This window comes from Mustela erminea, chromosome 2 (genome assembly GCF_009829155.1).
Source record: "Mustela erminea isolate mMusErm1 chromosome 2, mMusErm1.Pri, whole genome shotgun sequence".
Taxonomy (NCBI): Eukaryota; Metazoa; Chordata; class Mammalia; order Carnivora; family Mustelidae; genus Mustela; species Mustela erminea.
The window spans coordinates 88,910,760-88,982,848 of record NC_045615.1 but is presented as its reverse complement, the minus strand read 5'-3'; the positions used below and the strand labels follow the sequence as shown (position 1 = coordinate 88,982,848).

General features: G+C 33.3%; 1 pseudogene; it reads right to left on the bottom strand.

Annotated features, from left to right (window-relative positions):
* Window positions 1-18,902: 18,902 nt before the first annotated feature.
* On the bottom strand, window positions 18,903-64,919 carry LOC116582372 (annotated as a pseudogene).
* Window positions 64,920-72,089: the final 7,170 nt, after the last annotated feature.

The window sequence follows — 72,089 nt, the reverse complement described above, 5'->3', positions numbered from 1 at the left end:
AGGTGAATAACCTAATTTTCAGTTGGCCTTAGCCCTTGATACATTAATCTGTGATTGCAAACCCACAAAGAAAAATGCTCTTTTTAATTCCCCATCAAAAGGTCAGTTTGCTGCTTTTTTTAGTGAATGGTCAACTCCTTCCTTCTAGTAAATGAAAATTCTTTATAAATTCTAGCAAACCATCTGGCCTAATCTGGGTCATATTTGTACCTTTATTTTTATGCAGTGAGACAATTTTTTTTTAATATATTACAGTAGGGATTTTAAGGCAAATGTCTAATTAACTTTGTTGTTTCATGGTAAAATAATCTAACTTACATTTTTAAAGCTTCTGATGATATAATGAGTAGTTGCAATGTCATTCCAACCTTATCATATAGCTTTTGACAGGAACATGTTTAAAATACTTTACTTTCAGTAGAGTTCAACTACATTTGGTTTTTCATGTTTTCACATCATTAGAAATTAAACATCTATAAAGAGTATTCTCATGCAACAGCCTTCTATTTCTGGAAAGTAGGTTATTTCATTTCTTAGGATCCCAAGATGAGATTTCACTCTCATGCCATCTGGCAAGATAATAAGATAACATCTAAAATCAATACTTTAATATGATCCTGGCTAAAAACTAGCCTCAATAAGAATTAACGACATCTGGTTAAAGCTTAAAGAAAAAAAAAAGGTTAATGTTACTTTTAAAAAATGCACATTCAAAGAAGATAACTCAGGTTTTCTTTTCTTTTTTTTTTTAAGAAGGAGAAAAACAAAATATAAAGATATTGTAATTTTTATCAGTTCAGAAAGATTGCTGATTGCATACAATTCAAATATTTTTATAAAAACCTCAAATATCTTGTGTTTTATTTGCAAGCCTCTAATCTTTTAAATCAAATAATATATTTTTATTAATAAATTGAATTAAAGACAAAATGAGACAAGCAGGTGCATATCTATACTTGGGGTATACTAAAAAAAAAACTTAAAAATGAAATTATAAAAACAAAAAAAAAAAGAACAAAAACTATAGATATCATTAGCAACACAAATTATACTTATGTATTTCTGATCCATTTGTGCATATATTTTAAATTGAAATGAGAAAATAGGGAATGTGTTTAGTTGAATTCCACACATGCTGATCTTAACTTCCAAGCATTGTGTGTGTTTCTTAGGCATGGGGTGTAGGGGGAAACAATATTTTGCATAATTATATTGAAAGTGAGAATGAATGTGAGAATGAAATCTATGATTTCAACCCTTTGACATTTTCTGAGTTTGTTTCATGATATTAAATGCAATATTCTAAAATGCTCTCTTTGTAACAGTCTTCTTAAGCTATTCACTATTTTATGCTTGTACTTTAGATTGAGCTTGTTATTTCTGTTATTTATGCTGTTTATATCCTTACTGATTTTTTTAATATACCCTTTTTTTTTTGTTTTGTTTAAGAGTAATTTAGGTTCACACCAAACTGAACAGAAATACAGAGATTTCCCACATACCTCCTACTCCCACATAACCTAGCCTCCCTCATTATCAATATCCCCCCACCAGAATAATTTGTTAAAATTGCTAACCCACATTGACACATCATAATTTATATTAGGGTTCACTCTTGGTATTTTGCATTCTGTGTATTTGGACAAATTTATAACATCATGTGTTCATCTTTAAAATATCATACAGAGTAGTTTCACTGCCCTAAAAGTCTTCTGTGTTACACATTTTCATCCCTCCTTCCCCTCAACCTCTGACTACTCCATATGTTTTTATCATCACTATAATTTATTTTTCTTTTTCATTGTCACAGAATTGGAATCATACAATATTATGTAGTCTTTTCTAAGTGGTTTATTTCACTTACATTTTATTTTACTCTACGTCTTTCATGTCTTGATAGCTGATTTCTTTTTAGTACTGAATGATATTCCATTTTGAGGGCATATCACACTTTATCCATTCACTGACTAAAGGGAATCTTGGTTGTTTCCAAGTTTTGGCAATTATGAATAAAGCTACTCTAAACATCCATGTACAGGCTGTTATATGAAAATAAGCTTTCAGTTTCTTTGGGTAAATGCCAAGGAGCATGATTGCTGATCCTATGGTAAGCATATGCTTATTTTTCTAAGAAACCACCAAAGTGTCTTCCAAAGTGGCTGTACCATTTGTCATTTCCACCGGCAATGAATGAGAGTACCTGTTCCTCCACATCCTCTCCAGTGTTTGGTGTTGTCAGTGTTCCAGATTTTTGTCACTCTAATAGGTGTATGTATATCTTGTTGTTTTCATTTGTACTTCCCTAATGACATATGATGTTGGGCATTTCTTATGCCTATTTGTCAACTCCATATGTTTGGTGAGCTGTCTGTTAAGATCTTTCACCCGTTTTTAAATCTGGTGGTTTGTTTCTTGATTGTTGATTTTTAATACTACGTAGTAAACTTTGGATAAATATCTGTTAGAAGATGTGTCTTCTGCAAATAGTCTGTCCCAGTCTATGGCTTGTCTTTTTGTTCCTTGGTGTATAATATTTATAGATTGTTTGATTTGATTTGTTAATATTTTATTGAGGAGATTTGCAGGTATGTTCATGAGAAGTATTGTCTAGTTTTGACATTAGGATAATTCTCATTTCATAGAATAAGTTTAGGAAGTATTCCCTATCCTAAGATTATAGAGAATAGGTATAATTTCCTCCTTAAGTGTTTGGAAGAATTCACTAGTGAACCTACATGGGACTGATATTTTCTGTTTTGGAAGGTCATTAATTATTGTACTATTTTTCAATAGATAGAGGCTTATTTAACTTAATCTATTTCTTCTTGTATGACTTTTGATAGATTGTGCCTTTCAAGGAATTGGTCCATTTTAACTAAATTAAGATATTAGTGGGCATAGAGTTATTCATAGTTAAGGACTTATTTTAATCTGCTTGAACAATAACATGAAGTGTACATCTACTTATTTAATAAGATTTGAGACTTTGTCTAAATCTTATATTTCTAATATATGCTCTCTACATCTTAATCTATGTTATTAGCCCACACAAGTTTAGAATTATCTTGTTTATGTTGTATTGCTCTTTTTTTATTTTGTAATAATTCTCTTTATTTATAGTAATTATGTCACCATATGTTTATTTTTGTCTCATGTTAATGCCTCAGTATGCTATGGTTGATATTTGCTTAGCATATTTTTTCTATAATTTTACTTTCACACTTTTAGTATTTTCTGGTCTTATGTATTTCTTAACAGTAGTAACTTTTTTGTTGGTTTTGATTTTCTCCTTTGAAAAATTTTTGAATGATAACATTCCATGTATATTTATTATATTGACATGCATTTGGACTTAAGCATGTAATGCTATTCTGCCTCCCCTATTTACTCCATTTATCTTTTATATTATCTTAATTTTTTATCCTCTTGTATTTCTTTATCAATTTGTGGTTCTATAAATTTAGCATGTATACTTATGTTTTCACTTATGGTTAATAAAGTGTTCTTTGAACACAAATATCTCAACGTATTCCACACAAACCAAGATTTCTTTGAAATTATATACTATAATTTTTTAACATATGAATTCCAACTTCTTTTACTATGCCCCGTGAATCTTATTTTATATTGTTCTATAAAATCAGTGCTTGAGAGCCTTAGCTGTACACATGTAACTTTCTTTGGCTTTGTTATAAACGGAATGTTTGTACCTTTTCCCTAATTCATATGTTAAAATCTTAACCCTTGGTATGATGGTATTAGGAGTTAAGGATATTTGGGAGGTGATTAGGTGATCAGGAAATAAATTATAAGAGAGAAAGGAATATACAATATACAATAAATTATAAGAGAGGAAGGAATATACAATATACAGTAAGTTATAAGAGAGGAAGGAATATACAATATACAATAAATTATAAGAAAGGAAGGAATATACAATATACAGAAGAATCTACTTTCCTAAAGGTAAATAGCATTCTGTACCTGATCATTGGAAGTCAAAGTTAGGAGTCATAAATTGGTGGGCATGCTGGCTCAGAGCTAAAAAATGCATCAAGAGTGCTGATGTCAATTAGACAAAGACAACGGGAGTTTAGGCTGTTGAGCTAGTCTCAGAATAAAAAATTCAGGTTCTTTGGAGGATAACTACCATCTTCTTTATATAAATCTGAAGCTGGAAGCTTTTGCAGGAGATCCAATACCCTGCTTGAATTCTAAGAATAAAGGCTGAATATTATGGACTAAATGTTTGTGTCCCCCAACAGTCATGTTAAAATTCTAACCCCCAGATTGATAGTATTAAGAAGTGGTGCCTTTGAGAAGTGATTAAGTCATAGGGTAGACCCCTCAAGAATGGGATTATTGTCCTTATAAAAGAGACCTTCTTGTTTCCTCCTCTATGTGAGGGCACAGGAAGAAGAGACATCGATAATCCAGGCAGTATGTTCTCACCAGATCCCAAATCTACCAGGAACTCGATCTAGGACTTTCCAGCCTCCAGAACTGTAAGAAATAAATGTTTGCTGTTTAAGCTACCAAGTCTATGATAGTTTGTTATAGTAGCCTGAACAGTTTAAGACAGGTCTTTATTTCGTTCTTCGTATCAGACTTTTCAGCCAGTATCGTATCCCTTTTGTGAGATTCTGCCAATGGCAAACAATCGTCTCTTTTCTGAAACTGTATTTTCCTTGCTATAGATTTGTAGGTTAAGATCTTTATATCTCACCCCTTTAGAAGGGGTCTTATGGCTTCAGCTGTTGTTGAGTAGGTAACTGCTGGTTTGGTGGTTGCTCCTTTAAAGGCAATCCATTTTCTCTAATTATTGCTATTGACTGTTTTTCGTTTTGTTTGTCTGACGGTCTGCATTCTTATTATATTGTATCTATGCCTAGATTTTTTTTTTTATCTTTCCTAGAATTTTGATGAAATTCTGGAATTTGTGGATTGGTGTCTTCAGCTTTGGGTTATGTTCAGTCAATATATCTTCATATATTGTCACTGTTACATTCTCTCATTTTCCTTCTGAATATCAAATTAAATATATATTGGACGGTTTTCTGTTCTTTTTTTTTTTTTTAAACAACTTACCTGCTTAAATTATTTGAGGCCTGAGACAAAGGTTTGCTTTTCAAAAGGAAATTTGTGCAGAGGAACCATTATTGTTAAACATATTATAGTAAACCTTCCACTAGATAGTGATAATGTAAATTGAAGCTATTAACTCTTGTAAGATATGCAACAGTAATTTATCTCAGAAAGGTCTTCTTTTCTCTCCATAACATATGCCCATATGTTTTCTTTTCTTTCTTTCTTTTCTTTTTTTTTTAAGATTGTATTTATATATTTGACAGAGAGAGAGAGAGATCACAAGTAGGCAGAGAGGCAGGCAGAGAGAGAAAGGGAAGCAGGCTCTCCACCAAGCAGAGCACCCAATGCGGGGCTGATCGCAGGCTGCTGGGATTGTGACCTGAGCCAAAGGCAGAGGTTTAATCCACTGAGCCACCCAGGTGCCCCTCCCATGTTTTCTGCTTCATTATTGGATGATTACACTTAGATATATCTTGGTTTATAATGCCACATAATTTGATATTTTAGTTCATTTGAGAACCAAGAACGACTCTAATTTCAAAATATTTAAAGTATGAATGTAGGTAGTCCCTAAGTGAATATGGGGCTATAATGAATATATATTTGCTTTATAATATTAAATATAAACCAAGAATAATACAGGAAATCTTTTGTCAAATGTGGTTTTTTTTTTCAGTTAATTTAAAACAAAAAGGATAAATTGTCTCTTTATTTCAAAAACCTATCTTTGTTTCCACAAATTATTGCATTAATGACAATGGAGTATAACCTCATGTGAAGATTGTAATTTATGTTTTGAGCTCTTGGGTTAGTGACATGATTAGATTGTCATGTTGGAAAAACCATGTTGGTTGCACTGTGATATTTATTTAAATGATATAGTAAAAAAGATAGCAGTTGAATACCTCTGGCTGGCCAGTTATGGTAAACAAGACATAAGAGTGTGACAATCACTCAAGTCTTGGAAAAACTCTGATTTCTGAGCCCCACTCCCAGAATTTTGATATTGTAGATCTGAGATGGGACCCCCAAAATTGCATTTTTAATAAGTTCCCAAGCACTGCTGGTCATCATGGTAGAGTATAATAAAGTGTGGGAAATTAATCTTAACCTAACCTCACTGAGGAATGTTAAAGAATATGACTAATCATATATACAGAAGTAAATTTGCTGTAGAGGCAACCATAGGAGGTACTGATAAAGAATTATATAAAACAGGGTATCAAAGCAAGCTTAATGTGTCTACTGATGCAAATTGAGTAACTTCTGACTGCTTGTTAAAGTTTGATACTAGGTTTGGTTCCAGATAAACAGTACTGAAAATCCATTATGAATTTTTAGTTACATAAGGACTACCTACATACATGTACAATGATTTCTTTTACCAATAATAAGCTTAGCTAATTCTGTAATTATGAATTGGCATTTCCCGTTGGTATTGATTTCTTGTTTCTCTAGAAAACTCCATAAAATATTCCATCACGGAAAACATTTTCTCAACTCCTCTCCTGCTATGTTCTGTGTCTCTCCTGTCATTTTCTGTTTCATTATCTGTTTGTTTGTTTTTTCCTCTGCATCTCCTGTTCTTTTTTGCCTCAACACCACAGAACACCCTTCCATAGGTTTTAGTTAATTCTTCAAGATGTAGATAGAGTGCCCCAATGTGCTGGCTTTATAAGAGTGGGGCAAGAAATACCATAATGCCTTTCATTAACCTCTCCTCAGGGAGGATATAGAGCTATCCCTTAATTCTCCAAGGCACAAGTTACATAGTTACCATGGTTTCATTGAACACTTGGTATTAAAAGACGAATAGAACACCACAAAGAGAAAACCCAACATTTAATCTGTAAGATGGATATATAAACCGTCTGAGCTTAGGGGCAAAATCTGCTACAGAAATTCCTTACTTCTAGTTCTCAGTTCAATTCTAGGCTAATGCACTACTTCAGGTTTTGCCTTCTCACTCTTCCCAGAAAACTATCTCTAGTTTTCTGCCAAAAGATACGTTAGTCTGAACTTTCCATTTTTATATATGTGGATCTTCTTTGACAGATAAACCTTCATGATTGTGTGGGAGTAGAGGAAAGACGGGCAAAAATTAAAGATGATTATGGCATATCAGAGATGTATTTATTGTGAATGTAATGAAGTTTAAACCTTGGATCCCTTCTTCATGGGTATGTTCCAAGGTTTGGGGAGGGATGTGTCTATAAGTTACATAACATTTGCAAAAAAATAAGATATTTTAACAATAGCATGTTAAATCTACCATCAATTTCCACTCTCTAGTATATTTTTTCGCTATCAAATTTTCTCATGTGTTTAATGATATTAGAATGATGATAGGCGATTTTTATGGTGGGCAATCCAGCTTGGAGAAAAATTAATGAAAATATATTTAGTTTGGAGATAGCCTAATGCTTACTTATGAATATGTTTATCACTAGCTGTCCTCAGGTAGAAAAGACTTCTAGGAATGTTCTATCTCTCACTGTCCTAAGTCACCTAGTATTGTGCCATGTTGTGCCTAGGAGGTATGAACTTGTGAAAAAAAAAAAAAAAACAGGTTTAAGATGAGCAGAATCAGAAGGTAGTCAATGGAAAAGTCTCCCAATCAAAAGAAACATATGAAGATCTTTATGAGTAACTCAAGGTGAAATATTCACCTAACAGAAATATTCGTGGTATTGCAATGAATGATTCTAAAAATTTAACTTATTTTATATTAGAATCATGTGAAATTGGACTTTTTAAAAGAATTCCTGTGATTTCAGGGAACAAACACATAGCAGTACTATAGAAATAAACACAGACCACTTAAATGAGAACAAGCATGGGCTGTTTATTCAGAGGTTGCTGTAACATGGGAGTCAGCCACTGTGGAAAGTAAGAGGAAGTCACTCAGGTCAAGTACTAATTTATGTCAAAAGCAGGAATGCAAGCAACCAAGAAGATAAGATCAGATATCTCTGAAATCAGCACCAGCTGATGACATACTCACAACTGGTAACCAGCCGCAACAGGAGATCTGCAAGTCCTCCCTTTATAAAGGGAGGATTTTTAGAACAAACTATCTTGACACAGACACTTTCATGTTTGACCACATCTTAAAGACGCAGCTGCCATTGAAGGCTTTGCCCACTTGACCTCTGAACAGAACAGAGATCCTCCACTGTTTGAACATAATAAGCAGTAAATGCCAAGAGCTGACCCGGACCAGACCGAGGCCTTATTTTAACTATGTGTGCTCATAGATTGACTTCATGTTTAGTTCACTGACTTATTACCCCTTATTCTATCTTGTTTGTGTTGTAGAATGTCTCTTGTGCTTTGCTTTGGGTGACATGTAAGAAGCCAAATTTAAAAACAGAGTTAAATGTCACTGAGTTTGGAATCCTGAACCTGCTTTATAATTATGCTAATCTTGTTTTATGACTGAATAAAACTGACAGTGTATGTGTGTGTGCCTTCATAGCGTGCTCATGGTAACAGAGACTTGAAGGCATGGGGTGGGAAAGCTTTATAGTGAGGTAAAGAGAAGACTTCAGGTATGCTCTGATTGAAGTCTGTTAGCACAGAGAAACAAAATAGAAGTAGGGCATTTTATGTGATTGCCAAATAATACAAGAGTTATTGGTCAGCTTCTTGGACTGGTTGCTAGGGATAGTAGTCTGACTTCCCATTCTGATTATTATAGATAGTAGGTTGACTTCTGGGTTCATTATTGCAGATTATGGGTTAGAATTTTATATATATATACACACACACACATACACACACACACACACATATATACACACACACACACATATACATAAGCATATATACATGTATACATATATGTATATGTATATGTTTTATATATATAGTCTGACAATTATCCTTTTGTATATTTAATCTGTCAGTACTATACAGAATGTTTACATCTGAGTCCAACATCCCTTGTTTTGGGGACACAAAATTATTTGAATATATCTGTATCTAATGCATCTTGCCCTGATGACATGACATTTTGGAATGGTGTTTATGGTATCCATCAACTTATATAAATTTGGATTTGTGGTTATTTATTATTACAAGTGAATGCTATCTTTCTTATTTAACTTTTATATAATAATTTTACATATTTCCTAAGAAGACTAACCCCCAGATATAAAAGTCTCAGATGCAAATTTTTTAGTATATTTCTGCTCAAAGATTTTTGATTTGTGCAATGGGGCTATTAGTGCTATTTTTCTTTATGTAAATGACTGGAAAAGAGTGGTATTGAGGATATGAATACCATTTTGATTTAAACACATTCATCCCTCAATATTTATTAAATTTATTAAACTTAAACAGAAATATCAGGTACTTTTTTAAAATGTAAAAGTATGAATATCTACTAAAATACATGATTTTGAATTAGATCTCATTAGGAAATAATGCAGATAGAACAGAGCTTAGAACCAAGATTTGAAGATTGTCAACATTTTGAAGTTTTGTTGAGAAAAAGATTCATTTAAAAAGAGAGAAGAGGTTGGTGAAAAAGCACTGTAACCTTCTGTATTGCTTGAATTCACCTTTGAAGTAAAGGGATCTCTTGTTTGAATCAAACATTTCAATGGGACTTCTCTGTTCAAAGTTAAAATCAAGATCCTATTCAGGAACATTCAATAGGGTTCTAACTACTCTGCATAATAATATAAAAAGATTTCTTTATTGTCTGCCTGGTAATAGGTAACATCTTTCAAATGTGATTGCATTTAGAAGCTTTTTCCCCTTGATATAGATTTGTACTTTGTTGCCTGTGTAAAATGTTATTAGAATCAATTGTATTCTCCCTAGGAGATTAGGAGGAAATCCATAGGAAATGGGGCTTATCTTGAACACTTATTATTGGGGCACATAGAAGTTGACCAGACTGATAATGTCAAACCACTCTGGACTTTTCTACTGTATTCCTTATAAGGATACTCCAGATTGAATAACTAAGGCTTTGCAAAATGCACTATTATCACCATTCTCTTTAGTGATTTTCCCCCTGAAAGAAATAACCATTCCACCCTTCAAGTAAGGTACAATTTCAATACAGGGGCTGATGGGAGAAGTATTTTGTAACAAGGTGGCATAAAAAAGGGACTGCAAACAGATTTAGGGGGTTGAGGAAGGGTTCTTAGAAGAACTGACTTCCAAACCAAGTGTTTAATCTGACAAGGAAAAATAAATGGGAAAAGAGTGTGGGGCAACATTTCTAGCATAGACAATAGTACTTATAAAATTCTACAGGCAAATACGATTTATAGGGTTGTGTAACTGAGGAAAGGGAAAGGCAATGAATCTGGATCAAATAATTTATTTTTAAAAATTTTTTTAAAAAGATTTTATTTATTTATTTGACAGAGAGATCACAAGTAGGCAGAGAGACAGGCAGAGAGAGGGGGAAACAGACTCTTCACTGAGCCGAGAGCCCGACATGGGGCTTGATCCCAGGACTCTGAGATCATGACTTAAGCCAAAAGCAGAGACTTAACCCACTGAGCCACCCAGGAACCCCCTGGATCAAAGAATTTTAAAAAAGTATTATCAAAAGTTGTAGATGCCAAGCTAAGCAGGGCTAATATCAGAGAATCTCTGCAAGCACAGGGCATGCTAAATTTGAGAATCTAAATTTCTCATTAGAATTCCTTTAATTTTATTTTTGGTGATGTTTATATTACCTTGATATGTGAACTAACACTTAAGAGACTGATAATTTTGTTTGTCAAAAAGTATATTTGGTGTCAGAAAATTAATTTGTGTATAAATAAAAAAAAGATTTGAAAGGATTAGTGCAAGGGAGAAGAAAACCATTGCAATAGGGAGAACACACTGACAATGAGATTTGCAAGTATCTCAAAGGGAAGGCTAAAAGAGCTTTTTTAAATGGGGGAGGGAAGTTGTTGAACAAGATTAGAAAAATACGGAGAGGGGGCACCTGGGTGGCTCGGTGGGTTAAGCCTCTGCCTTTGGCTCAGGTCATGATCTCAGGGTCCTGGGATTGAGTCCCGCATCGGGCTCTCTGCTCAACAGGGAGCCTGTTTCCTCCTCTCTCTCTCTCTGCCTGCCTCTCTGCCTACTTGTGATCTCTGTCTGTCAAATATATAAATAAAATCTTAAAAAAAATATATGTGGATAGGTAAGTGGGATAAAAAGGTAATACAATCATATAATTGATTAGGGAATGTTTTTTTCCCTGAGGTAAACTTATGTTCTAGAGGGGCTGTTGAGAAGGGGTTGTATGCTGTCTCAGGGTGGGAAGCCAGGGGTCAAAGCTCAGGAACCAGGAAGAAGGAAAGAATCTTAACTGAAGTTCGGTCAAGTCAAGACAGCAGGTATTTTATTCAGATTAGTTAGTGAGTTCAAACAATTTAACTGGTCATTTATGAGGCAAAGAATGGCAATTTGTAGGGCCTGTCTCTAGCCTTCTCATAGGTTAACCAGTGAAGTATTCTTGAGTCTTACTTAAATCTCATGGGAAAGAATGAGTCCTTGCTGTAATTCATTTCTGGAAAACAAAGGTGTATGTAGGAGGGAGTTGTTTAATTTTAATATTTTCCAGTATCATAGGGCTTTCACCTTTGTCACTGTCATGTTGGTGGGGATAGGGAACAGGAGACAGAGAAATGTGAATGATTAAAACAATAAAGACTTTTACAAGGGCCAAAATTGGAAGCTTTTATGTTTCAGTGATAGACCAGCTGTGAATCTCAGGGAAATAACAGACTAAATAACTCAGCAGAATCAAAGGACAAATTTACTGATAGCACAGAATTCTACAACACTAAAAAAAAAAAAAAAAAAAAAAAAAGATTCTACAAAATGAGGGGGGAAAAAAAGATTATTTAGAAAAGTAACACTTACAAACAGTAATGCTGTGTTTAACAGGAAAACAAAGATAAAATTTAAGATTTCCTACATAATACAAATATAGTTTTTAAAAAAGAGGAGTGTATGGCCATGAGAATGAAGACAAGTGTGCTGAATGGATTATCTAATTAGACATTAAATTTGTCAAGTATACCTGTCAGAATAGGCTAAGATAAACTGAGGTAGCCAACAACCTCAGTATCTCAGTGAATTAAAATAATAAAAGTTTATTTCCTCCTCATGTTATATCTATAATGGTTTAGCAGGTGGTTGTTTGCTACTATACAAAAATTTTTGAGATCATCTCTTTCTCGTAGTAATTTGTCAACTATAGCCAGCACACATTAGCATTTTCTTTACCAAACTCTTTTCTAGATCTATGCGTTCACAAAATACATTTCTTATCATAGAATTACAGCAGGTAAAAATGTAACTATTTTACCACTATATAGTATGGATTGCCATCCCTTCAGCTTAGCATAACAGTTTCTTACCACCTGTAGTCAGCTCATAAACCACTACTACATATGTTAATTCTTCTTTTGTATATTATATAACAATTTCTACATTACTCAATGGCTGAATAGGCTAACTTACTGTGCATTATCAGAGACCTGTATCTCAGTGGCTTAAACAACAAAGGCTGACATTTCACTCATACTATGAGTCCTTGACAAGTCTGCTTCTGTGTTAGATCTTTCATAACCATTTAGGAATCTAGGCTGAAGCAGTAACCATTATTTCAATTATTATTGCTTGTTGCTGTACCAGTAAGAAGGAATACTCTGGAGAATCACAAATTAGCAATTAAATTCTCTGACTAGGAAGTGACAGAGATCACTTCTGCTCACAACTCTTCTGTTACATCAGGGGCCATTGCATGCAATGTTAACATGTGTCAAGAAGGAGGAGAAACAGAGATTACTTGGCAATTAACATTAATGACAATCATGGAAGTTATGGTAGTAGAATCGAGGAAAGAAAATGAATCTAAAAGATAAATGGAATTATTATGGAAAAATGATTGGGAGGAGAGATATGAGTGAAATAGAGTAACAGAGATGAGCTTTAAAAATGTGATTTTTTTTTTTTTACTATTTAATTAATTAATTTATTTGACAGAGAGAGAGACCACAACTAGCAGAGAGGCAGGCAGAGAGAAGAGAGAGAGGGGGAAGCAGGCTCTCCGCTGAGCAGAGAGCCCGATGTGGGGCTCCAACGCAGAACCCTAAGATGATGACCTGAGCCGAAGGCAGAAGCTCAACCCACTGAGCCACCCAGGTGCCCCCCAACAGCTTTTTTTTTTTTTTTTTAAACGTAAGACTAGAGAAGTAAAGATTCAGAAGTGGCATTGAGAAAGGTAGTAATGACTGCCTCACCTCAACACATGCCTGACTTGGTTATTCTGATGATATGGGTAAATAAGGACTCTTTAATAAAGAGGGACTTTAATGTAAGTAACATCTTGAGGAAATTTCTAGGCTCATTAGGAGAAAAAAAATGGAGACTTTTTTATTCTATATGTTTTAGTAAGTTATTTGTAATAGGAAGTTTCAAAAGGTATAATGTGATGGACTTTGGGTGGAAGACAGGTGGAATAACTGAAGGTGTGGAAAGAAGCATAAATGGACCACTGTATTTTTTTTTTCACTGTATTTTTTTTTTTCAGTACTCAAGGATAAGAAATATGGCTGAAATTAGCTGATTCTAGGATTCTGAATAATAATGGTAGAAAGTAAATAAACAAGTTACAAAGTGCCCAAACTCACACAAAGTTCTTGACCATGGTGAAGGATGACTTCTCTGAAAGGATCAAACTATAGGCTCCTGGTATTAATTTCTTTTATTACTCTCAGGATCAAGATAACTCAAGCTCTCTATTTTTGTAAGCCCACTAAAGGCTTAATAACCTAATTTGTCTTATTGAACACAGTCATCTGAGAATTATTTTCTAGCAAATAAGCACCAAAATTCAATTAATATTATTATGATAATTCAAACGTTACTTCCATCAGGAAGCTTTCCTTGATTTCTCCAGCCTGAGAACCATGACCCTGTATGGTTCTGTAGCCATATGGACTTACATAACTGTCCCCTGCTTCTACTTGTATTGTTGTTCAGTCTGCTTTCAACACTGCAGACATTTAAAACAGACGTCAGAATGTCACATCTCTAGTTAAAACTCTGTGATAGCTTCCATTTAACTCAAGTAAGTAACAAAGGCCTTATACTTGCCCTCGAGTTATTTTATGATCTCTTCTCCTTTATAATGTCCTCCCCCTTGTTCATTCTACATGTTATCCTGACCTTCTTATACTTCAGTATATTCATGTGGTGGGCTCTTGTGTTTCAGGTTTCACACTGGTTTTTTGTTTGTCCTGGAACATTCTCTTGAGATAGCTATTATAGCTAACTATACCATGCTCTTCAAATCTGTGCTAAAACCATGCTTGTCAAGTAAACTTTACAGTTTAAATTGCCACCTTTACATTCAGGACACCCTTATTCTGCCTTATTTCTTTCTGTTATGCTTATCAACTTACATACAATATCATTTTTCTTTTATTGTGTTAATGTGTTATTGTCTATTTTCCTTGTTATAATAAAAGTGCCATAAAGGTACATATTTTTGTATTTTTGCTCTATATTGTTCACTGATGTATCTTAGGAACCTGTAAGAGTGGTAGGCACTTAATAGTTACTTGTGAAATGAATTATGCTAAGCAGACTTGGTCTAAGAACAATATTTAAGCCTTATTTACCTTAGTTTTCAGTTAAGGAGCCAGAGATTAGGAAAAAAAAAAATCATGCAGGGAGACCTGAAATAGTATATAAAGTATGTAACACATTTGCCATTTTACATATTTAGAAAAGAGATTTTACAAAGTGTAATATATTTCAAGTAATGCACTAAAGTCTACCTTTCAGTAAAATTGAGACCTAGGACATTTTTATAAACTTGAAAGTACAATTTATCTTTTATTTAAGATAGAGAGTTGCACAAGAGACAACACAATTGAATTGCCCAATTTACCTTCAGTTATCTACATGTGCAAGACAGGTTGCATTTGTCAAATTACCTGCTTAAATTTGTAATCCTACATCAACTTATTTATTTTCATTGTTTTGTGTACCTTCTCAAGAGTATAAAATAATGTACACTAGAACTGATTTCAAAGTCCTAATGCAGACAATTAATTTAATCACATATATATTCTGAACACTGATTCCTTCCTTCCTTCCTCCCTCCCTCCCTCTTTCCCATCTTTCCTTTCTCTCTCTCTCTTTTTCTCTCCATCACCCACTCTTTCCCTCTTCCTTTCATTCGATCTCCATGAAAATGGTCAATTGATTTCTGGTAAGAAATCAAAAGAATTTCTACAGACAAAGATAGTCTTTTAAAAAACAATCCTGGAACAGTTGAACTTTCATATACCAAAAAAAAAAAAAAAAAAAAAGAAACTCAACCTATATCTCAAACTTACACCTCAAACTTTATACAAAATTAATTCAAATAAGATTATAAACATAAATGTAGAATATAAACTTATAAAACTTTTAGCAAAAAACAAACTGGAAATCTTTGTAACACTGGACTAGGCAAAATGTTTTTAGTAAAACAGCTAAAGAATGATAAAAATGAAATCACAATTGAGAAACCCCTATTAAAAATTCTGAGAATTGAAATATTAAAACACAACTAGGAAGAAATACAGATCTTCTTTGACTATGACATTGGAAATGCATTTAATACACATAATCTACTGAACATCACAGTTTAAGCTTAGCCTATCTTATATGACAAATCATTTATTACAAAGCCTATTTTAAAATAAAGTGTTGAACATCTCATGTAATTTAGTGAATACTGTACTGAAAGTGAAAAACAGAATGGTCGTATGGGTACAGAATACCTTAAGTGTATCCTTATTCACCCTCATGATTACATGTTTGACTGGAAGCTGTGGTTCGAAGCTGCTATCCAACATCACAAGAGAGTATTGTACCACAGAAAGCTGGCCCTGTAAAAGATTGAAGTTCAAAACTTGAGGTACAGATTCCACTGAATGCAAATCATTTTTACACCACTGTATGGTTGAAAAATCATAAGACGAACCACCATATTGGAAAGTATCTATATTTGCAAAGCAGATATCTCATAACTAACTTGTATCTAGAACATATAGAGAACTCTCAAAACTCAACAATATTTTTTTTTAATTGCCAGAAGTTCTGAAAAGAAGCTTCACCAGGGAAGATAAACATGACAAATAAGCATATAAAAAGATGCTCAATGTGATTAGTCATTAGGGAAATAAATTACAATACTAAGATACTACTACATAGCCATTAGAATAAAGAGGGGGAAAAATGACAATACCAAGTATGAAGTGCTGGAAAGGAATTTGTACTTGAAATCTCATATATAATTGGTCAATATACAAAAGGATAACCGTTATGAAAAATAATGTGTAGTTTCTTATGAAGTTAAACATATAATTAGGTATGCATTCCAGCTGTGTGTATCAAACAGGTTTATTCAATTTACTAATAGCTGGAAACTACCCAAATTTTCGCCACCTGGGAAATGGGTAAACAAATGGGGGGTACATCATAATGAAATGTTACTCAGCAACAGGAAGGAGCAAACTATTCATAGACAACATAAATTATCCATAGTCATAGATTGCTGGTGTTTTTCAGAAAAGATAAAAGTGACTTTCAAATCCCATCTTCTAAGATACTGATTTAGAAATGGAATTGTATAACTTCAATGAATATAAAAGGTCATGATACTACTGGACACTATCTAACTCTTTGGTAAGGTAATACTTTTTTAAATCTCTGATTTAAAAAAAATAGAAATAGATACTGAATTTTTTAGAATTATTGAGAACAGGGAATGCTGCTTCCTTACATATTGGACTACAGGTCCTTAGAAGGAGCTAACTCAACTAGCAAATGCATATGAGTTTGGATACTTAAATAAATCAAAGCTAAAAATATTTCTCAATTAAAAGAATAATTAGCATTCCAAATTAAATCAATCTCTTATTTATTTGGGTGATGCACATGGGTACCAAATTTTAATTCAGTCTATAAAATTAAACAACAATGTAACTGAACATGTAAACTAAGTACCCCACCCATTTTACACTTCAGGAATGGCTGATACCTGTGGTTAATATCTTCAATTGCCATCAAGAATATAATCAACACTGTAATAGTAATAATATCCACCCTTACAAGTAATAATATCCACCCTTACAAGAATGTATCTCTCCACTCTTAGACACAGATTTACTCACTAGTCTCCTCAACAATAGAATAGGAGAAGGAAATATCCAGTGTCTACTAATTACTAGGTTCTGTGTAAGAGGGACTGATATCATCTAATGTAATCTACATAATATCTTTATACAGTAAATTTATTCTCTATTTTTAAAACGTGGAAATTGAGGTTCAGAGAGTTTATCTTATCCAAGTTCACATACCTAGTAAGTGTTGGAGCTTAAAATCCATGTAATAATTGTGTTCATATCTTTGAAACCATCCCCCTCCAACTTGAAGACTTTGAAGAATATCTGTACAATGTTTCAGCAAATCAATTTTGCTAATTTCATGTAACTCAACAAAGAAGGGCAGCAGAGTGGCCTGACAGAACCTTCTGACAATCTAGGTATGCATTTATAATGAGAAAATCAGTTTAGCACTTTTTAGCTAAATTGTACTGGTAAAATTTAGGGATAGCCTATCTAATCTATACAGTACATACACATAACCATATATTTTGTAAGATAGAACACTTTCAAACACTGTCTAATTTCAAGCCAACTATTCTTTAGTTCACTGGATGAATTTCAATGAAAAGTTTGAGTAATTATGAGTAATTAACATTAAAACTATCTTATTTTAGAGAGTATTCTATTCCTTAAATCTTGTTTCACCACATACTGCTGACGTCTGTCTCTTTTTCATGGTGAGAGACTGAACTGGCTGCCAAGACAAAGAAGAGAGATTACAGAAAGGAAAAAAGAAAAAAAAAAAACTATAGTCTTATAAACAGCATTTATAAGCCTGAATTTTAACATTACAATGGAGTAATTACTTACCGGGAATGGAAAGAGGTAATAAAATATGTCAAGTGATAATTCTAAGCTATTACATCTCCTCTTAAGAGTTTATATAGTCTGGTTTAGCTAGTTTAATCTTTTATGTAACTATGCACATTTGAAGGCTAAATCAGCCTCCGCTTGCAGACTCAAGGCTATTTACGAAGGCTTTGTGAAATGAGGCACAGTAAGACCTCTATATCTCTAGGTCCATCATTTAGTTGAGATATTTTCATTTACCATTCTTACATTTAGTTCTTTTCTTAACTAACAAAAGTGACAGGGGGATTCCAGCATGGATATGAGTGATCCACTCCCAATAAAGGTCACAACTTTTACAATAAAGCAGTATCTGGTGAGAGTTATGTGCCAGGAACTGTAACAGTTGTGCTAAATATACTGCTTTAATATTTACATAAACTTTTAGGTATGTATTTGTTTTGTTTTGTTAGATAGGAGTTGTGACTTCTTATTTGACACATTAAACACTGAAACATTGCTTTATGAGCTATCAAGGTTAACAAAAGTCATTTGAAAAGTGGTTGTTCTAAGTTTTTATTGATTTGGGTCAAATAATGTCTCATACCATGTTTTCCATAATTTCTCTATGCTGTGGTGCCTGGGCTCCAAATGTATAAGCCAAGAAATACAATTATGAGTATGTTTCTGTCCATTTGTTTCAGTGTGCTGGGATTGGGGGGTGGGGGTGCAGTGTGGTATTTAAAATCTTTAAACAATTTATGCATTCTCTGGGAATTGGCAATAGATTATATTTGCTCTACGGGGTTTCTTTGGACCGTGTCTACATTGTCAGTAGGCGTGTACAGTGTTCTGCAGTGTTCTGCAGTGTTCTGCAGCAGTTCTTCCTAGGATTCCCACACAGCTGATCTGAAAGTTGGTCTTCATCATCCTCCAGATGTTTTCTTATTTCTTCTTCCTCACAAGAAGCCACACCATTTAGAGTCAAATTTCCTGTGCCATCTGGAGCAGCTAGGTGGCACTGAATATAGGAATTGAAAACTTGAGCTGCATGTTGGATAAAAATGTTTGTCATCTTGGATCCAAGTTAAGAGGACTCTAGCAATTTGCCATATATCTCCTTGTATACCATGTCATCTTTATCAAAACTTCTTCCAAAGAACACTTAACCCAAAGAGTAAGTGAGGTGTGTGAGGCAGTTAACAAAAAAGAGAAGTTCATTTGGAATGACATTTAAAACATCTGGAGGGTATACAGTTATGAAGTTGCCAATTAATACTGGAGAATTCCACAACTTCCAAATCTTGTATTTCAATTTCATTGATAGTATTCAGTGATCCTTCAATAATCAATTTGTGATCTTACATGGGGAATAAAGGTCCATGAAGAGATGCTAACTGTGCACACCATTGCAGAGAATCTTGTGTTATAGCTGAAAAAAATCTTTGATTTTCCATGTACTGTGAGGAAAAGCTTTATACGTCTATTGCCCAGAAGAGTCTCCTGCCTGGGCTCTGTTGGCTTTGCCAACACATTTGGGAGGATTCAAATATAGCTATATAGTGTCTGCCCAAATTTGGAGGAAAAGAGATCGAGCTAAATGCCTGATTGCCAAGTACAAGGTAACTGAAATATTCAAGGTGTCTGAGTATTGAGGTTGCTTCCCCTGATGAACTCCTGCAGAACTTCAATAATTAACATGTAGATGTGACAAAGGTTTTTTTCCTGAAATACTTTTCTGTAGTTGTCCTGGAATTCCATACTCAGTCCAATGTTGCTCATGGAATTTGAACATGAAGATTCACTCAAAGTATAGTTAAAACAGCCCATAGTTTGCATAGTGGGATTGCCACTACTTATCCACTGGGCGACTTCATGAAAAATGCTTTTTCAGTTAACTGATTTATCTAATGATCCTCATTTTATAATTAATGCCACTGCAGATAGAATTTGTTATCAAATGTACTTTCGGAGGTTAGGCCTTTACAAAGGCATAGGTTAACAGAAATGTTCACAGTGACTTGATGCTACCTTTTTACAAAAGAATCCACTCTCAAACAACTGCTTCCAGCATGGATGGGGTAGCTTAAAAGAGAACATAGCCCATTTTGCTTTCTGTTTTGTTTTTGTTTTTTAATCTAGTGACCTTGCTTTAGCATTACAAAGAGGTTAGTCTGTCTCAAAACAGACCTCAGACAAGTGACACCTAGTATAATTTTCAAAAATTTTCCTCCCTCTCTTCAACTGTATGAAAATATGCTGGCAAACTGTTAATCTAGACTCTGATTGCCTAAGCCACAGGAATATGTGCTGTGTACCCTGACATTGTTCATTACTGACCCGGAAAGGTCAGGCCATCAGAACACTGGACGCATTCTCCTGCTGAGAAATGAATTTTAGAGCTACGCTGCAGCCATGATTTTCTTTCCTCAATGACGCACCATGCACTGCATTATGGGAGTGGGTGCCAGGGCTGACCTATGACGCTCACACCACCAACCTCACAGGCTAACAGAGGCTGTCCTAGCTGGCATTCCTGTGGTTTGTGCAGTCCTGATGACCTGCCTGGCTTCTGACTCTGGGGCACAGATAATTGAGCTGCCTTGCTGGGGAGAAAGAGACAGGTTGTCTAAGGACTGTGCTAGGAGAGGCCATGGTGGTTTGCTCAGGCAATGGCCAATGGCCCCTATGAACTGTTTTCATCCAATTCATTTCTAAGGAAATTGAAGCTTAGATAGATGAAATGATTTGCTCTGGGAACATGTTAAAACTTAAAATCGGGGCATCTTGGTGGCTCAGTGGGTTAACAGTCTGCTTTTGGCTCAGGTCATGATCCCAGAGTCCTGGGATCAAGACCCCTCCACCCCCATCACGGACTCTTTGATCAGCTGGGAGTGTGCTTCTCCATTTGTCCCTCCCTTCCACTCATGCTCTTTCTCGGCTTTCTCTGTCTCTCTCTCAAATAAATAAATAAATAATCTTTAGAAAAAAACAAAAACAAAAACAAACAAACAAACAAAAAAACCAAAAAAACTTAAATACAAACTTGAGATATGTTTGACTCCAGCACCTAGATTCCTTGATTAATCTGTTTCTCAAATAACAGCCCACCTCATCTGAAGGGATTTTAGGATTTTCAAAACTTGCTTCAAATTCTTCTTTTACAATTAGCCCTGTTTTCCAAACATGTGAGTTTCTGATTTCAGGTATAAAAATTACAAAAACACACAATTGTTACTTGGATAAAAAATCCCTTATAACCCCATTCTTTACTGACGAGGCAATATGTAGTTTATTTTTTAAACATTTATTTATTTATTTGAGACAGAGCGAGAGAGAGTGTGTGCATGAGGGGCAGCATGGGAGTGGGTAGATGGAGGGGAGAACCTCCAGCAGACTCCCACTGAGGCAGAGCCCGCCTCAGGGTTCAGTCTCTCTGCTCTGAGATCAGGACCTGAACCTAAACCAAGAATGGATTGCTCAAGCACCCAACCAGCCAGGTGCCTCTAGGCAACAAGTAACTTTAAAGAAATTAAAATTATATTCTATATTCACATGGACCTTACGGAAATCAAACTTAGAACCTAAGTTTCTTGCCTCAATTGCCCGTATTCTGGTTAATAACAACAATAACAAAGATACTACAAACACAGGTAAGTATAATAAGGCAAATTACTTAATTTAGCTAAAAAATAATGATTGTATAAAATAGTGGGTGACCCATCTCACCTTAGACTTAGAAAGGTTCTTTACAGATTATTACATTAGGAGAGACATAGAAAAATGTTACTATGGCTCAGTGATATAACCTGACCTAGGCTACCTGTGTGGAGAGACTATTCCTCCTCTCCACACACCTACCACAGGTGGGTGTGAAGGCAGATGAAGCAACTGGCTACTCAGGCTGGACTTGACCACACCAATGGCTGAGAGGATCAGTATCTTAGCACACCTATAACCCAGTTGATAAATATTCAATTTGCTTTTTGTATGAGTACATGGTTTATTAAAATATTAATATTCTGGGGCACCTGGGTGGCTCAGTGGGTTAAGCCGCTGCCTTCGGCTCAGGTCATGATCTCAGGGTCCTGGGATCGAGTCCCGCATCGGGCTCTCTGCTCAGCAGGGAGCCTGCTTCTCTCTCTCACTCTCTGCCTGCCTCTCTGCCTACTTGTGATCTCTCTCTGTCAAATAAATAAATAAAATCTTTAAAAAAAAATTAATATTCTTCTACTCCAGTTGGTAGTCTGTTTCCCAAATCCCCTGAGTGCCCCTCCTACCAAACTGGTCTTTCCAATTCCAGATATCTACAATGCTCTATCATGCAGAAACAAAAGGTAAATCCTAGGCAGTAGCATACTTCCAGGACTGTTTCCTTGTTCATCCTCTGCCTATAACCCAGCATTGTGTCCTGACACAGTGGTTAGACTGTGCAGTCCTATAAAGATTTTTGATTATTTATTTTGAATTCCTATTAGTCATTCTGATGTATGAATTTATTAGCTAACCATTTAATATCTCTTATTAATATAATAATATAGTTATAAAATATGATGCATAAGATTTTTAAATCAATTATTACAGTAAAATTTGTACATGTACAGTCAGTGGTGGGAAGAATGTGTTGTTTCGAACAACAAGCTATAGAACTAGACAAATATAGTTTTGAATATTGCTTCTATACTTGGCTAAGTCTAAGGTGATGGAAGCCCTGTAAGATTCCATTGCTTCATTTATGAAATGGAGGTAATCTTAAAAACCCCTTTCTTCATCCCCAACACCTATGTTTCCTAGTGGATCCTACACCAGAAGTTTACTATGTGATACCTAACATTTTAAATCTGAATGGAATCTTATGCATTTCCCTTTATTTTTCATTTAAACTTTTTTTTTTAGTATTTAAAATTCCTCTCAATGAAAGTATATTATAAGTGTCTCCCTGGGGAAAATCTAACTTTTAGTATTGCTTATAGAACATTTCAGAAGAAACTTCATGTTCTTTAAAAGCTCATGTTCCTCAGAATGTGAGATTGATGTATTTATAGTGGACAAAGTACATATTTCATTCTCCTTTAAATCTTTTGTGCAATAAAAAGGGGGAGAAAATTATGTACGCTCAATTAGATGTGGAGAGTCTTCCATTGAAGTGTTTTTGGTGGATACTTATCATGAATGGTTATTCTGAATAATATTAGGGCAAAACTAGTGATGATATTATCCAATGGGAAAATAATAAGCTAGATCAAATTTTACATTGTTATATTATGTCATACTATTTCTGTAAATTCCAGTAAAATATAATGTCATTATGTTCTTGATCTTTTCAGTATATTTAGGAAAAAATGTTGATGCTCATGAAATGTCTCTTCAACATGTACCATAGAAAAGGGCACAAAGCTTTTGTTACTAAGATGTTTCTGTTGTAAATATTATATGGTCAAAAATATAAACATTTGATATTTTTAGGGTATGACCTGATAAAATTGCTTACACACTAGAAGAAATTATTTAAATTTCAAAAAGTATGTCTTTAATTAAAGAAAAATCCTAAGAAGGCAACAAATAGAGTACAGATAGTAACTTAAATGGTACAGATAGGATTAAATTTGTAGAGAAATCATTAAAGGAAAGCAAAAATAATAAAAACTGTAAAGAGAGTTTTTGAATCATTTTTAAATGGACTTAAGATAAGTAAGCTTTAATGCAGTTTTAAATTCCTTATTTGATTTGGGTTAAATGAAGCCAAATACAGGTTGCCGTAATAGGGTAATTAGAGGTTTCTTTAGAAGTTTTCTGGAAAGAAACCAGTTGTAATGATGGGTAAGTGATTGATATCAAAACTGATTCTATGTCTAGAATGCCTAGATGCCTAGAGATTAAAGGAAACATGTTTTGGAAAAAGAAATCTGAGCTGAGGTCAAGAGATAAGTGAGAACATCGGATGTAGAGCTGCCTAGAACTTAGATTTGGGAGTTACAGAATGGGAGATGGTGTTGAAAAGGGAAAATGAAGTTGGATAAGTAATTGAACAGGAACACAAAAGTAAATGAAGTATCTCAAAAACATGTTGGTCAGTTTGATTTTAAGTAAGAAAGAAAGAGATGCTATTCCAGTACCAGCGGAACACCATGAGCAAATTTGCTTTGTGGCTGAAGGAGGAGAATATATCAAGGGAAGTAAGACCGGAGGCTGCAGGACAAAATAGAAGGTAATTGTGGGAATTTGGGTAGTTTAATGTCAAACTAAGCTGTAGTATTTGCTGTGGGCAGTAGGAATAGAGTTTGGAGCGAAACTTTAGAAAACAATGAATTGCACTTAGCTACTGCTTAGAAGAAGAGGTCTAGGGGAAGGGAATGAAAAAAGATTCTTAAAAATCTAAGGTCCATTCCAAAAGAATGGCCTCTTTTCATTACTATCATTTGGGTCATTCATTTTAAAAAGAGCTTAACTGGCATCTCATTGTTGGCTTAATTTGCATTTTCTTGTTCTGACTTTAATAGAACATCAAAGAACACAGAGATAGAACATTCTCCAAAATGTCTATCAGTTGTTTTTATTATTTCATAATATGAAATCCTCCCCTGTTTATCAGTGAATGTCTGGAGAGGAGAAAAGATGATATAATCACATATTTAAAGATATCTATTTTTTATTAAATTACCTGTGACTGTTTTCCCAATACTATTATTCTAAATTTATATTTTATTTTTTATCTAATTTTCCTTAGATAATCTAAGTAATCTTTAATTTCAGATTTTTAAAATCATATCTAACTGAAAAAAATCCCCTGTTTCAATTTATTTTAACTATTTCATTAAAAAAAATAGAGGAATATATATTAAGCACCCATTATGTACCTGTAACTGTGTTGGGTCTTTAGAAGACTATTTTTACTCCTAAATAAGAATTTATGCACAGAGTACCCCATCTTTTTCCTATCATGGCAATATTAAAAATACTTTCGTCTTGACATTTAATGCATTTAATTAAAGTCATCACTATTTTTTCTAACCACTACTCCAGGCTCATGGAAAGCTAGTAATAAAATAGCTTTTACTCAGTAACTATAGTTACTCTACTAGAACTGTAGTTCGTATTTAAACCATATGTACTTATTTCAGTCTTTTACATAGTTTCTGATGTTGATGACCAAACCTTCTGAAGCATAATGTTCACTATCAGTGACATCAAGTTTTGATTTATCTCCCTGTGAAACAGAAAAAGAAAAGAACTTTCAAGGAGTCCTGTGTATCTGAGAATTCTTTTGCCTTCTTAAATGTTTGACAAACTAATTGCTGGTAAGAGTCTTGATTAAAATATTCAAGTCAAATTGCTATAGACATTTCTCTGATTTAGTAACGCTTAGGCTTTTTGGTTTTTGAGAGTAACAATAACCAAAGAAAGACTCAGATTCAGCTAACTTAAATAAACAAAGGAAAGAGGATTTATATAAAAGATGGTGAAATACCTAAAGCTTAACATTCAGGTCTTAGGAAAGATCATAGCTCAGGGCAACACTGGGAATGCCAGCAGGAGTTCGGGCTGTCTCACTAAGGTAAAGCCTTAAAATAATGTGATTTAATAAATCTTCAGCCTCTGTATTATAGATTAATATTCACAGAAGTGCATGTTATCTGAGTGTCAGGGGTAGGAGATATTTTGATTGAGCCAGTTTGCATTGTGTACTGCCTCTGCCTGTTGTCATAGAGATTGGGATCTCTTCCTAGAAGAAGAAGGGGTAATGAGAAGGCAAAAACAATAGAATTTTTTTTTAACATACCCTGCCTGTCCAAAGTCTTAGGCAAGTACTTACTCACTCTTTTATCTGTATAACGATTCTTAAAATGTTCCTGTTTTACATAGTGTGTCTGATAATTAAAAAATAATCTCATTCCATTTATAGTAGGAGAAAACCAAAAGTGATTTTTGGCTAATGCTTCCAAAGATGACACTTGTGTTCTCTGGGTTATGTTTGTTTTTTGGGTTCCTCTGTCATTATAGCATCTCAGTATTCTTTGATCTATGGACCAAATCAACCAAGACACTCTGTGTTTAATAGTGAACAAAAGCAAGAAAAAGGAAGTATACGTAAAAGAGTAAGTAATGCTGCAAATGATCATGGGAAGTAAACTTGTCGCTGGTTTTTTTTTTTAATTTCTCTTTCATATATTTTTATCTTTGGCCAGAATATTCTCAGGTCACATTTATTTTTTTGCCTTGTGAGTAGAACTAAGTTTTCTATCCCTTGTTAATTGGAGTCTCTGTGGATCCTATTACATTTTCTTATTTAATATTTATTAGTAGGCTTATTATTACGTGGAAACATTCCAGAGTACTACTTCGATTCTACTCATATTTCTGTAGCAAAATCTCTATTTCTCTTTGATTATCAGGTCAGTCATTCTAGTAAAATATGTAACCCTGTCTAGGAGAATTTAGAAGATATGTTTGTAGAAGTATCATTTTGGTGGATTAAAAATAAACAAATACATATAAGTTATATATAATTATAATTATATGTATATGTATAATTTATTTATATGTTTATTTATACATATATGTATAACTTATATATAATTATATAATATATATTAAATAAATAAAACATATATGTGTATATATACATATATAATTTATATATTATATATATAATTTATATATATGTAAAACATATATATGTGTGTGTATATATATATATAAAACATATATATATATATAAAAAACACTGTGGGCGCCTGGGTGGCTCAGTGGGTTAAGCCGCTGCCTTCGGCTCAGGTCATGATCTCAGGGTCCTGGGATCGAGTCCCGCATCGGGCTCTCTGCTCAGCGGGGAGCCTGCTTCCTCCTCTCTCCCTCTCTGCCTGCCTCTCTGCCTACTTGTGATCTTTCTCTGTCAAATAAATAAATAAAATCTTTAAAAAAAAAAAAAAAAAAAACAAACACTGTAAGCCATCATCCTACAGTGCAAGAAACAAGATTTTGAGATGTGATATTACGGGTAAGAGTAAAAAGTACCAAAACCTTCTTCGAACTTTATTTTCTGGATTTATCTATTCATAGATTTAGCATTCTGCTTAAGAAAAAGAGAGCAACACATATTTGTCATGGATTTAGATTATAAACATGATTATGCAGAAAAGCCAACTTCATAGGGTGTTGTGTCTCCTGGAACTATAGCTGAATCTGCATTAATTTTTTTAAATAAAACCAGTCATTTATGTTATTGGAGTAGTAGGATGATCGGTTTCAAAACATTGCGTCTTTTATTTCAACTGGAGATAGTTCTTGTGGAAAAGAATGATAATTTTTGAAGAATTTAGTTAGTCCAAGGTTGGAGGTTCCTGAGCAAGCATGCTTATAGTCTGAAAATAAAATCCACATCTACAATAAGTTTTTGTCTGATAAAAGAAAAAAAAAATCTTTACCACAACCCCCAGTCATGAAAGGGTTCTAAGGTAAGAACCTTGAGGCCACCATTTAGCTGCTGTTCCCCTGAAATGTGAAGACATATTGAGAAATAAAATAATTATTTTTGGTAGTAACTGCACATTCATAAGTGTCTGTGGCTAGGTCATCTTATGAAGAGGAAGGTTACATTTTGAAGTTCCTTCTTGGCACCACAAACATTTTAATCATAAGCTCAGTCTTCAAATTTTGGTCTATTTTGGAAAGAAGATAGCTGATATTTAAAAAGTCTATACACCTGATTATGAAAGTATTTTTCTACAGTAGGAACAAATGTGTTTTCATGTTCTGGGCCTACTCCTAGAGGTTCTACTACAGGGCTCTTCCAAAAAATTTCTTGAGATTAATTATTTACTGAAGTGATTTGTTTTTTTTTATTTGATAATAACATACATTCATAAAAGTACATAAACCATCTGGGCACAGCTCAATGAATTTTCACAAACTGGGCACATCTGTACAAGTAGCACTGAGATCATAAAATAAAACATTGCACATATTTCCCTAATATATTTTTTTTCTGGTTTCAATACCCACAAGAATACCAACCCTTCTGATTTCTATTACCATAGATTAATTTTGTTTGGTTTTGAACTTTCTATAATTGAAGTCTTTTTTTTTTAACTTTGTTTTTTTAAGATTTTTATTTAAAATCCAGTTAGTTAACATAGAGTATAAGATTAATTTCGTGTGTATAGTGTAGTGGTTCAACACTTCCATATATCACCCAGTGCTCATCACAGCAAGTGCATGCCTTAATTCTCTTTACCTAGTTTACCCATCCCTCTACCCACCTCCCCTCTGGTAACCATCAGTTTGTTTCTTATAGTTAAAAGTCTGTTTCTTGGTTTGCTTCCCTCTCTCCACCCACCCCCCAATTTATTCATTTGTTTTGTTTCTTAAATTCCACATGTGAGTGAAATACATAGAAATGACCTTCTCTGATTTAATATAATACTCTAGCTCCATCCATGTTGTTGCAAATTACAAGATTTCATTCTTTTATGGTTGAGTAATCTATTCCTCATTCTCTGGGCCCTTGGGCTGTTTCTGTGATTTGGCTATTTTTGTTTTGCTGTGTGTGTGTGTGTGCGTGTGTGTGTGCGCGCCCACGCATGCACACTCACATGCCTGGATTCTTTAGCTCAATATTATATTTGTGAGAATTATCTATATTGTTTTTAGTGACCAACTATTTAATCCTTTTCTCTTCAAATTATCCAACTTAACCATTATGCAATGCCCAGAAATCAACATACTGTTTTATTCCAGGCACCACTCATTTTAAACTTAGTAAATGTCCATTCAAAATTCTACTTCTTAAGAGAATTTTCCTTTTCCACTTATGGTCTAGGCCACTCCTAAAACAGAAATTCAAAGTTGTCCATTTCTGAGTAATGACAACTTACAGAATAGAACATGTATGTATATATTATTTTTTATATTTATAATTTTACATTTTTGTTCATACAGTTATTAGTTATCCCTTATAATTTGAGTTTGATGATAGGGGTGGTCCTCTGAGAGGAGATGGTATACTGAGACTGTGATAAACCTATTCATATAATTCACTTGGTACCTTCAGAGAAGGGGTAAAGGCTTTCATATATATATTGGCACATAATGGTGGAATACTTCGGGTCATACCCAAATGTATGGTTAGACAGATTGAAAAGCACTGAGAACATGATGGACTTGGGTGTACCAAGTCAACATATTCAATTTTCCCCTGAAGGACCAAGTATTATTTTTACATTTTTTACTTGTTTGTTTTGTTTTTTGAAATTAGAATACTTAGGATTGTTAAAGATGAGTATTTTTTTTTTTTTTAAAACCCAGATCTCAGGATTAGCTGCTGTCATACTCTTATCAGTGTGTCCTCCTCAATATTGCTCTGTCATCAACACTTCTATCAGCATTAGATCGTTAGGTCATGAAGAAAGAGTGGTAGAGGGGCTGATGCTATAGCCTTGACCAGCTAATTTGTTTTCTTTTTCTTTGAACTTTAGTAAACAATGAAGGATTTTCAAATAACAGTGTACATGGTAACAGTAGAATGACTTTTTTGGATGTAGGTTTAAGAAACAACACCGCTTTCACTTTAGAGGAAAAATGCAAACATGCAGAGGTCTGCCGAATTCCCACATGTTACATAAATGCCCTGTATGATCTATCCCCCTTAGTGTGGATTGCACCTGTGAATAGGAGATCACACTACTATTATATGGCAAAACGGTGGGCCTAACCTAATCAAGAGAGTCATATAAAACCAGGATCAAAAAGTAAAATGAAAAAATATATATATAAAATAAAAATAGAGTGCTTTTCAGCTGAATGCAAAGAGGGATATCTGACAGATATTCATGTGCTGGCCTGAAGGAAAACAATATCCAGGTTGGGAAGCCATGTGGAAAAGCATTGTCAGTGGCCTCTGGATACTGTAACTGACTGACATCTAACAAGAAAACAAGGACAGCAATCATACAGCTAGAAGAGATGACTTCTACTGAAAAACTGAGCTCTTCAGAAGTTGACCATGAGACTTAAGATGAGAATCACAGAACAGTCTGGTCTCTTTCATTTCAGCCTGGTAAGATACTAAGCAGGAGATCCAGAAAAGCTGTTCCTAGACTCCTCACTCATGGAAATTGTCAGATAATAAGTTTGTGTTTTTTAAGCTTTTAGGTTTGTGTTATTTTGTCACACAACAACACAAAACTAGAAAACATGCTCCAGACCATTGAGAGTACTTACATTTTCAAGAAATATATTTTCCTTTATCTTTTAGGTGTGTTTTTATTAGGGCATAATGGGAATTTGTTAATCCAACTGTTACTATTCGTTATTTATAGTGAATAAATGCCCAGCTTGACATCAGACTGCCTGGGGCTGAATCCCACTCAGCTGCTTCTCAGCTATGACAGGGGGACACCTTACTTAATAGCCCTGTGATACTTTATCCCCAATTAAAATTTAAAAATATTAACTTTTCCATAAGGTTTATACTAAGAATTAGCTGAGTATATTAAACATGCAAATGAATATTTGTTAGTGCTATTGTTGTTATTATAGCTTCAGGTTCTATGAACATGATATCAACAATATCGTGGAATAATATGACATCTTACAAGATGGTGAATCAGATAATGTTGCTGAAAACTCTATTACGGCACAGAACTAGAGGGCTGAAATATCTCAGAAACAGAATATCTCAGAGGCAGTTCCTGCCAGGTGAACACAACCTACTTTATTTAAATTTGTGTTCCACTGAAAATGTAATTGCTAGATCAATAAAAGCATAGTAGTTGCCAGGGCATATATTTGCAGGCTTTAATAAGTAGAATATATCTGGATAGCAGGCACAGTTGGATTTATTAAATAAGTTCACAGTAATTGATTATCAAAGATTTGTTAGTATTTTGCAATAATTAAAGTAGTTGAAAGAATAGTGATATGCTATGAATCACAGGGTTGGCGTCTTTCAAGTTTTTGAAGATGCAAAAATCTTTAATTCCCTCAGGGATGGAAAATAATGTCTTATTGTTCTTATTATTATGTGCATGAGTATATCCTTCCTGTCATAAGTTGACTAAACTCCAAAAGTTAAGTAGCCAATGTGGGAGAGCGACTATGTACCAAATATCCCCTTCTACCTCTACACTCAGGATTTGATAAAATGATCACATTGGATTCAGAAATTGACTGCAATTAATGGAAGACAAATTTTGTTAGAATTTAAATTATCACTTTCCACTTCACAGTACCCATTCTGTACAGTGAACTTCAATTAAAATCTGGTTTCCCAGGAATTAGTACCAGCCTGAAGCTTACATCCAATTGCCATTAAAGCTTTCTTCTTATAAGGACATAAGATAATAGAGTCCCATTTTGTTGGAGAAGGGTACAAGAAAGACTACAGGATGGCAAAGAGTATAGATATATATTTTTTTCTTTTTTTTCCATTCATGTTTTCTTAAGATATTCTTTTTTTTAATTCTCAATTTTTGTTTATTTTTTGTCTTTTTCAAAGCGTTTTTGACTCTTTATATTTGGTACATTTTCAGCTAATGAAATGTTAGAGTGTAAAGATACTGTAACAGTGACTATTATGATACTCAAATTAGGCCTTTTTGATATTTGAGCACAAATCTGAAGGAAATAAATGAGGAAACCATATGGATAACTGTGACAAGAAATGTCTGCATAGAATAGACATCTTATGCAAAGTCCTGAAGCATGTTCCAAGGAACAGCAGAAAGACCATGATGGCTTTAGTGGGTGAAGAAGCAGAATTATAAGAGATGAAATCAGATATATAATAATGGCCTAGGCTGTGTAAGGTCTTATAAACCTTTTAATAGCCTTGTACTTTTTTTTTTTTTTTCTGAAGTGCAGGAGAAACCAAACAATGGTTTTGAAAATAGGTTTGGTATAATCAAACATATTTTAATCGATCAAATGGGCTGTTGTGTATAGAATAGAATGTGGAGAGAAAGAGAATAAGAGGTTTTTGCCTCTAATCCAGCACTGAGAGAGCTAAGACTTTTTAAATTTTTGGATTAGCTACACAATCCAATTTAATTGAATACAAATGTAAGATGAACTTATTTAAAACTGAATATATAGGGCCCCTATGATGCTCATTTGGTTAAGCTACTGCCTTTGGCTCAGGTCATGATCCTGGAGTCCCAGAATCAAATCCCACATTGGGCTTCCAGCTCCACAGGGAGTCTGCTTCTCCCTCTGACCTTCTCTTCTCTCATGCTCTCTCTCACTGTCTCTCTGTCAAATAAATACATAAAATTTTTTAATGAAAAAACAAAACAAAAACCCTACCTATATATTTATATATATATAGTATTTTATACATCTAGTTTAATATATATTTATAATTTACACATATATATTTAAAACTATATATATGTAAATGATTATATAGGGTTTATTGAACGATGTCCTAGAGCAGCTCAAAGATTTAAAGAACTGATTATCTAAGACAAATACTGCAAAAGACAAAGATCAGGCAGTTTTGGAGTCTCCAAAGAGACTCTGCAGCCAGAGTCTCCAAAATTCCTCTTCGTGGTGCACTATGAATTCAGAACTTTATTCAGAGTGTCTGCTCAGGATGGAAGTTGTTGAAAGTGAAAAGCAGTGGTTCAGCTTGGGTCAGGAATACTCTCCAACCTATCACTGAGGACAGAAATGTGAGTGATCATTGTAAATGTCTTAATTATATGACATTATGATTAGGTAAATAGAGTCTGCTTTAAGGAAGAAATAGAAATCATAATACCATACCATATATATATTATAATTATTAATTGTACAGATGAGAAATTTAACAACAAAGGTACTCCTACTTTTTCTGTTTTTTAAAGATACTTCTATTTTTGAATTGGTGCTTATGAAGTTATATGTAAATATAGCATATATGAATCTTTTAACATAACTTTTTTAAAGTAAAAATTAATTTTTAAAATCTGAATATTGACAAAAAATTCTTCACAACTAATTTGTGGTTTGTTACTACCACTTTTTTTCTGTTTCAGTTTTGGGAACACCATGTTTTTTTGTTTGTTTGATATTTATCAATAGCTTTCATTATATTTTAATTTTTTTATCATTCTGTCACTTTATAATTTTTTCTATGTGTTGCTATTTCTTAAGTTTTTTAAGTTTTATATTTTTACATACTGAAGCAGTATTACAAAGACACACATCTCTCTATGGTTTCTGACAACATTGATTATATTATTGGCTGATATTTCTCATCACAGTTATATTCTGTTATGGTGAAATAAAGAGTAAATATTTGTTAGGTTATTTTTATATCCTATAATACATGCATATCAAACTTTAACACATGATCCATAAGACATAGTTTTGTTTTTTCATACTTGAATAAAAAGATGTTTATCTGGTAATAGAGAACAATCATGATATCTAGATTCTCCCAGCTCAGTTATAGTCAGTATTAGTGTCAAAAGAATTCTAGTATCTATTCATAAATCAGTAGCTTGCTTTCCAGAAAACCTGCCTATAAACCCAACAGAACAGATTTTGGCTATTGACAGTTTCCTTAGCTAGTGCTATCAGTATTGGCTAATTATTAAATTATCTCAGGTTGTCTTTATGGTCAGTTTTTATTTCTTTGGCCTCAGAATTGATAGAAGTTTATTTTTCCTATTTATAGGATTTTTCTGGGAAGTAAAAAGATACATTTAGAGAATGGGTTTCAAAACCTTGCCCATAAGTTGTCTTTAGTTCTCTTATGAGCATTTTCCTTTTATACCATGAAAATAAATTAAGAATTGTAAAATCTGTTTGATCTGTTGATTGAATAGTATAGCAGACTTATATGTAGTAGTCTTACATGGCAAAACCACTGGATTAGCTTCCAGGAGCAATTATCATTTCTTCTCCCCAAGTACAAATATAAAAACATAGAAAAATATAGTTTTCTGAAGTAGATGTATTTTAGGCATGAAGAAAGAAGACAAGTCAAGACTTGAGGAATGAGGATCCCAAATAGTAAGGAAACAGACTGAGGTGAGCCTAGCATCCTATGACAATTTCCCTCAAGGTATTTGTCAATTAAATGTGGCATGGTGCTAAGTGGATAAAAAATTGATCAGGAAGTAATACACAGCAATTGAGGAACTTAGTTGAGCTTTCAATAGCCTCTTAGGACAAAGACAAACTTAGTGTTCATGATTATATTCAAATGTTGGTTGCACTTGATTTTTGACAGAAAGAAAGTACATTGAAGTGGTTCCAAATTTCTTTACTACCTTTTCCTCAAGGCATTATCCAATTCATAAACATCCAAGGAAGTAAGAAGCAATCTAGAAACAACAACTAAGATGATGCATGGGCCTAGTTAGATAAAAATTAGAGGTTAAACCAAGGAGAAAAAGTCTTGTTAAAAATCCCAAGTAAAGCCCTAGAGGAACATAGTAGGAGCAAACACAAATAAGAAATAAACCAACTTTCAAAACAATTTTACTTCAGATTGAAAAGAGATATATCCCCACTCTAATTGGTTACTATAAGTAAAAATAAATATTCTCTGAAAGATGACAATTCAGTTAAGCTTCAAATTAACTATATAATTTAATATACACAGTGCTTAGCATACAACAAAATGACTTTCAGGAATGGTAGGGGATGGGGTCAAATTTATAAAATATAAAAGAAAAAATAGACTTGCAGGTAACCCAGTATTGGAATTATTAAAATACTTAATATGTGAAGAAAATGGGATCAAGGTATAATGTTCATGGCTGAGCTAAAAAAAAAAAAGAAAAAAAAATTCAAGTGATAATTCTAAAACTGGAAAAAAATTATGTAAAATTAAAAGCTAAAGAAAAAGCTTAACAACAAATTAGAAACAGCAAAAAAAGAGGATTATAGTGTCAGTATATATGATGATGAACAATTTTTAGATGGATACATGGATGTAAAATAAGGAAAAGAAGAAGTTGAATATAAGAAACATAGTATTAACATTTGTTTGGAAACCCAGAAGGATAGAAGCAAGTATATGGGCAGTGGCAATATGAGAAAAGAAACTAAACTAAATTTTCTGAAAGTGATGAAAGATATTAAACCACAGAATCAAAAAGCTTTATAAATCTTAGGTGAAATAAATACAAAGAAAACACGTCTAAACCTATCATAGAAAAATACCAAAAAAGGGAAACTAAGCAGCTGGCTTAAGAGAAAAAAAAGAAAAAGAAAAAGACATATTTAACAGAACAACAATAAGATAGAGAGGTATCAGTTCAACAGAAACATTAGAAGAAATAAAAGAAGTATCTTTAAAAAAATAAGAGCTAAAGCTTCTAATGAATTTGCATTGTCTGGGAAATAATAGCTATACCGCTTTATAGTTGACTGCTCTAACGCAAAGATTTTTGTTATAATTTCTAGGATTCTAAAGGAAGAATAAAATAATCCAATGAAAAGAGAAGAGAAAAGGACTGGTGCAAATAGCAAAACATTAGTAAGGTAGTTAATTCAAATTCAGACTTAAACATATCATTATTTACATTAAGTGTAAAACAAGTGCTCAGCTACAATATAGTAGGAATAAACAAGTAACTATCAAAATGTATTTCACTAAACAAAGTCCAACTATATGTTGTTTACAAAATAATATAAAAATATGAATACAGAAAGACTAAAAAGGGTAGAAAAAAATTGCATGCAAATATGAACCAAAAAGAAGGTGGTTTAGCTATCAGAGCAGTTTAATATCAGAGCAGACAAAAAGTATTAATAAAGATAAACTAATGGTAAAATTATTAACCAAGGAGGTAGATATAATTAATCTAAATTTTTATGTAACCAAAATATATCCTTTAAATTTATGAAGCAAAATCTGATAAAATTAGAGGAGAAATAGATAAGTTAAAAATCACAATAGAAGTTTTAAATCAGCATTCTTTAAATCTTACAGACAGACATAAGTAGGTAAGGATATAGATTGGAGATTAAAAGACTACAACTATTTGTCATGTCTGGCCAGTATCTATTTTTGTATGACCCACAAGTTAAGAATGGTATTAATATTTTTAAAGGTTGGAATAAATCAAAAGAATAATATTTTATGAAAATGAAAATTATATGAATTTCAAACAGCATCTTCTATAAAGTTTTATGGAACATAGTCATGGTCATTTATTTACATACCATCTATGCTAGCTTTCACACTACAATGACAGAATTGGATAGTTATGACAGAAACCATGCATGGTACTCATCACTTCAAATGTTGGTGTGGGGTATTATCAATTTTAATGACAGAGTTATAATTAGATTTTTCTTCATGTCTTTCAAAGCCTAATTGACATTAAATGCATATTCTATTTTCCCCAAATGTATAAAGGAAACTTCAAAAATTTTTATATTGAAATCTTATGGAATATACCCATTGATTGGGGCACCTGGGTGGCTTAATTGTGAAGTGTTTGCCTTCAGCTCAAGTCATGATTCCAGGGTCCTGGGATAGGGTCCCACATCAGTTCCTTGCTCAGCGGAAAGCCTGCTTCTCCCTCTCCTACTCCCCCTGCTTGTGTCCCCTCTCTTTCTGTGTCTTTCTCTGTCAAATAAATAAATCTTAAAAAAAAAAAAAATTGTTTGAGAATATAACCATTGATCATGGTAGAATCAAGGTAGGAAACAAATGCAAAGTGATAATTTTTTAAGTTTGTAAATTAAGCTATATGTTTCTAAAATCTTGAATCAAAGAAATAACAAGGGGTGCCTGGGTGGTTAAGTCAATTAAGCATCCAACTTAATGGGGGTTTCAAGCCCCATGTCAGACTCTGTGCTCAGTATGGAGTCTGCCTGAGATTCTCTCTCTCTGCCTCTCACCCTCCTTCCTCTCTCTCTTTCTCAAATAAACAAGTAAATAGAATTTAGAAAAAAGGAAAGAAAAAAAAATCACTATTAGTAAATGTGGCTAAATTGTGCTTAAGAAGAAATTTATAACCTTAAATATGTATAAGAAGAAAGTATAAAAAACCTAATTTAAGCATCTCTCCAAATAAGTTAAAATACAAAAGATGCATAAATTCAAAAAAACAGAAGGAAGAAAATAATAAAGATAAATATACAATAGAGGGTAATTTCTACTAAAGTTTTTATTTCTTTTAAAGATAGATAAAAAATGATAAACTCCTGACAAAAGCGATTAATATTAAAGGAGAATCATTACAGATACCAGAGTCATTAAAAATGATAGTGGATATTTGAACATTTTTATAGTAATAAATCTGAAAATTTAGATAAAACTGTTAATTATTAGAAAAACAGGACTAATGAAGAAAAACATAGTATGGTGAATACAATACCTATTAAAGAAAGTGAAACTGTTAAAAAAATCTTCTCATAAAGACAGCTCAAGGAACAAATAATTTCACTTATGATTTCAAACAAATATTAAGAAACAATAAAATCAGTTATACATAAATCCTACCATAAAAAAGAAAAAACAACAACAACAAAAAACAGAAGGAAATATTTTCTAATTCATTATGTCATACTAGCATAATCTCTAGTAGCAAATGTGACATTAACAGAAAATATATTTCTGGGGCACCTGGGTGGCTCAGTGGGTTAAAGCCTCTGCTTTTAGCTCAGGTCATGATCCCAGGGTCCTGGGATCGAGCCCCGCATCGGGCTCTCTGCTGAGCTCTCTGCTGAGCAGAGAGCCCGCTTCCCCCTCTCTCTCTGCCTGTGTCTCTGCCTGCTTGTGATCTCTGTCTGTCAAATAAATAAATAAAATCTTAAAAAAAAAAGAAAAGAAAAGATATTCCTGTTCACAGATTCACAAATACTTTTAAAAGGAACGAAGAAATCTGTCATATATAAAAAGATGATATACCACGTGAAAGTTTAATTTTGTCCCGAAATACTGTTTAATTATTAATTAATTAATATCTTTACAGTGCAATTAATTACATTAATAGATTTTATTTTATTTTTTAAAAGATTTTATTTATTTGACAGAGATCACAAGTAGACAGAGAGGCAGGCAGAGAGAGAGGGGGAAGCATGCTGAGCAGAGAGCCCGATTCATGACCTGATCTGAAGGCAGAGGATTTAACCCACTGAGCCACCCAGGTGCACCCATTAATATATTTTTAAGAATCCTGCGTTTTTCTCAATGGATATTTTAAAAGGATTTGATAAACTCTAAATTTATTTGTAATTTAAAATAACACAGCAAATCATAAATAGAGAAGAAATGTTGAAATCTAATAAATGTGAAAATCTAACAAATAACTGATTTGATGGTAAAAAATTGAGATCCTTTCTACCTGATTTCAAGAACAAGAAAAAGAATACCATTCTTATTTCTAGTCAGAATTCGACTAGAGTTATGCCATATTGTGATTTATAAAGATATATAGGTTTGGTCTTCCTCTCCATTTCTACTATAAAGCTCCTAAAATTTTGGCATTTTTGTGTTGAGGCAATTACCAAGGACCAATGATTTAATCAACCATGCCTGAGTAATGAAGTTTTCATAAAAACCCAGTAAGATAGGGTTCGGAGAGCTTCTGAGTTGGTAAGCATGTAGAGATTTGGGGAAAATGGTGTACCTGGAAAGGGCATGGAAGCTTCACACTCTTTCCCCAAACTAAATTGCTTGGTGGTGTGGGGGAAACTACTCTTCCATCAGAACCTTTAAGCTATAACAAGACAATAAAGAGGGGAACCAAAAAAAAAAAAAAAAAAAGGGAGAGAGAGAGAGAGACAATGTTCAAAAAGGAAGGAATAACACTTTTAATATTTACTATCTGGTCTTGATAGTTGTATACAAAGAAAACAAAAAAGAATTTATAGGTGAAATAACAGAATTAATAAGTATTTTTGTAAGGTAAATAGATACAAAGTCAGTATAAAAATGAATAAATATAATTTTATATCCTAACGTAATATACTTCACAGTTGCAATAGCAAGTGATGATGTTTCAATATAATTTTTAAACTTTCAAAAATCTGGGCACCTGGGTGGCTCAGTTGGTTAAGCTTCTGACTCTTGATTCCAGCTCAGGTCATGATCTCAGGTTAGGGGATTGAGCCTGGTGTGGGCATTGGGCTCCACATTCAGTGGGATGTCTGCTTCTCTTTCTCTCAAGTAAATAAAATAATCTTTGAAAAAAAAATAAAATTTTAAAGATCTGTAAATAGGAATAGTAAAAGAAGTGCAAATCCATGACAAAGAAAACTCTAAAGTGTTCCTGGGAGAAATAGAAGACTTAAATGAAGGTGAGTACCTTATACATCGAAAGATTCTTATTGAAATATATCAACTTTGCCTATTTTATCTATGGAAACAGTGCAATGCCAATTATAATCCCAGCTTTCATGGAGTGAAGTGACAAATTGATGTTACAATTCACATTCAAGTAAGTGGAAATTGTGGAATAAAAACATTCAAGAAGAAGGAAGGCGGAGCCAGGGACAGGTGTGAAGAGAGAAGAAGAAATGAAATGAGGAGGAGGAGTGAAAGAAGAAGTTTAGAGATGTACACTACCACATATAAAATCTTTTTTATAAAGTTATTGTAGTTAAGAAAGTGTCATTGGTATAGGCTTGGAAAAATGGGGAAATAAATTTGGGAGTTCAGAAACAGCCCTCTTCCAATACACAGACATTTGATTTAAGACAAAGTTGAAACTTCAGAGAAGTAGAGAAAGGAAGGTTTTCTCAACAAATGATTGCATATCCTTAGTAGGAAACAAAAAGATCCAAGCACAGCATAAAATCCAGATAGGTTTTTGTTGTTGTCGTTGTTGGTGCTGTTGTTTTATCAACATTGTGAAAAGTTGAAATACAGACATTTAGAAGAGGATTTCTCAATGGTGGCATTATTTATATTTTGGACTTGATAATTCTTCGTTGTGGGACTGCCCGTTCATTGTAGGATGTTTAGTATCATTCCTGAACTCTACTCATTAGATATCAACAGCACAAATCTCTGGGTGTGATAGCCAAAATTGTCTCCAGATATTGCCAAATGTACCCAGAGGGGTGTGTGTGTGTGTGTGTGCGCGCGCGTGCGTGCGTGCACGTGAAAGAGTGAGTGAGAGAGAGAGAGATAATGGCTCTTTAAGAACCACTGATCTAGAAGATAAGATGGGAAATTCCTCTTTTTTTTTTTAAAGATTTTATTTATTTATTTGACAGACAGAGATCACATGTAGGCAGAGAGGCAGGCAGAGAGAGAGGAGGAAGCAGGCTCCCTGCGGATCCCAGGACCCTGGGATCATGACCAGAGTTGAAGGCAGAGGCTTTAAACCCCTGAGCCACCCAGGTGCCCCGGGAAATTACTCTTAATAGTAATTTCCTATATTTATGTACCTTATATTAGGGAACATTGTATTTGGGTAAAAAACATTAATGAGAAAGATTGTCAAACTGTAGTACATTGAATTTAAAAATCTGTTCCTCAAAAAAAACCCTTTGAGTGACTATGTTAGCTACAAAATCAAAGAAAGCATTAATAATACATATAAAAGAAAGAATATATAACAAGATTACATAAAGAATGTCTATAAATAAATTGGGAAAAGAAAGATAACACTATCTCCTTCCCTCCACTATAGATTTATAAATACACAAAGCCTAGTGCCCAATAAATTATATGCTTGGTTAAATGCCCAATAAGTCACAAATTATGCTAAAGTGTTTCAACCTCATTATTAATGAAATAAATATAAATTAAAACCAAAATGAGATATCACTATATACTCACAAGAGTGACTATAATTTAATAAGACTGACAACACCAAATGTAGACAGGGTTAGAAACAAATGATGTCATATAATGCTGGTGGGAGAATAAATTAATACAATGGCTTTGGAAATCTTTTTGGCAATATCTACTTAGGCTGATCTTATAACTTAGCAGTTTTACTCCTCGTCTTACAAACAACACAATGCTTATAAATGGGTACCAAAATTTATGTACAAGAATTTTCAAAGCAGCATTATTCATAATATTTAAAACTAGGAAAACCTGAAATGTCCATCAATGATAAAATGAAAAAATAAATAAGTGTATGTTTAATTAATAGAATATACTTCAGCAATTAAAATGAATTAAATTCTGATAAATTCAATAATAAGAATAAATCTCACAAACATAATGGTTGTCAAAAATAATTTTTCTCTGAAGGACTGTGATTGGGTTGGGTAGGTGGTAGTATAGTAGGTATGAGGGGAAATGAGGGTGGATTCTGGAAAGCTGGCATTTTTCTCTGTTTTATCCCTATTCAGTGATTACATAAATATATTCACTTAGTATATGTTCATTGAGCTGTATATTTAACATTGTTTCATTTTCTATATATATATATTGTACTCAACTAAGAAAGTTCATTAAAAGTGGCCATGGAACACCATGCAAACTTTAAGATGAAATAAAGCACATTTTATAGAAAGTCACCAAGAAATTTTACTGATAATGACATACAAATGTATAAAAGATCTATTTTGAATAAAAAAGAGTTTTGTATTTGCACATATAAATGTGGATAAATAGAGTAGTAATTACTAAAAAGAGGTATAATAAAAATGTTAAGTCTATTTCTGAGGAATTGAGTGCAAATAAAGATGAAGGAAGAATATACTTTTTTGTGCTTTGAATTTATTTTAGGTTTTTGATTTTTAAAATGTATCTAATTTTTAGTGAAATTTTTAATTTATAACTTGTATATTGAAAAGGGACTGAGGGAGGCACTAGGGTGGCTCAGTCTGTTAAGCATCTGCCTTCTGCTCCAGTTGTGATCTCAGGGTCCTGGGATAAATCAAACCCCATGTTGGGCTCTCTGCTCAGTGAGGAGTCAATTTTCCCTCCTCTCTCTCTCTTTCTCTCAAATAAGTAAATAAAATCCTAAAAAGAAAAAATAAATAAATAAAAGGGACTGGGATAGATATTCAACAGAACCAACATAATTGCTGAGAGGACTTAATATAGAGACAATTGTTAACTAGATTTATCTCTAAAAAGAAATAGTGGAAAGCATAATTGAATGCCCAGAGTAAGTTCTCAGTGGTACTGGATATTCACTGGCTATAAAATAATTATCATCAATGCATTTTGGGCTCATCTGATACCAGAGAAAAGAGACATTCTTGTTTGCCTTTTTTCAAAGTCACATCTAATAAGAGATGTGACTCTAATAAGAGATGTGACTTCCATTGTTTCTGCTGCAATTATTATAACCTTGAAAACATATGTTCAACAGATGAAAATGGAAAAGATAGAGGCTGCAACACTTTTTTTTTTTTTTTAAAGATTTTATTTATTTGACAGAGAGAGATCACAAGTAGGCAGAGAGGCAGGCAGAGAGAGAGGAGGAAGCAGGCTCCCGGCTGAGCAGAAAGCCTGATGCGGGACTTGATCCCAGGACCCTGAGATCATGACCTGAGCCGAAGGCAGCGGCTTAACCCACTGAGCCACCCAGGTGCCCCAACACTTTTAAAGCTATATTTTTTCTTACTAATATATCTTTAAGTTTCATTATTGAAATACATAGAAACAAAGTTCTCGACTTTTGCTACTTAGTTGCATCAAAAAGTCTAATACACAGGTTGATAAGGAAATAATTTTCTAAACCCAGAATTCCTGGTTGACTCCTTTAGATTTTAAATTTCAACTCTATTGCCATGGTTCTGACTCTAAGAATTAAGGACACATTAAATTAATAAATTATATACTCTATTAAATTGTTATCACTTTAGTTCTTAAAACTTCATGTCTACTGAGCTATTTCAGGATTTGGTGTTCTTAATCATTTTTTAGAACATGTATTTTGGTCTAGGTGTTCTAAATTAAAGCAGTTCTTTTTAAATAAATAAAAAATATTTAATTCACTGATTACTATAATTAAATTTTATTCTACATAGTTACTTGAAATTCAAATTTGATTAAGCATTTGAATAAGTGAAATATCTTCAACTTACACCAAACACTTTATATTTTCCTTTAGGTTAAAAGTAATATATATAATAGAGAAAGTTATTAAGATTTTAAAGCATGGGTTTCTTAAAGCAGTTGCCATTTGTCTCAGTATTTGAATAGGCTTACTTGGGATCAACTGTGTGGCTCTGGATTATTTTAAGGTTGCAATATAAAACACATTTGAAAAGTTGTTGGTAATGTTCCCCATTGCTAACTACAGATTATTTATTGCATCTAAAGTTTAAATCAAAATCTATTAACTGGCTACCTGTTTCTTTCATTAGAAAATTATTTAGTATCTGATATGCAATTTATTTGTAAAGGATCTTGTTAGAAAATATATTAAAATAATGTATATGTCAACATTTAACTGTTGTTAAAATATGAATAGTAAACATGTTTTTTACAAAATTTTATTAGAGTGAGCTTGGCTTTATTTACAAGATATGTAATGGAGTATTACAGATTGATTCAAATGCTTTAACTGGTCATAGGAGAAAATTCACTATGTGAACTTTGTTTTATTATAGATTTTTAATATCCATTGCCAAATATGTTATCAGAAATACATTAGGACAGAGAGTTTGAAGTAACTATGGATGAGTTTAAATAATTTTCTAAGAAAAAAGTCAACCTGATCTTTCATTATGTAATTTTTTTCTTTGTGCTTTTTTAAATTAGTGTTTAAATGAAATGGAAGTTTGGTCATAAAACTATTTAATCATTAAATATTCAAATATCTTAAGGATATTTAAATAAGATATGATTATTTAATAACAAAGAAGGCATATAAGAGTAAATATTTTTCAAATTTCTTTAATGTTAAATAGAATAGTAAACATAAAAGATAATAATAAAAATGCAAGTTAAACAAGTGATAATCTGTATAAAAGAGCAAACAGTTTGATGCCATGCAGGCTTATAACTATGTGCTGTGTGATAGTTCTCAATTCACATTACTAAAAAGCTAGAATAGAGCTATTACATGAAATTCCATGTAAGGCTGAATTAGTATCATACATGTTTTGTGGCAGGCCTATATTTTCTTGAATTCGGTTTATTATTTTTAATGGGAGAAAACTGGCACACAAATTCTTAAATCCACTGGGGTTTTATAGTGTATATTTTAGAATTTTGAATAAACTTGTTATTATACTAAGTTATTTAAAAATACTAATAGAACAGCAGCAATTCAATATGCTTAATATCTTCCATGTAAAATACTAAATGATTACAACATACCTTAATTTAAAAAAGATATAGGGACTACTTTTCCAAATGGTCATTATTGCTGACCTCAAATTTGAATTTCAGATTATTTAATCAAATTCAAGAACTATTGTCCCATTATAAATATGTTTGTTATATAAATATGCCCATGTATCTGTATAATGTCCAAAAACAGTAGTAAAGTAGTAAATCTCTCAAGAACAAAATACATGCATAAAGATGAAAACTGCTCATTTAAGAAGAAAGAATTCAATTATTATATAATCATAAGATAAAAAGGACCAGTTTTAAGTAATTAAAACTTGTATCTCCACATATAATCTGTAAGCATAGAGTACAAGGCAAGATTATAGTATGTTCATTAAGAGAAATATTTAAATTTAACTCTTTAATTACAATTGTACCTGCAAATCAGATTTAATGTTATATAACTGTTATAATATTTAATAGCAGATATTTTAGTAAAAAACAATCACAATTATGAGTCATTTACAGACCCTGTATCAGTTATCTATTGCTGAGTGGCAAATTATTCCAAAATTTAACAGCTTAAAGCAAGTATTTATTTTCCATACTGTGTGTGGACAAGGAATCTGGGTGCAGTTTGGCCAAGTACTTTTAGCTCAAGAGCTCTTATAATTTTGCAGTCAAGCTATCGGCCAATGCTGCATCCTTTGAAAGTTTGGCAGCAACCAAAGAATTGGCTTCCAAAGTCACTCACATGGTTGTTGGCAGGTACCTGTTCCTTGGAGGGTTGTAGACTCAGGACCTCATTTATTTACTACGCTACCTGGGTCTCTATAGGTAGAGAGCTCCTCGCAAAGGACAACTTATTTCTCCAGCATGAACAATCCTAGGGAGATTTAGAGCATTGCTGATGAAGTCTTAGACCATAAGTGAAGTTTTGTGGGGTGAGGTCTGGAGCCTATGGCCAAGAAAGAATTCTTGAGACATCTTTGGTGCAAAATTGTGGTTTATTAAAGCATACAGAAAGGACCTGTGGGCAGAAAGAGCTGCTACCTTGGGGCTGTGAGGAGTGGTCCATTACATACTTGCAAGTTGGGGAAGGGGTTAAGGATGGCATAAGTCTCTGAGGAATTTTGGAAGCAAGGTTTCCAAGACCTTGAGGAACTAGCTATTGTTGGGAAAAAGATTATTCATTAATGGTAATAAAACCGTAGCTTGGAGGGTGTAGAGATAAAGTTTCCAAAGAAATTGTTTGTTGGGGGTAGTGTTGGGTTAGGCTAAGATTGCCCTTTGCCCTTAGCTAAGTGTTAAGGTGGAGGCAGTTGAGTCCCTAGAGGAAGGTCACTCTACTGTTTTAAGGGCTTGTCAGTGGGTAAGGAAATTTAACTATTTTTCTTCTGCCTTTGTTTCCCACATCATTGCCAGTATGGAAGTCACAGTCTTTTTTAACTTAATCTTGGTAAATGACATAATGTCACATCTGTCATATTCTTTTCATTAGAAGTGTGTCAGTAAGAGGGATTACACAAAGACATGGATACCAGGAAGAAAGTAATATTGGGGACCTTCTTAGAAACTGCTGACTATAAACTTTCAATTTTCTCTCAAGCTCTAGGATTTTAACTTTTTTTTTTTTAAGATATTATATATATTGTACTTTTCTCTTGGCCTGAAATATCTGAATGGCCTTCAAACAATAAGAGAAATTTAGGCGCAAAATTTTGGATGACATCAATTTCCTAAGAAAAATCTTAAGAGTAGTCTTTATAACATTTTGTTGTATTCTGAGATTCTAAGATTTATACTTTTTAGCACTCTGTCCATTCAAATTATTGTTGTCTCAATACAGCTTTGAATTTGCCCATCCACCATTTCTTAAAATCATGTCCCTTTGGCCTCTCCTACTGTATTTTACCAGTTAAAATGACAAAACCATTTCTTATCTTTTTCTAGACTTAAAGTCGTATTTTGTTTTATGCAAGTATATGTAAATCCTTTAATTTAACTATCATTTTTGGCATACCAGTCTCATATTAGTGCAAATGCTTTCCAGATTCTGACATTAGGTACACTTTCAGGGAATAGTTTGTCCTGATGTAGTTTGACTTTTTTATTTTTTTTTCTTTTTGTTTGTATATAATTAGTAAGTATTTTGGAGTGGTATTTCAGACAATGTTTTTAACAATAACTATTTATTCTTTGTAAAAATTATTTTCTCCATCAGAAAAGGAAAGAAAAATCAGTGTTTTGTGTGCATTTGTGCTTGTGTGGCATAGAAATCAGGAAATCCTGAATCCTTTGTAGGGGCCAAGGGCTGGCAGCCTAAGATGGGCCACAATGACATACAGATTATGTTTAGTTAAAAATAGTCAAGACCAGGAAAAAAAAAAAAAATACACAGAAAGAAATTTTGACAGCTCCTCCTCCTCCAACAAATACCTTAAAGAATTTGAGAAACAAAACAAAAGAGCAAAGGAGGTTAAAAAAAAAGAGAGAGAGAGAGAGAGAAAGAGGCAAACCAAAAACAGACTCTTAACTATAGAGAATAAACTGGTGGTGACCAGAGGGAAGGTTGTGAAGGAATGGTTTAAAAGGTGATGAAAATTAAGGAGTGCGGGGGTGCCTGGGTGGCTCAGTGGGTTAAAGCCTCTGCCTTGGGCTCAGGTCATGATCCTAGGGTTCTGGGATGGAGCCCCGCATTGGGCTCTCTGCTCAGTGGGGAGCCTGCTTCCTCCTCTCTCTCTCTGCCTGCCTCTCTGCCTACTTGTGATCTATCTGCCAAATAAATAAATAAAAATCTTTAAAAAAAAAAATTAAGGAGTGCTCATGTTAGTGATAAGTATTGGGTGATCTGTGGAAGTAGTGGATCATTACCTGAAACTAATATTATACAGTATGTTAACTGGAATTTAAATAAAAACTTAAAAAAATTGGAAAACTGTTTTACAGTTGTCTTCTCTATCTCTGGTTAATGTCCTTTGGTGCATAAACATTTTTAATTCTGATAGAATTCTACATTTTTTTTTTCTTTTTCTACTCATGCTTTGGTATAATATATAAGACCCTATTGTGAAATATTTGTTCCTGAAGACACTTTTACAAAAAAAAAAGAGAGAGAATTTATTAATTTATTTTTGAGAGAGAGAATGATTGCTTGGGGGAGGGGCAGAGAGAGAGAGAGAGAGAGAGAGAGAAAAAAACTTAAGAAGGATCCATGCTCAGTGTGCAGCCCTATGTGGGACTTGATCTCACAACCCTGAGATCATGACCTCAGCTAAAATCAAGATTCTGAAACTTTGAATGAGTCACCCAGGTGCTCTTATGAAATAAAAATTTAAACAAAGGAATTGCTAACTGAAGAAAGCCATCACCATAAATAACTTGTTATAATATGAACTAGATATGATAGGGAAGAAACTAGCAGAGCCTATTTGATCAAAGTCCCCTCTGTCTCATTGTTTTTGAATGGTTCAGCAGATATTTGCTTACTAAACTTGTCCTCTTTTATATTTTTCTGTGAATTGCATTCCTTCCCTTTGAAGTACCTACCCCTACCCCTTCTCTTTAGTTCATGATGACATATATTCCTCATTTTGAGTGATTGCCTTTGGAATTTCTTGTATAGGTGGATTCCTAGTATGTACAAAATTAAATATTATTTTTTCATGTTAATTGGTCTCATGTCAATTTAATTCTTAGTCTAGTAGAAGCATCTTGAAGGACAGGGTAAAATTATTCCTCCCTTACACATTCATTCTCATTTCCTAAACCTCTTTTTTTAATACGATTTAATGATTCACACTTAATTTGTTAAAAGTGTCAGTATTATAAGTTTGTTCCCTAATGAGTTATTAGATCCTTCATATTTTAATTAGTGATTACATCAGCTCTGTTTTAATAAGTGCGTAAAAAACTACTTCATTTCACATAAAACCACATATTTTCTCATGAAATAAAACAAGAAGGTATTACTGAAAAGAAAGCTGTATATTTGTCTTTACTCACATCTGAATTCCTGGTGGTGTTTCTTTCCCCACCACTAGTGTCAAAACATTATAGTGAATCCCTGATACAGTCATCACCCTCTGAGGTTAACTGTGCAAGAGTTATATTCTTTTTCTAACATAGAATGATTACTATAGGGTTTATTTCAAAGCCATCATCGTAGGATTTCTTTTCATTTCCCTTTTACATCTCCTGTTTTTTTTTTTTTTTTTTTTGTAGCCAATGTATTCTGCTTTCTAGTTTTCTCTCCTTTTGAAAAGCATCCTTTGTTTACTTTTTATATGATTTAAAATTGGCAAAATATTGAATTTCTTTTTTATTTGAGCATAGTTAGACAAATACTGTTACGTTACTTTCAGGTGTACAACATAGTAATTCAATATCTCTGAACATCTTTAGAAGTTAATTACATGAGCCTTACATGTTAGGGTATCTTGATTTGTTCTCACATATTTGGGTTTTTGTGGGTGGATATTGACTTTTAAGTTCAAAATATTTTTTTAAGATCTTTAGTTCATTGTTTTTCTAATATTTTTCTAATGTTTGTCTGATAACAGGTCTTATGCCACTCCAATTCTTATTCCTTTTGTATATTTATATTTTCCTATCTCTGATAGATGTAAGGATTTTCTGAAAATTCAGTAATACGTGGAAAATAGTGATTTTGTTCAATTCATCCTGTTTTTTATCAGCCTGTCTTTCATTCTAATGATGCAAGTTTTTCTATAACTTGGAAAGTATTCTTTATTGCCTGTTAGATATTATAGGTATGTTCTCTAATCCTTTTAGATTTTTTCTATGGTTCCATTTACTTTCTATTTGCTCAACATTCTTAGCAGTATACTTAATTTCTTGGGCTTTCTCCTGCTATTTTTATTACTATATATATACACTTTTAAATTGTTAAATACTTATGAAACTTATTATGATTTATTAATCAACTGATGAAGAAAGTTCAAACTGAACTCTTGAAATACCTTGTTGAAGACAATACAAAAACCCACTTCCTTCGAGTGTACTTATAAAGATTTTTGCAAACTTTAGGCTAGATTTCACAGATGATCAATGGTATAATCTATGTTTAAATGTGTTCAATATTTCAGAAATAACTTATATGTTAACATTTTCCTGGCACATTACAGAGAAAATTGTGTGTGAGATTTATCAATGAAAAAGTGATCTGTGGGCAAGTTTTTCAGAAATGTTACACCATTATATCCCCATTATAGATATTCACAATTGATATTATAGTACAAAATGTGAAAAGAATTTCAGTAAAGAGCAATTTGTTGTGGAGTTTATGGATGGCTCAGTTGGCTAGGTGTCTGCCTTCGGCTAAGTTCATTATCTTGGGGTCCTGGGATGGAGCCCCATGTCCTGCCTTCTGTTCAGCAGAGAATCTGTTTCCCCCTCTCCTCCCCCCCATTGCCTGTGCTCTCTCTCTCTCAGATAAATAAGCAAAATCTTTTTAAAAAATCCATTTGTTGTCATTAATAAATATTTTTTAAAAATTATTTGTTATTGGATCATATTTTAATGATTGCTAATATTTCTCTTTTATTAGGTAGAACAGTTTGAATAATTTTCCCCCAAAATAATAGTTGTAGAAGGTGAATACAAATCTGAGTAAAATTTTTTTGCAAGAGTGTAAATGTAATATTGTAAAAGGAAATAATAAAAAAATATTTTGGAATAAAAGAGTTTATTTTTTAAAGTATTTGTTAAGTTCTGTTATATTTTTTAAGAAGTACTTAGAAAAGCAATTTTGCCTGGTGTATTAATAGACAGGACTTTGTTCCCTTTCTTGACAATGGAATATACTTAACATGTTCAGAATAAGCAATAAGATATGAACTTATTTGACAGAGATATTAAATATTAAGTTTGAGTCACTCTATGTCACTGACGACTTAGTGGAAGAGAGAGCTTAGGTCAGTAGTTCTCAGAAAGACAAGCATAGGTGTGACTTATGAGACAGAGTTGAGGATGAAAGAAGTGATCTCTTTTGAAAGTGTTGATTTTGTAAGTTAAAAAAATACATATTTACACAAGTAATCAGCAAGTATAGTATGCAACATTCACTCTTCTTCATGTAATAGAGCTCTACAATCATTCACCATCAATAGGCAATAATCTGTTTAGAATCAAAGAGATGATCAAGTTTAGTCATATGTGTTTAGTTTTGAATAATGCAAACAAGTTACCCTAATTGCTTCATAAATTCTTTCAATGAACATGTAACAGAGTAATCAGAGCAATGTGCATTTGCATATTTGAAGACCATATTTGCCCCTCAGAAAAAAAATGTATGTTAGCATGTTGTATTGTACATTTTTGCCTAATCTTTCCTGATGAAAATTTGAATTTTATACAAGTGTTTGCACCTGTAATGCAGACAGTTCATTTAGAAAGCTAAATTTGATGCAACTGCTTATTGTAAAATTTACGTGTATTTTTATACATCTGTGGTTATATATATGTATTCAACGATTCAAATAATTCTCATTCTATGTATTTGTAAAAAACGAACAATATATTTGAAATATTTACTTTTATCATTTTTTATTCACATTTCTATTAAAAGCATTAGTGCATAGAAGGGAAAAAAACAACATAGGATATGAATATAATGATATTTCCCTGGGTTTTATGTCCACTCGCCTGCTTCATATAATGTTTCTTTGTTTCAAGTTCCACTTCTCTCTCTCTCCCCATACCTGCACCCCTCTCCCAATACATACACATCATAATTCTGAATTTTCTGAATTTGGGACATGTACAATTGGCGATACCTAATAATTGCTTTTTGCTGGCAGCCATTTTGTAGTTGTTGAAATTTTCTTTACATATATGATATTAGCCATAATATTTTCACACACTTTTCACTTCAATTTATATGCAACTTTTATAAAATGATTTTAGATTTAATTGCTCTTCAAATCTCTTACAAAAAGTGACATGGGGTATTCAAGATAATGATTATTAGGTATACATAAAGGTATGAGAAAACAGTAGAATGTACTTTGATGTATCACTAAAGAAAAATGCATGTTAATGGATAACTATTACAATTGCATATTTATTTGCAAGACAGCAATGTGGTTTACAGGATTTACAAAGGAAAATAGGAAAGAGTAGTTGAAATCATAGTATGTTTTGTTACTGACATCCTTCCAAGGATATTGGATAGAACCTTCTAGACCATAAAACCGAAAGTGAAAATGTTGACAAACTTCTTGAAAACGCTTGAACAAAATTTCAACACAGAATTAGGGTAGTGTGAAACACCTTGAGAGTGCATCATTAAGGCATTTTTCATTGCTTAATTGACAGTACCATTATTATTATTATTATTATTATTACTATTACTATTATTATTATTTTGTAGTCCTACATTTGAGAGTGATGCATTTTTAAATTGAGAGTATCTTAGATCTGAACAAGTGTGGCAGTCATTATATATTGCATTCCTAAGTGGTTCCATTTTTTTAAAAAGATTTATTTATTTATTTATTTCACACACACACACACACACACACACACACACACAGACAGCCTAAGTAAGCAGAGCAGCAGGCAGAGGGAGAGAGAGAGGCAGGCTTGCCGCTGAGCAGCAAGCCCAATGCGGGGCTCAATCCCAGGACCCTGGAATCAAGACCTGAGCTGAAGGCAATTACTTAACCAACTGAACCACCCAGGCGCTCCATAGGTGCTTCCATTTTTTGTTTTCACCTTATGAATACTTTTGGCGTAATAAGTTTGTCCACCCAACATTGATTCAGTGTTCTCTCTTTAGATTCTATTTAACTTTGCCTGTACCTCAAATCATTATTTTTAAAGTGAAATACCATATATAGTCATACTTTGTAAAGGAAAAGAATTTTAACCATGTATACAGACATAAAATAAATTAGGGTATGTATAATAGAAATTTAATATAACCTATTGTTTTGACTTTTAACAATTGGCATTTGTTAACCAGAAGCCAGGCTGTCCAGACTGTAGTCCATGTTCAACAAAAGACCACAAGGAAATTGAAATAGAGGAGTTTATTACTCACAGACCCTGGAGGAACTACACAGTCCTTTCAAGGGGCCACCCACAGGAAGTCAAGGCAGGGTGCAGGCAAAAAGAGGTTCCGGACCCAGGAGCATATTCCTTTATCAGGGTCTGAGGGTGGAGAGGTTTGGGTTTCCAAGCTAAGGTTGGTAGTTCAATTCAGACCAAAAAGAGTGTGGGCTTTTTTTAAGCTTGGGTGAAGATCTTATCTAAGGGATACACTGAGGGGAAAACCTCTGCCTGTGAGGGAAAGTGCTTATCACAAGGGCACTTGGGGAGTTCTATCTGGAATGTACATTTACTTGTGACTGCAAGATATTATGTAGGGCCTGTACTTGCATGAGGGGATAATGTTAGTTTAGTCTCCCCAGTAAGCAACTTGGGCACAGAAAAGTATGTCAAGGCAGCAATAATTTGGAGCAGTTTAGCTAATTTCTCAATATCTGTCTTCCATTTTATTTACAGAAATGCGAAGTTAAAGTTATATGTACATCTAAATAGTAACAGTCAATTCAGTCAACCAATGAGAAAAACCTAGTTTTTAAGTGATAAAGCAAAGTTTCATTTCAGTATCTCCTTATCATTTGAAAATAATTTTTATCAGTATTAAATTTAACAAGCCATTAGCACTGATTAGAGGAAAGGAGTAACACAAGTAAGAGGAGAGGAAGCTCAGGCAAGTTTTAGAAAAAGATAATAAAGGATAGATGTAGTAATGTATAGAGAAAACTGACTACTTTGAGTGTATGAAATACTTATTTAATCCAAAATCTAAAAATAGTCGTCACTGTCTGTTGACCTCTGTCTCGGATGTGGAACAAATACAGGAAATTAGTAAGAAACACATTTTCTGTTGGTTTGCAGAAACAATGGCTGTACTTCAACTCAGAATATATGGATGTTAGCTTTTCTTGCTGGGTTTCATTTTACCTCTCCTTCTACCCTCAGATCTCAACTCTAATGCTGAAAAACTAAGGAAAACACTGCTGACTCATGAAGGCTCTTGCCAGGGTCAGAACAGGGTAACAGAGGCAAAAGAGTTTTGTGAACTTTACCAAATGACCACAAAAGAGACATGGATCTCTTTTGCTCTCAGAGAGAGAAGTGAAGGTGCTAATGCAATTGCTGCTGCCACTACCAGGTTAAGTGTACTGTCAGCATTACTAATTAGTACATTCATTCATTTAATAAGCGTATGTTTACCTCCTAGTATTGTGCTAAGTGCTGGCTATATTATGGTGAACAAAGGAGATACAATATTTGTCTTCATGATCCTGACCCTTTTAGTTGATGGCAATGGCTAAATGGGAGGAGGGAGACCGTATTGGAAGGCATCGTGACAGTCCAACCTTAACATTCCTGAGGAAGTAAGGCAGAAGGGAGAAAATATGTATGCGGGAGGTTCTGAAAAGCCACTGAAAGTGGGCCAAGGTGGGTAGAGGAAAAGGAGAAGGTTGGAAGGCAGGCAGGGATCAGATATACTTAAGGGCTAGCCTAAGTAATTAGGCGTTTTGTCCATTAGACAATAGAAAGCTATTGGAGAATTTTAAGGAGATTTATATTGTGTAATTTTCTTAAAAAAAAACAAAACAAAACCCTTTACTTGGCTTACTGATTTTAATGGAATGTTTGTCAATACCAGTCAGAACTGAATTTTTCTGATACAAAATAAAATTTGAAAAAAGCTATGGGTGTTGGTAAAGGGCAGTTGAAAAGAATAGCCATGCCAGTGAAACATGGATTCACACTTATCAAAGGAAACGCAAAGCTTATTTTTAAAATGTTCAATTATATAAATGGAATGTTATATGTATTACCTTTTTTAAAGGATAACTAGTATATCCAATGGATAGGATTAGGAAAAGCAGTTTGAATTCCTTCTTTCTTATTTTTATATATGTATATTTATTCATATTTATCACAGAAATGTATTTAAATTTTATTGTTTCCTTTTTTAAAATGACTTCTTTAAATGGTCATGTTATAATATCCTAAAGATGCTTTTAGACTGTATTTTATGGGATGATTCATAAAAGGCCCAAGGCTATCCCAGACATTTGGAAGTATCTTGAAATGTTTATTAATGGATTCATAAACTATGTTCTTGCTGCTGAATACTTGATGATTGGAAAAAAAAGACGACTCAGTTTTTTACCAGATGAGATCACAAAATAGTCTATAAACATACACTTTACTAATTTCTGATATATATGAAATTATGAGCTTTTAAGTCATTAACAAAGATTAATGTACAGAACTCACTAAAAATCACCTAAGTCTGGACTGAGAAGCCATTATTTTCATATCTACAGGTTAAGATAATTGTTAAAGGCAGTCAATGGCTATTTTCAAGTACGTTTTAACATTTGCTTATTTAGAAAGGGAATATAAAATTTATATAATTATTTTCTTTTTTCAATAAAATTAAGACCTGTTTTTTAAAATCCTGTTCAGAATAAAGCTATAGTCGAGTACAGACATAAATAATTTTGATATTGTATTTTTATCCTATTGTTGATTGCCTGGGTATCTACATCACAGATAGGCAATTCATTAGGCAAAATAAATAATTCCGCTTATTTTTAATGTTTTTGGTTAGTGGTTTCTGTTTTCAGTGACTAATTTCTACTTTGTGGCTTTTGGTCATGCATACAAAAATAGAGAAAAATGCAAGAGCAGCAGTAAATAACCAATATTGCTTTTTTTTTTTTTTGGATAGATAAAATCTACCCAATTATTATGATCAATATATATATTTTAAATATAGTATTATAATTAATGTAGGTTCTAAATTTTCTGAGCACAAGCTCCCAAGGTTTTAGCATATTATTAACCTTAAACTGAAATTACCTTTCATATATTCAGCCTGAAATACCTGGAACTATTAGCTTGAAAATTGGTCTTACTCATAACGCTTATAAGCACAGGTTTTTAGTACTTAACAAAAAAGTTAAGAAACCTATAAAGATCCCAAATTGAAAAATCATAAATGGTTCAAGAATCCTTTCGTCCATTTAGACAGCTAAAATTCATGAAGCATATATAAGTTATCAGATTTTTTTAAAAAATGAAAAAAAAAAACCCTAATCTTTTCAATTACACCTAGTTTTGCCCATTAAAGTAATCTAGAAATCATTTTTCTTGTCTACCTAAAGAACAAGGGGCATAATTATAAAAGTAACAGTCACTTTATTTCTATAAAAAAAGACTGTCTTGGGATGCCTGGGTGGCTCAGTTGGTTAAGCAGCTGCCTTCGGTTCAGGTCATGATCCCAGCGTCCTGGGATCGAGCCCCACATTGGGCTCCTTGCTCGGCTGGGAGCCTGCATCTCCCTCTGCCTCTGCTGCCACTCTGCCTGCCTGTGCGCTCGTGCTCTCTCTGGCAAATAAGGAAATAAAATCTTTAAATAAATAAATAAATAAATAAAATCTTTAAGATAAATAAATAAATAAATAAAATAAAAAAGACTGTCTTAAATTATAGGAAAAAGAGATCATCTTCGATCAAAGTGTAATGAGGGAAAAAACTATGTGATACATGACACCCCCTAAATTTAAAGACTAAAGGATTTATAAAACTTGATAATTGAGCCAAGAACAAACCAATAAAAGAACAAGACTATTTCATGGCTGTCTCCTCAGCAGACAAACAAATGCTCCCACAGTATAACTTAGTACAGTAATTTCTTGTTAGTTACAATAATTTCTATTATAAATACCTTTCCAAAGTGTTTTGTTTTATGGCTACACTCAGACTCTTTTATTCATATTTGAACAGCCACTTACATCTTGGTTACTCTTCCCTTTTTTCTCCCTGTGTGCAGTGCACTTTAGAATTTGCAGTAGTAACTCAAAATGATTGAATTAATGAAACAACACTGGTCCATATTTTATGGTAAGGAGGTAGAATGACTATAATCTATGCAAGATATACAGAAATCCCTGCAGGGGAAGGAGACTGGTGCAAGGAAAGCGCTGAAACAATACTGATGGAGCACAGAAGGAGTAGAACCAGATAAGGTGGAAAATGCAGGCGGGCCAGACCATGATGCATAGCTTAGGCAATACTGTATGAACAATAATGATGCATTTTAAATAGATCGTTTAGGATGGCTGGATCAAAGTAGTGATTTGATTCATAAGGTCCCGTTTTTGAAGAAAACGTATCTTTTGAGGACAAGAAGCTGTGCTTGGAAAAGGAGACAAGAGTATAAATTAGAAGTATATGAGGCTGTCTCTGGAGACTGGGAATGAGATATCAGTGATTTGAAGAGGGAGAGAGAAAATGGTATGTTTGAGATATATCGGAGCCATTTGTGTAGGATTTTTAAATGAGAGAACTTGTAAGGCAGAATGATACTGATACTTACTAACCTTGTGACTGTAGTCTGCCAAGTCATGCTAATAACAATGAGGACTCTAAAATTTATCTTTCCAGGTAAAAACACTATTATTAATAACTTCAACTCTATATGCAACTGGTAACTCACCATCTATATTTTTTCTCTTTCTCATGGTTACCTTGATTTCATTATAGTACTAATTTCATAATCTTTAGCCCATTATTCAGTATTTTCTTCTCAGTGTTTCCTGTTTTAGTGAACTATTCCTTCTCCAACCTGTACCCCTCTTGATTGCCTACACCTTATTTATTTATTTATTCATTCATTTATTTGTTTAAGGAGGGAAGGGACAGAGAGAGAGGGAAGAGAGAGAATTTTAATCAGAATCTACACTCAGCACAGAACCCGAAGTGGGGCCCAATCTCACCATCCTGAAATCATGACCTGAGCTGAAATCAAGAGTCAGATGCTTGCATGACTGAGCCATGCAGGCTCCTCTTCACTTCTTATTTTAATGTGTGGGAGTAGGAGCATGAGAAAATTCTTCTCTTTTGCTCTTAAAGTCCTCAAGGACACATAGGGTCAGTTATAGGTCTTGGATGAGGCTAGAAGCAGTGGGAGATCATCTGGGTCATGATGAGTGTGATGTATAGGATGATCAGTAAGATTTTGAAACTTAAAACTCCTTTTGTAGTATCAAATTTCAGTTTTCAATTTTTTTCCAGTAAAGTTATCAAGGGATTATTGAAAGATGCTCATAGTTACATATCATTTTAAGTAATGATAATGTTTAGTCTTTTCAATTAGCTAATGGTATTGGGCTTTTCAGTAATTTATAATTTTATCAAAAATGATTTTCAAGTAGATCTTATTTGCCCCACAGAGATACCCATAACACAAGTTACTCAGAGTCCAGGTCTGGGTTTGATTTATCCTATTATTTTAATGCAAAGATTGATTTCAATATGTAAAGAGTAGGAAGCCACAAATGAAACATTACTGACTCAAGCTAAGTTGATAAATGCCTTAACCTACGTTCTACCATGCCTGTACAATAATAACTGTGTCACATGGTGAGTAGGTCACACAAAATTAATACCAGTGTGCTTAATATATTATTATGGTAAGTATCAGTGTAAAGTTAACAAGAATTAGATTTTGGAAAACAGGATTTTTTTATGACGTGTTTACTAACACACAATTTCCCTGATAGGCATATAGAAATAATGGAACAAAGTGAAGTTTCAAGGCCACTGCTGACCTGACAATTTCCTGTAAAATAGGCATGGACTCACATGATAATAAAGACGAAGTATCTTTTTTTTGAAAACCAACTGACTCTTTCTTTTGGCATTTAAAAAAATTGTTTGAATTTGAAAACTTTAGGAGAAGGCATAGAATTTACTTTGCTTTCAACAGGAAGTGTGAGCTCTAACACGTTGAGGAACATTCACGTGAACATAATATATAGGAACAGCCTAGCACCCGAAAGAGGACAGCTTTTCAGAAGACAAGGTTTGAAGATGAGTGTGAGTTCAGGGCTGTTTCTCCTAATCACTGTAGTCACACAGTCATTCATGTCAGACAACCAGTTTGACTGGCTTTTTGACCTTATTAACATGGTGTTTGACCAAACTGATTCAACAATTCAGTTGAAATGGCAGGATTACAAACAGTCTTAGGCTCTGCAAATGCTATCTATAATTTAAAGTCAATGGGCAGCATTCACTGTGTGCAAGAGGGTGTGTATAATACAATAATTATTTTAAACCTTTTCTCCTCTCCCAAACCTTCTAATCTAGATCTTATCCTTTTACTCTCAAGAGATCACCTTGCTTCCTACTTCAGAGAAAAAATATACCAAAAAAAATTTTAATAATACGTGCCACTTGCAGACATCTTAACTGCCGGCTGTGATTTCTTTGGACAAATATCCCTGACTTGCAGAGACCTCAGTACGCTTACAATGCAACATTATTATTATCGTTGTTATGCTTTCATTTGAAACATGAAACTTAGCTTTCAGTCAGCAGAGCATTCTTTTGAAGAAAAATATTCCAGGATTTCCAAGATCATTTCACTATAATAAATTTACCTCTGAATCCAATCTGATTCTGGACTATATTATTTTTTACTAATTAAACATTTCTCTAGTATTTTAAAAAATCTCCATCATAGTAATGCTATAATTATGGAATGGTATTGCTAATTCTGTTTATTCTATTTTTTGAACCAAAAGCAGAAAGGAAAAGAGACAAAATTAAAAAAAACAAAAAAATTTTTATAATTTATTTATTGTACGTTTTTTAAGCATATACCTTAGCACCATTATGAGGTAAATCAGGTTAAAATGTAATGGAAACTCTAATGGATAAAACTATAATTTATAGGTAAAATTTATAACTCTAAGATTCTTATTTTAGTACAGAGTTAAAGTCTACAATTCCCAGTTGCTTTATAGAATAAAGTGGTATCTAATTCTACAGTTGTGACTTCAGCATAATTTGGATTCATTCAGGGAAATACTTTTTCTTTATTCTTGGTAGAAAGTAATATGCAAGGAAGTCTATTTGAATATGACATATCAGGTACTGTAATAGGATGATTACAATCTATAATCTTAAAACTAAAATTGTAATTGTAGTCATAGCATCTTTGTTCTGGGAAAAGCCAAACAATTCTTGAATAAAGGGAACAATGGTGTTCATCAGATCATATTAAAAACACAAAATGACATGGCCTGCTCTATGAAAGTCTCTCTACAGAATTCACTTAGCCAATCAAAGATATATTTGTTTTGCATTTGAAAATGTTCATACTTTAATAGGAACATCTTATGAATGGCATAAAAAGTAACTACTCATAAAAATGTTCACTACCTGAATATTTTAATATTTTAATAAATCATGTCATTCAATTAATGGAGAAAAAATAGGTCTGTCAACTTTGATTTAAAAACTACCTTGTGTTTTTCAGAAGAATAAAATAAAAACAATAGAATTATTCACTAAATACATTTTTTAATAAAATTCCTAATTATAAATCACAGCAAAACATAAAAAATAAGAATAGCAAATTTGCTCTAAATAAATAGCCAGTAGTTTTCCATGCTTCATGTCTTAATGAGGTTCATTTATTAGTACAGAAAAGGAAAAAAAAATCAGTTCATCTCTCTTACCTTCAAACACAGGCAGCTCTCTTTATTCTTGGCCATTGACAGAAGAATGGTTATGTAACCAGTGACTTTCTCCCAGGAAGAAACAAACCGAGAACTAGTACTTGAGACCATAATATTTGGTCCTGCCTCTGTCCATTATTCTCTGGGATTTAATTTACTTATTTTTCCCCCCACTCTCTCACTTCTAAATGATAAATAAAATTGTTAACTGTCTGATTTGAAGGTAAAATAAAATATGTGTGAAAGTATTTTTTATAAAATGAAAAACCAGAGTCATATTAAATAATCATAATAATTTGCTTTTTAAACTGAGATACAAAAATGGTGGTCTTGAAAAACACCTTGAAGGTGGCTTAGAAAAATACATACTATTTTTAGATGCTTGAATGGTTACTGTTCAATGTTGTTTCAGGACTATTCACCCAACAAATTCAAGCAGGGCTACTGCATGAATAGCTGAAACAATTTTTTTTTTCCTTATGCATCAGTAAATAATGTTTACTTCCATACAAAAGGAATTATATGCTAGTGTTTCCTGATATTTGTCATCTATAGACCATTATCATTTCTTTAATAAAATGTATATTTTCTTATAACTTTAGTAAAAGTGAGTAAAAATTTCTAAGAAAGGAATGCATTAGTTTAATTAAATAACATCCTCTGAGTCAGAAGCACCAAAATTAGAATAATATCTCTGCCTCTTACTAACTTTAAGCAGTGAGGCAATTATTTAAGTCCTGTGAAAATGTTGATGATAGTACCTACCGTGCAAGATTTTATGAGGATTAAATACAAAAATGTATACAAAAATTTGGCACAAGGGCCAACAGGCAGTAGGCAGTAATCACTTACTTTAGTTCATCTACAGCAGAGTTCTGCAAAGTTTCTGTGAAAGGTCAGAAATTCATTACCGTAGTCTTTGTGGGTCCATAAAATCTCTGTTTCAGCTACTCAACTGTATTGTTGCAGTATAGAAATAGCAACAGCCATTATGTAAACCAGTGTTTAATAAAAATTTATTATGCACACTAATTTGAATTTTGTATAATTTTAACATGACATTATTAAATATTATTTTGATTTTTCTTGAACCACTTTTATTTGTTTATTTACTTATTTATTTACATTTTTAGGGAAGGGAAGATATGGGGGAGGGGCTGAGAGAGGGAGAGAGAGAATCTTAAAAAGGCTCCATGCTCAGTACAGAGCCTGTTGAGGGGCTTGATATCACAACTCTGAGATCATGACCAAAACTGAAATCAAGAGTTAGACACTCAACCAACTGAGCCACCCAGACATCCCATTTAATCACTTTAAAAAATAAAAACAACATTCTCAGGCCATTGGCCATACAAAACAGGCAGTAGGCTGGATATATCCTGTGCCGTTGAACATTAAATGTTTAGTTGGGACCAAAGCCCAGGTTTTGGTAGGCAGAATCTTGGCCTTTAAGAAAATTTCAGGGAACCTGGCTGGCTCAGTTGGTTACCTGTCTGCCTTTGTTCTAGGTCATGATCCCAGGGTCCTGAGATTGAGTCCTGCATTGGGCTCCCTGCTCAGCAGGGAGTTGGCTTCTCCCTCTGCCCCTCATCGGGTTCAAGCTCTCTTTCCCTCAAATAAATAAATAAAATCTTAAAAAAATAATTAAAAAAAGAAAATTTAAAGTTAATTGATTTTATTTTTAAAAATGTCTTTATCATAAAATATATATGATAGATATGGATATCTCTTTCTTGAATTAAATTATCACTGCCTAGATACCAGATGAAAGATTAAAAAATAGTCACAAATTTATATTCTTTTCTAAAATTACCAAAAAAACCCACAAAAGTTTTACTTTTAAGGAGTAGTGTTGCTTTCAGAATAGCAAAGAAAAATGTGAAAAAATTCCAAAGCTTCTTCATGTACATATATTTGGCTTAGTCTGATGATAACTGTGGGGTCTGTGTCAGTGTACAGTCCTACATCATTATACACTGAAACACTGTTAATAATATATGCCCAAACTGGTCCAAGATCAAAATGTTTGGAGATATTGGAAAAACAGCCCAAACTACTGTTTGTCTAAGACTCAGAAAAAGAAAAACAAATTTACTGATGACAGTGATTAGCAAATTGTTTTCAGAAATGAAGAAAAAAGGAGTAATGTGATTTTTTTTTAAAAATCAAAAGGCAAAATTCAGTGGTAATTAGTGAGTGGTAATATGAGACACAAAGTGTTATTTTGTGCCACTGGGTTATTTATCTTGACAAGTTTTCTTTATTAAGAAGAAAAAGATTTGGAAGGTATTTATACAGTAATGGGTCGATTTCATGAATTATCTTTACCCAAGTGTTTGCCACACTGAAGCCTATAATTTGCTGCACATACTGACTAAGCTTCACCTCAATTGTGCTAGATAATGTGGAACTTAAAATTATTCCACAGAAAAGATTCTGACTTTGACAATTGTTGTAAGAGAGCACTGTCATAATTTTCTGACCTGTATTGTTGGCTGCTTCTACCTGGCATGGAAACTTGACCTACAAAATAATTTTAAAAAATTTAGGCAATATTGCGTAAAGGATTTCTAAAGATGACTGACTATTCCCTCATTTTTTTGTGTGTGTATCCCATATTTTTGTCTTCTATACTTAGTATCTATTATATACTTTTACACCATCCGTTAATATGTCATTTTAGAAAATTGTCCACTTTCTTACTGCATTTGGAGGACATTATTGCCAGTAGGAGAAAGGTGTAATTGCACACTATGATACTTTTAAACAGACCTGATTTACATCTGGTTCTTGCTCTTGAGATGCAATAAGAGAGGAAAAGGGAAATGATCCTCAATCCAAACATCTTCACCCACATCTTATCTGACAAAGCTCAAAACCTGTCTTTGGAGTGAAATGCTATATGGAGTAATGAAATGGTAGAGTAATGTAGAAGTGTCAGAGAACCTTGCAGGGACCTCTAAATGCATAAGGTGTGCTGTTCCTACATGATGATTAAGAGGCCAACAACTGGAACCAAGAAAACTGGATTCAAATCCTAGCTGTCCCAATTCCTGTAATTATGTGAATGTTATTTAAGGTTTCCAAATTTCTAATATTGCACTTAAGAAACAACTGACCACCTGAGACATAGAATGGTTAAGAGGATTATAAATACAATCATATATAATAGCATTTTCAAACTGATAAAACAAAAAACCCCTCCACTTACTTCTTCCTGCACTTAACAAATAGAGAATTTAAAACTGGAAAGTTAGATAAGTGACAATGAAAATATTAGCAGAATTAATAGCTAAGTGTATATCTTATAAAATCATAAGTGCAACTGTGCTTTAGATGTGAAGCCTAAAGGAATCTTTGGTTCTCTCCCCAAATTGTCTTTGATCCCTGTCATCAGTCTATAGATCTAAGTTTGTGAATGTAGGACTGAAGGTCCTCTAAATCTGGGCAAAGAAATAGAGATTAGCAGGGGTTGGAGGGATGGCGGCAGGTAGGAGATGCCAAATACCAGAAGACCAATGAAAAGGAAAACCAAGGAAAGAGGCTGTAATGGGAGCCAACTGTGTTTGTGTGGAGGAAAGGGCAAAACAGCAGGAGACCAAAGCAAGTGGAAGCAAAGCCTTGTACTTTGTGATTGACATCCTCCAGAAAATATGGCTCAATATCAGGCCCTATGTTAGCTGAAATGTTCTGTTTTACTTTAGGAAACAAAATGTCTTCAAGAGAAAAGAACATAACAAATTCTTTTCTCTGTGGATTGAAGCGGATGAACAAGGAAAGAAAAAAAATAAGCATTCCTCAACTAGGGAGAACAAATATGCTTAGTTAATTAATTGATTAATTTCTTTTGAAAAAGGTTTCCATCTTGGTTCTATGAATCTTTATGGAAAACTACTATTTAGGGTTTCTATTTCTTTGTGACCCTATAGAATACCCCCTACTTGGCAAAGCTAGAATAGAAAATAAAATATGAGAGGAAAAGGATCCTATATACATAAAAATCCAGTACTTTCCAGGGGGAAACAAACAATATTCCATACCTGATCATTGGAAATTAAAGTTAGGAGACATGTATCCGTGGGCAGTTTGGCTCAGTGTGTAAAAGTTCAAAAATCCTGATGTTAAATTACCTGAGGCTGTGGGGGAGTCTAGGCTGTCGAACTAATCTCAAGACAAGGAGTATAGGTTCTTTGGAAATACTACATCTTCCTTCCATAAGACTGATGCCAGAAGCTTTTCCAGAAGACCAAGTACATTGCTTGAGTTCTCAGAATAAAGGCTGAAAATAGGTAAATAAGCAGAGAATGGAAGAGAACACAAATAAATTTACCTGGAAGGGATTTAGATCTCTTTGCTATATAGAATTATGGCAGTTTGTGTTAAATTCCAGGCCAGGAAAGCATTATTACAAAATGCACTGGCAGTGGCTATTGTTCTGTGGAGGACTAGAGGGCACCGTGCGACACCAAAGAAAAATGGTAAGGAAGAACAGTTCAGTAATGTTTATTCTTTAGGTGCATTATTTCCAGTTTAGTGTGGAAGTCATTCAGATAACTATTATGAGTGCCATAACCTTATATAGTTTTGGAAATTCTGAAAAGCACACCAAGAGTTAGACACTGAAATTCATCACAGATATGGGGAAGATTTATTACATTTTGTTTGGAAAATAAAAGAGATGTATTGAACTTGTGCTCTGAATTTGTGTAGTAGGCCATACTTTATATAGCCTGGTATCTGTTGAATACCTAATAAAAATCTACTAATCCATATGTACTAGTAATAAGAACAGAATCATTAGTTTTTGGGAAAGATTGTTGACTGTAGATCTCATGGGGAAAATAATAATAATTAGAGTATGAAAGTGGGCTCCAGGATTACTTATAAAAAACAATACTCTATATATTTTCAGGTTGAGACTAGGGTGATGTGGGTGAGACCACTGCCACAAGGTGGTAATGAAATATTTTTAAAAGTAAAAAATAATTTTAAAAACATTAAAAAAAGAAAAACTTCAAATAAAAGACAATTTGATTCTGCATTTTCATGACTGTGATCACTTACTTCACCTAATCCCAGTGCTTGTTCCAGTAAAACTTTGTTTATAAAAAGAGATGACATTGTTTGCCAGTGACTTTTTTAAGATATTACAAAAATATTATATATCTCGATTACAGAGACTTCTGGTGCTATCTTAAATACTGTGTCCCAGGGCAAGTATCTCATTGACCTTAGCCTCATCCCTACCTGGAAAACATTATATTTTTAAAGTAAATATGAATAACTAAAGAAACAAAATAAAAGAAACCCAAGGAAGCCAAAGATGCAAAAACATACAGTAGAAGAATGAAAAAACAGAAGATAAACTGTGATAAGAATTCAAAGGCAAACTAATAGGAAGAAAAAAAGAACTATGAATATATGCAGAATAAAATTTTCTAAGACTGAATATTTTATAGGGAAGGAGTAATCAAATGCACCCTCAATCGAAATGAATATAATCAGGGATTCTCTCTGTCTCCAGTAGTCCTCTGAGTTAGGCACTTTTCCAGTGTGGAGTGGAGCATCAGAAGTGAGGGAAGATGGGACACCTAGGTGGCTCATTTGGTTAAGCATCTGCCTTCCACGTAGGTCATTATCCCGGGGTCCAGGAACTGAGATCTGTGTTGGGCTCCTGGTGCTTCCTTTGCCTGCTATTCCACCTTCCTGTGCTCTCTCTTTCTCTCTCTGAGACAAATAAATTAAATCTTAAAGAAAAAAAAAAAATTCCTCGAAGATGGGGGAAAAGGTAAGAAAGAAGCAAGCCAGATCCTCTTTATGTTTTTCTGAAGCTCTTTATCCAAAGTGGATATTTCTTCTGCAGAAATGGTAATATTTATTTTTTTAAGGTTTTATTTATTTATTTGACAGAGATAGATCACAAGTAGGCAGAGAGGCAGGCAGAGAAAGTGGGGGGAGCAGGCTCCCCGCCGAGCAGAGAGCCCAATGTGGGGCTCTATCCCAGGACCCTGAGATCATGACCTGAGCCGAAGGTAGAGGCTTCACCCACTGAGCCACCCAGGCGCCCCCAGAAATAGTAATCTAACAATTAACAGATGAGTTTCAAAATTATGTAAAGTCCTAGCAGCTAATGCTGACACTTTCTCCTAGCCCTGCTAGAAAGAAAGAAAAGATTATGATGATTGAAGTGGAATTTGTGAAAAGACACTCTTAAGTTTTGTCATTGGTATTTTCTTGAATTAGTTAAGACCAAGGGCTCTATAACAAGACCACCATCATTTAAACCCCTACTTTACCACTTTTATTATGTGGTCTGGATCAGGTCATTTAAACTCTTTTCTCTTCTGTTTTTTTCATCTATAAAACGAGGACAAAGTTTATTTATAAGGTTATACTTAATATTAAATGAGTTAAAATAGGTAGAAGTTTGCTGGGGACATAAGTAATTCTATAAGTTACATTATACTTAGGATAATTCATTATGTTATTATGAACAAAACTGTTAACATAGGAGAAAAATAATCAAAATGACAAGAAAATGAGTACTGTTTTATAGTGCAAGAATGTTTTTGCAAACACCAAACAGTGGTATAGAAATGGTTAAGTATTAAAACCCTAAACAGCTGAGCCAGAGATGTTTAATAAAGATCTATTTCTCTCTGGTAGGGAGTCCGTTTTTTATCTTGTAAACAATTTGGATTTACTCTGTTTTTGCCCAAAGGAATGAAGCATAAAACACAAATCCATTAAAGCAGTGTTGGCAGAAGACAGAACACAGAAGTATTAGACACTTGAGAGAGAGAAGAAGAGAAAAAAACATATATTGAAGGCAGACATTATACAAGGTAGTTTTTTTTTTCTTCCTTAATCCAGAGTAAGAAAGTATTTTACATTACAACTAAACATATGCACATAAAAAACTCAATAAAAGTTTCATTAAATAATACCTCTATTACTGGTTGTTTTTGCTGCTCTTTTAGCTTCTCTTCCTCTATGTTATTCTAATGAATTTTTTTTTTATCTAAAATGAGTTAAAAACAAATGCATGAAGACATTGTTATACAATTGCAATAGTAATAACAGCACTATTTAAGGAAAGCAAACATGGCAAATGATGATATGTATCATGAATGAAAAAAAGACAGAAAGAAAAGGATGGAAGGGAGGTAAAAAGGAAGGAAGTTACCAGAATTTGGGCAACAATAGTAAGAGAAATCTAAGTTGAAGCAAAATGTTGATATTTCCTAGATCCTGATATGACATGATGTATGATATCTTCACCAATTCCAGAGGTAGGTAAAAGTTAATTAAAGTTAAAATAGGTATTTGCATAAGTTACTGTATATTATATAATTATGTTTAAGAACACATCTAGAGAGATTTTCATTATATATTAAATATTTAATAGTTTATGTATATAAAAGATCAATGTCATTGTCAATGATTCCTTGAAAATTCATTAGATATAAATTATAAGAGGTCATAAAAGGACTATAGCAGGGAAGACTCTATAAAGAAGTTGAAAGACAAGTTAGATTCCTTGTACTGATGGTTCTTAAACTTCACTGAGCATAACATCACCTGCTTGGCTTATTACTAGGCTCTATCTTTAGACAGACAGATTTCTACACTCTATCTATAGAGTTTCTGATTCAGTAGGTCTGGGATGGGATATAATTGCTTTGCATTTCTAACAAATTCCTCGTACTTTGTTGCTGTTCTTCCCAGGACCATACTTTGAGAACTACTGTCACACAATGATTTATTCACAACAGGCTATGGGTAATACTTCGATATGTGTGGTCACATTTTCTTTCCACATTATTCCTGTGAGTTAGGTACTTTTATTATTTATACATGTGAACAGAGAGACATGGTGCTATATGACTTTAAACAACACAGCAAATAAATGAAAAGTCTTAATTAAAACCTTAATTTCCTAAACCAAATTGTATAGTCTCTACTATTTTAAATTGAATAGGGGGAGGAATGATTATCAGCTTAGAGTATTGAAGAGGGAAGAGAGAAAATCTCATGTGGTGAATTACCTAAGGAATCAAAACCAAATTCATTATAGGCTTGATAAACAGCACCATTAACACCATTAGAATTAAATGGGATTGAATTTGTAATGATCAGTTTTATACTGTCTTTCAACTTCTTCAAGCTATAAATGGAATATCACAATGGGCTACTGTTTATTCCCACAGATATATGTCCATCTTTTCGATTAGAAACAAAATCTGATGTTACTAGTAGAACCTTTGTATGTATTCTATTCTGTCTGTGTATCTCTCTGTGTATCTATGTATCTATCATGGAAGGATAAGTAAAAGTTAACTGTCTATGGTCTTTTGGTATTTAAATCAGAAACTACTATTACAGTTGTATAAAACATTATTTTGAATACTGACATTGAAAAAAAAATCATGACATAGATGTAAAAAGAAATGTGGCACTTTAGATGTCTTAAGCTTTAACATCTATTTCTCAATATGTATTGAAATTAATGAAAATTAAATTGCATTGGCATGCACGGTTGTGTATGATACTATAAAAAATAATTCTGGTTTGGCTTTTAGTCAAATGAATTCATACCCTGTCAGCACAATTTGGAAAAACTGAAGTCATACATAGTTATGATACTATTACTCTATAGGTTGCACGCTTAATCAGTTTAAATGAAGAAGATATGGTTAGAGATATATTCTAAATCGTTCTGTCATTTAGTGAGTAGACATGGCCAATCTCCTGTGAAAATTTGCAAAACCCAAACAGTGGGCATCTGTTCTTCCAAAATAGACTGAAATGCCACTATCAACAGCATTAGGAACACACAATTCAGTATTAAGCAAATGGATTTTGGACCCTTTCCAAGGGATTTTATTACTATAAACACCAGAAGTTCCATTCATTGCACTCTTCCACCCATCAGGACTCCTAGAACAGCATTATATTAAAACTTCATTTTCGTATAAGTAAATAATTTTATAGCAGCTGCAGAAATATCTTTCAGTTCCTTTCTAGGGAGGGGAAGGAGAAGGTAGTTGATTCTACTGGCTACATCTAGAAAAATCAGTAGGTATGAATTGTCTCAACCTATGGGACACTTACATGGACCAGTTTTTGACTACATCTTAAAAGAGAATATGAGACATAGGTTTTCAGAGTTAATAACCATTTGCCTTCATATTTTTTTTTTATGGATTGAGTTGGGAGTCAAATATTTTTAAAAAGCTAAAGCCACGTTTTTATAATGCTCTTCAATCAGGCTAAGGTGATTAATTTATGAAATCATGCTATTACTCTTGTGATTGATTGAATAGAAACAGATCTTTGTTTATGTATACAATTATACTTCTTAATTTATGAGATACTAATTCTGTTTCATAAGATATACTTTATAATACTCATGATATTTTTAAATTACTAACAAAAGAAATCCTACATTTCATCTTACATTGCTGCACTTATGAGCAAACCACAGTATTCATGTTCTACCATATTCAGTTGCTTCTTCTTTTCCAGGTTTGTAATACTATCCAGTTCTATATTATCTGTAGATGTTCAGTTAGAGATAAATCTTTTACCTAGAGGTAACCAGACCATCTATTAAGATGAGTCTAAAACAATAGAATGAAATTCATATTTGTAGCTGACCATAGAAATAATTCTGTTATTCTAATATTATAATGCCTTACCATCTTCCTTTAAGAAATGAAATTGTGCATTGCATATAAGGAAACAAGTAAATATTAATTTGGCAATATTAAAAAAATAACCAGAAGACATTTTAGTCCTTGCTCACACATTTTTCAAAACAGCAATAAATTACATAAGTTATATCTTAGTTTGTATACATATATGCTCAGTTTGGAGAGAAAAATGAAAATATTTGCTCCAGCTTTAACAATAAATAATATTAAGTCCTTTGCACAGATGAGAATTTTACAGGTAGAATTTCGATATAAAATACTAAATTTTTTTAAAGAAGTGGCCAAATGCATTTCAATATCTTTCCTATAACAAAAATTTAGAAGTTAATGTGAAATTGATTTCAATGGTTTTGTCATCTTTGAAATGATCCCTCTAAGTACTAAGCTTCTCAGAGATTCAAAGGCTAAATAAACTTAGTTGTTTGGAGTTACCCCTCTCAAAATGTCTTTATATTAGACACACTATTATTCATTAAATTAGTTAATGATTCTATTGCTCTGTATAATTAAAAATATCATTGAAATGTTTTTCTGCTTCTTCTACCTCTCTTATAAAGTGTTGTACGTATAATATTCCTGTACCATCATTTTAGTGGGATGTTGGGATAAAAAGTGGTTAATACACGTGAATAAGCCACCTGTTTCTTAATCCCTATCTTGTTATTTTGAAAATATTTCTTAACTGTTCATCTTTTACGTATGCACCAACTGCATAACTCTCTCTCTTTTCAGAGAATATTTTCCCTCGTGTTAATGCCTATTATCTCAATTCTATCCCACATTAATCCTATTTCTGAAGCAGAGGAAAAAAAATATCCAGAAATAAGTATTATTAATTTATATTTATACCTAATCGGTACTTACTGCAATTCCTATAAAGCAGTAAGTGGTACGCAGCTTGTTCTCCAATACAGAAATCTGGAAAATGGGGATGCCTGGGTGGCTCAGTGGGTTAAGCCTCTGCCTTCAGCTCAGGTCATGATTTCAGGGTCCGGGGATCAATTCTCACATCAGGCTTCTTGATCACGGGGCAGCTTGCTTTTCCCTGTGTCCCTTTCCCCTGCTCATGTTCTCCCTCTCTCTCTCAAATAAATAAATAAAATCTTAAAAAGAGGAAATCTGGGAAATGTATAAAACAGTGTTTTTACTCATCAGAATATGGAAATTACTAAAGGAGAGAAATTATAGGATTGTGTTTCCTGAGAGAATGAGGTGGGCTCTACAATTGTCCTTTCTATATGGAGGGAAGTTCTGGATTGCAATGTAAGAAAAGAGAAAGAAAACAGAATATGAGAGTTTCTTTGATTTGAAGAGGAACAGATTGGAATTTGGGGAGGCTGAGGCTGCTGGAATCTACAGAGTAGATTATCACAAAGAAGAAAGCTTGCAGAAAAGTACATAGAGTGGTCCTCTTAGATGAACAGTAATGTGCATATGCACAAGGTGAAATCCCACAAAGTCAAGTAAAACCAACTGCAAACAATTTATAAGACACCAATTCCCAGGATGCACATAGGGATGGAATTCAAATTTTGTGCAGAGTAAAGAATCCTTGTTGAACTCCTGGACAATCAGTAGAAACCTTGAAAGGTCACAACTGAGGTATTAGGGCTATATTAGCGTTTGAGGAAAGACTGCTCAGATCAGATCTAACAAAATTAAAAAAAAAAAAAAAACAAAATAAAAGTTTTCCTGTATAATTAGTATACCTCCCAAAGCAAACTTCAATACTCTAAAGAAGTTAACAAAATATAAGTATTCAACAATATGACATATGCAATGTCTGGGACCTATTAAGAGGCAGAATTGTGAACCACATAAGGAAAACCTTAACTATGCAAGATTTTGAAGAAAATCATAATGCAAAAGAGAAATTAAAGATATATAAACAAGAACAAGGTGGAACTTCTAGAGATAAAAAATGTATTATTAAAATTAAAATGTTTACTAGGTGAGTTTATTGGCCAAGTATGTACTAGAGGCCAAGTGATCAGTAAACTCAAATAAATAACAGTTGAGAATACCTGTGTTCATTTAGGTTGTCAAAACAAAATAGTATAGACTGGATAGCTTAAACAGCAACAATTTATTTTTCTGCAGCTCTGGAGACTAGAAGACTGAGATCAGGAATCCAGCATGGCCAGGTTCAGACAAGAGTGCTCTTTTACGGGTGCCTGGGGGGCTCAGTGGGTTAAGCCACTGCCTTCGGCTCAGGTCATGATCTCAGGGTCCTGGGATCGAGTCCCACATTGGGCTCTCTGCTCGGCAGAGAGCCTGCTTCCTCCTCCTCTCTCTCTCTCTCTCTGCCTCCCTCTCTGCCTACTTGTGATCTTTCTCTGTCAAATAAATAAATTCTTTAAAAAAAAAAAAAAGAGTGCTCTTCTAGGCTTATACCTTTCTGCTCAGTTTGTCTTCACATAGCCTTTCCTCTGTGCTCACTTAAAGAGAGTGAGTGAACTGTGGAGCCTCTTCTTATAAGAATATTAATGTTATCTTAATGCTATTAAGGGTCCCACCAATATGACCTTATTTAACCATAATTACCTCCTTATGGCCCCATCACAAAATATAGTCA